This window comes from Capsicum annuum, chromosome 6 (assembly GCF_002878395.1).
Source record: "Capsicum annuum cultivar UCD-10X-F1 chromosome 6, UCD10Xv1.1, whole genome shotgun sequence".
In the NCBI taxonomy this organism is placed as follows: domain Eukaryota; kingdom Viridiplantae; phylum Streptophyta; class Magnoliopsida; order Solanales; family Solanaceae; genus Capsicum; species Capsicum annuum.
In genome coordinates, this window is record NC_061116.1 from 195,254,428 (window position 1) to 195,309,636 (window position 55,209).

Consider the following 55,209-nt stretch of genomic DNA (forward strand, 5'->3'; position numbering starts at 1 on the left):
TAATGAAAGACAATGTACGGTGCTTTCAAGATTAGCTAGAGATATATTGAATGTTCCAATGTCAATCGTTGCATCGGAGAGCGTTTTTAGTTAGAAACGACAACAACTTGGAGACAACCGACACTCATTGGAAAGCAATGTTATAAATGTTCTAGTTTGCCTTAGAGATTGAATTAGAACGGAGCGAAGAAATCACGGAATGGAGGTGAAGCCGAAAGACAAACAGAATATTGAAGAAATTCTGACTTCAAGAGAGAACTCAGCACAATCAAATCTAATGCATGGTTTTGCCTCCATTGATTTGACTATCCTATGGCAGTTCTCGTTAATATTAACATGAATGAGTTGAAAAAAATGATGCAAAATTTGTAGATTTTTCATTCATGTAAATTATAAGTTTTGGATCATTTTTCAATCAACAAAATACAATATTCATTCACTCCTTACTTTGTATTTTTTTTTCATTTAAATTGAATTTCTTGTTTGAATTAAATACTTTTAATTTATTACTATCAAACTTTACACTAAGTAATAAACAATTAAACATAACAAACATATATACGCATAATGAAAAAACAAATTTCTTTTAAGTTCAAATATAATGAAAACATATAATAAATATATGTTCAAACTTCAAGTGTTATTATATTAAGTAACATATTTTCTATAGACTCTAAATTATATATATTTAGCGTATACATATAGTGTATATATATTGTATGTATATTGTTTCAACTTTCAAGTGATATTTTAAGTAGTGTATATTCTACATATATGTCTATATATTTTTTATATATTGAAATAGTATATATTTAATATGTATATGTTTTAAAGTAGTATAATATGTAGTGTATATATTTTATATGTGTATATATTTTCTATAGACTCCAAAGTAGTATATATATTAAACGTATACATGTGTATATGTTTTCTAAAGTAGTATATAACTATATATATAGTGTATATATGTAATATGTATATTATTTAAAGTAGTATATATATATATATATATATATATATATATATATATATATATATTATATTGTACATATATATATATGTGTATATATTTTCTATAGACTCTAAAGTAGTATGTATTTAACGTATACATGTGTATATGTATTCAAAAGTAGTATGTATGTATATATATAGTATATATATGTTGTATGTATTTTATTTAAAGTAGTACATATATCATATTGTATGTATATATGTGTGTATATTTTCTATAGACTCCAATGCAGTATATATTTAACATATACATGCGTATATGTTTGTGTATATTATTTAAAGTAATACACATATTATATTGTTATGTATATATGTGTGTATATTTTCTATAGACTGCAGTGTAGTATATATTAATATATACATGTGTATATGTTTGTGTATATTATTTAATGTATATTATTTAAAGCAGTACACATATTATATTGTGCATATATATGTGTATATGTTTTCTATAGACTCTAAAGTAGTATATATTTAATGTATAAATATGCATATATTTTCTAAAGTAGTATATAGCTATATATATAGTGGATATATGTTGTATGTATATTATTGAAAGTAGTCCATATATTATATTGTACGTATATATGTGTATATATTTTCTATAGACTCTAAAGTAGTATATATTTAACGTATACATGTGTATATGTTTATGTATATTATTTAAAGTAGTACATATATTATATTGTACGTATATATGTGTATATATTTTTTATAACTCTAAAGTAATATATATTTAACGTATACATGTGTATATATTTTCTAAATTGGTATATGTTTAGCATATATATGTTATATTTACATTTTTTAACGTATTTAAAATGTATATAGATGGGTATATATAGTGTATATTGAAAAAAATATTTAATTTCAATTTTTTTTAAGCTTTGACCGATTTTGACCGGTGTGGATCGGTTTATGTTTAACTGGGCTGGTCCAGGTTGTTTGAGTAAAAATTATTGTTAGGCCCGATACCAGATCGACCCGTTAAAATGGCCCGAAACCAGATCAGCCCAGAACCCGGTTAAACTTGATGGGACGATTTCGGGTTGACCCGTCCCGGCCCATTTGATAGGCCTACCTGCTTCAGTAAAAAAAAAATTTCTGCTGAATAAGAACCATAATTGTAATTTGGTCAGGAATTAAGAGAGATTGGAGAGGTTTAAATGAAAGCGTATCTAGCCTCTTTCGCTCTCTCTTATCTGAAGAATGAAGGGGCACGATCCAGTTCAGCTTGAAGAAGTATTTCTTTCAACTAAACCATACTTTTTCTTTCCTTGAATATTAGATAGACGCGTGACATATATAGCGGACAAATACTTATTCGTAAAAGCCTTTTTGATGGAGTTCTCAGTTAAGTGATGCATCAGGAAACTCAACCTTGACACATTACTAGGATCGCGAGGAAATTATCATCAAAAAAAAGATTAAAGCTTGTGACCTGAAGACATAAAAGATTTATATTTCGATGACATAGCAAAAGGATAAAAAGAGAGATTAATTTGTCAGCTATATCCGTACAATTATATTGTAAATAATAAAAAAATATTAGCTGGCACGGTTAACGATAATATAAACGAGTAACTTTAAAGTACTTTAAGGCTTGACTAGAATTTTTCTATTGGTTAGAGACTTAGAGTATTATCTTTGTTTATAAATATTCGTCTTTAATACGACCACAAAAGCACTTGATTTTAAACAACACATCATCAATATATTGATATACTTAAGCTTTGATTTTTCTATATTTCATCAAGTCTTTACGCTCTTGCATTTACATACCAAAACGTTTTCGGATCCGAGTCCAGCAACATCTAAAGATTAACGGATAACTTTCTTTACGGCTTCCAATTTAACTATTTGACTAACATATTAATCTGGTAACCATACTTAACAAGTTAAATCAAGACATGTGTTTTTGACTTCGTTACAAATTCGATTAGATTGTTTGCCTCATCAGTAAACAAAAATAACTATAGTTACTAGTAATGAGAAATTAGGATGCAAGTGATTAATTATTCATTGATTTTTCACACTGAATAAGTTAAAGGTGAATATCTATTTTTAATATATATAGAGAGTATGCCTTTTAATACTTTCTCCGTTCATTTATACTTTTTCAGTATATTAAAAATTAATATCTAATAATACTATTCAATATAGAAAATCAATCAATAGTTTATTAATTGTATTTATTTTACTCATGCTATTAAATATTATTTATTATTAAATGTATTTCTCAAAGCGTTAAATTTAAAATAATAGTAATATACTAAAACGTACCCCTATATGGTTACCTTAGTAAGGCGTGTGCAAGTGAATACTCTCTCCGTTTGATTTTACTTGTCATATTTTAAGTTAGCATATCTATTAAAAAAATAATTATTAACATAATTATTTTATCATAGTATCCTTATTAAATGATGTTTACATGGTGATATGTTGAAATTAATTTGAAAAAAATAAAATAATGTTGAAGGTAAAATAAAAAAAAAAGAATTTTTCTTCCCTTTATATGTAAAAAATGACAAATAAAAATAGAAATTTAATTAAGAAAAGGAAATTAGTGACAAAGAGAGTATTAGACAAATAAAGTAATAAATGGTGTTTTCAATCCGGTTCATAATAAATAGTGTTTCACTTACTATTAATTAACAAGAAATTACTTTTTTTTCTTCCATTTTTTCTCTTATTTTTTAAAAAATGAAGTCCTAGGACTCATCCGACCAGGAAAATAAAAGATATACGCTATTCACTATTTGGTATTTTAAAAGTTGAAAATAGAGTTGAAGTTGTGTTTGATTATAGTATTTTGAAAATGGGGCTATTTTTAAAGTTAAAAAATAAAAAAAGTGAAAATAAATTTAAAATTATTTAAAATTTTATGAACATAAAAAGACAATTTTTTCTTGACCAAAAAAAAAAAAAAATTAAAAAGTGAGTTAAAAATAGTAACAAAAAAATTCAAATATTATGCAAATATATTTTCAAATATTTATGATGAAACAAATATTTTGAAATAAAATAAAGCACATCCGAAATATTGAAAAACAGACCTTAATATCCCAAAAAGAAAGAAAAAGTTGATGAAGGAATCACGTTACACATGGGAGCAGTGTATTTACGACAAACAGATCCCATTTCATTGCCACGCTCGCAGTTTCCTTGTTTGTCCCTAACTGCCTCTTTTCCCACTCTTAATTTCTATAGATTTCTATTGGAGGTTTGTTCTTCGATCCCAATTATATTCTGATCGTGAGTTCGAGATTTATTAATTTGAGTTTTGCTACAATGCCGTCACTCTATGGAGGTCCTCTTACTACATTTGAAGACTCTGAAAAGGAAAGCGAATTTGGTTACGTTAGAAAGGTAGTACCATTCTCATTTAATGTTTGTCTTTAACGTATAATTTTTATTTGGAGTATTACATTTGATGCTTGCTTCATTCAGTTTGATATCTTTTACTACCTCTGTCTCAATCTATGTGGCACTTCAATGTGACTGATACTTGAAGTTAAATTGGATTAGATCAATGCGTATATATTAAAATTAAGATTTTTATACTCAGAAGTTATACGATACGTATTATAAGTTCTCTCGTGTCAATATGATGAAAAAATAATTTTTAATTCATATCAATTCAATCTTACGTTAGAAATGTAGAATTTTGATTTGATCCAATTCAATCTTCCAGCTACTCATTTGATTGTTTCTCTATAAATTCTTCTCCGATCCATTAAATCTTTCTGTTCAACAGATAGTACTTGTTTTGAGTATTATTACCTTTGGTATCCTGCACTTTTGGTTCTCGAAAGTCAAATATGACTAATCTTCAGTTCATTAAAGTATTATAAGTTCTCTCATATCCATACGATGAAAAAAAAATGCATTTTAAAGTACAGGTAAAATTTCAGTGTTTGATTCTCGAGAAGTGAAAAGTCCCACATAACTTGGGACACATGGAGTACATTTTATTCCTTATGGGATAGTGTTGTATATTAGATTGATCAGTCTCACTTCACTACCATGGAATTTTGGAAGGACATGCTTTTACAATTTGCAACATTGCAATTTTTATTCGGTCTTACATTTTCTCTAAATGAATGGTAATGCAACTGTTTGGACATTACTTTAACGGACTCTTTTTAATTAAGAAGCTTTAGAGTTGATTATTGGACAAACAGTCTGCTGCTTTATTGTTCACGGGTTAATAAGCTTTAAATCAATTGAACTTTGCTTTCTTTCTATCATGATTGCTGTAGTTGCTGTTAATCATTAGGGGAGTACATATTAATTTTCTTTTGCCTGTTGCACTTTCATATGTTCACTTCTTGTTTGATTTGGTGATTGTTAGTTTCATTATGATAAAATTGGAGCCTTTCATTGTTATGTTTTTATTTAGCTTTTCTATTTGCAAAGAATGTAGATGAATGATCATGTTGAGATGGGATCGTCGGTTACCAAATTTCTTTCTTGGTTTTATGCTCATTGAATGAAAATTATGTGCTGCATCAACGGTTCTACAACTCCAAAGTAAAAGTTGTCATGGCTAGCACTAACAACTTATGTTATTGCCTGCCAATTGTTCCTTTACCTTTAGGTATCTGGACCAGTGGTTGTTGCAGATGGAATGGCTGGGGCTGCCATGTATGAACTTGTTCGTGTCGGACACGACAATCTTATTGGTGAAATTATTAGGTTGGAAGGAGATTCTGCTACAATCCAGGGTATATTATTTAATTTCTTTGTTCCTGCTAATGACAACTCTCTGCCTATCAGCATACCTGGATTGCTGTATCTTTTCCACTTCTATTTGTTTCTTCACGATTATTTGTAAAGGGAGTTATGTACTCGCTTTGATTTCCATAATCAGAATTGTATTGAAATTACAAACAAGGCTTCTTTGTTAAGATCTACTTTCTTGCAGTCTATGAAGAAACAGCTGGGCTGATGGTGAATGATCCTGTCCTGCGTACACACAAGGTAAAAATAAAATACTTCTTCTCAGTTTCATTGTCTTCTTTCAACTGTTGGACTATCGAATTTTAAATAGGTCAATTCACGTTTATTCAAATTACAGCCCCTGTCAGTAGAGCTTGGTCCTGGAATCTTGGGAAACATCTTCGATGGTATTCAGGTTATTATCTGATGATGTCCTCGAATTTTTCTCTGAAATTCTTCACTGAAGCTTTTCTGAATTAGATTGTTTTGTGATGAAGCCATAGCAGCTTCTATTGAATGCTTACTTTTTTTCGTATGTTTATTTTGTCGATAATGCAGAGGCCGCTGAAGACAATTGCAAAAAGATCTGGTGATGTGTACATTCCTCGAGGTGTATCTGTTCCAGCCCTTGACAAGGATATACTCTGGGAATTTCAGCCTAAGAAAATAGGTATTTTCATGCCTTTGACTCCGTGACATGGTGGAGTTTGAGTTATCTTTGTCAAGAACTGTACTTTCATCATTGATTACTCTGCTCACTATAATATATCTGGAGGCAGGCGAGGGAGATATCTTAACAGGTGGAGATCTATATGCTGTAAGTTTGATAGAACTGAATTTCTTCTAAAGAAGTTTGTTGAGTCTGTCTCCAAAACTGTATTCAAGTATCTTACTTTATATTCTGAATCTCTTCTGATTATTTCTTTTCACAGAACGTCTTTGAGAACAGCTTAATGGAACATCATGTTGCACTTCCTCCAGATGCCATGGGAAAAATTACTTACATTGCTCCCGCTGGTCATTACTCTTTGAAGGTTCGTAAATACTCATCAAACTGCAAGCATATGTACACTCGATACAAGTGTGCTTGTTCGAACAATAAACAAAATTATAGATCCACGGGTCACTATCTCTTCTTTTGCATTGCATACATTATGAAGTAATTTTCTCATAAAACAGCATTCATGCTTTAATTTAAGAAATTGTTGCAGTGTCAACGAAGCATGCCTAGAGAATGGAGAACATTTCCATCAGTTGTTGCGTGTGTTAGAACTGGTTCCTGTACCAAGGATGTAGGTTCAGGAAAAGGGTCTATTTTTCCTGTTTTTCTCTGAATTTGTAAAAAAGGGAAGATAGATATCTATTTCCTTTCCAGAACTTTGGTCCTAAATGCTTGCTATTTTTTCTGATAGTTATGTCTTCTTTATTTGTATGTTATATATATATATATATATATATATATATATATATAACCATTACTTAAGTTTGGTTTGAGGATATTTATTTGCTCAATATAAGTTTTAATTGTGATGTTCTTAATCTGGTAATATATGTATGCCCCTCTTAAATTTGAAAAGGGTGAATGGGAGTAGGCCATGAATTGTCAACTAAGCATAAAATAAGATATTGCAAGAAATGCATAAAATTTAATAATAAGGGGATGTGATGGATTCCTCTTCTCACTGATCATGCAGGATACCGTTCTTGAGCTCGAGTTTCAAGGTGTCAAAAAGCAGTTCACTATGCTTCAGGTCATTGACACTCTAGTCTTATAGGATTCTCCAATTTCCTTTTACTTTGTTATTCTATCAGTTTCAGCAGTGGATTCTGACATTAATTTGCCCATATCTCTAGAGTTGGCCTGTGCGTACACCTAGACCGGTTGCCTCAAAGTTAGCTGCCGATACTCCTCTTCTTACTGGACAGGTAATTGTTGAATAGAACATTAAGCTCTTTTTGAATTTCGTAATTTAGGTGTAGAATCTCGGACATCTTAACTATGATTTCTCTATTTCGTGTCAGCGTGTTCTTGATGCTCTTTTCCCTTCGGTGCTTGGGGGTACTTGTGCTATACCAGGTGCATTTGGCTGCGGTAAAACAGTGATTAGTCAAGCTCTTTCCAAGGTAAGTCTCATTTTGCTTTATTCTTTACTTATTACTTTAATTTCAGATCTACAGTTAGATGTTTATACTTGTTACAGTTCTTCCACTTCATCTGATTCATGTTAATTAATGAATGCAGTACTCTAACTCAGACACTGTGGTCTATGTTGGTTGTGGGGAAAGAGGGAATGAAATGGCTGAGGTATGCTCTTTTGATTCTGTTCTGTGAGCTCTTTAGTATTATCCAGTGATGGATAACACAAAGTAGTTAATTTCAGGTACTAATGGATTTTCCTCAATTGACAATGACATTGCCTGATGGGCGTGAAGAGTCTGTCATGAAACGTACCACACTTGTTGCTAATACTTCAAACATGCCTGTCGCTGCTCGTGAGGCCTCAATCTATACAGGTTGCTACTCCTTTCAATTCTCTAACTTTCTTGATACTTGACAATTCATTAGAGAAGCACATTAATTAACTGAAAGAAGCAAAGTACAATAAGTCCAGTTGTAGCTTGAGAATTTTAATGTTGATATGATTTTATTCCTTTCTGTATCCCTATTGAAACCATATACGCTAAAAGATGAGTACATTTAATGTTCCACTCTGTGCTCTTAGTACCTTCATATTTGATATGCTCAGCAGTTGCTTGCTTTGCATTTCTGGTTTAAATATCAACTCGTTTAAAATAAAACAGATGTGTCTTACAACATTTTAGTTCTTATTTTTACTCTTTTGATAAGTAATACAACATATTAGCTCTTGACCTGTTTTCATTATCATTTCAGGCATTACTATAGCAGAATATTTCAGAGACATGGGCTACAATGTAAGCATGATGGCAGATTCAACATCTCGTTGGGCTGAAGCTTTACGTGAAATTTCAGGTCGACTGGTGAGTTGTTTTTTCTTTTCACTGCCACAAAGTCAAATAGCTTCTTCTACAGCAGCAGCTCAAATATGCTCTCTCTCTTTTTGGAAAGCTTTCTGTTACTGTTTGGTTGCTCGTATTGTGTTTGGCATTGTCAAAACTTATTTGTATCCAATGAGATGTTGCAAAGCAACAGTGCTACTTTCTTTAACTTATTCATTATGGTAGCCAACCAATTTCACAATTATGTGTGATGCCTATCTCAACAGAATCATGTGCAAGTGGCGATATTATGGGGTTCTAAGTTCTACCTAACTCTTGACTTTTCTTAAAACATTTTTCATTTTGCATGATATTCAGGTGAGTTTGCTTCTAGAATAAGATGAGGACCCTTTTTCCTTCTTGTAATGAGCCCTTTTGAACTGGTTATTAAAGAGAGAATACGTTGAAATTATGTGTCCTCTTTGCAATTGTCTGATGGAGCTTTATGATGTCTCCTTTTAGCTTTTCTCCTTTCAAATTTCTTTGTGTTTGACTGTGGCTGGATCTTTTGTCTTTGAGTCATGCAGTTCTCAATTCGGTGGTTTCACTGTTTTCTTTTCAGGAATCAATGGAAGATTAATTTCCTTACCCTTTCCCCTTTTCAGAGAGTTTCTTTATTTTGTATAATTTCTAGATTTTCTCGGTAATTGTATTTTGAACTTTTGGGCAACATAGTCACACTGATGATGAAAGGGGAACTTTTTATGTTTCTTTCTTTGGTCGCTCTGTTCTCTTATTTCATTTCTTAATCGGCATTCCTTTCTGCATGTGGCTTGCTTACTTCGTAAACATCAAATTTTCACGAAAGGGGCAACACCTAAAGCATACTTTTTTGGATTAGATAAAACCTATCATACAACAACAACATACCTAATGAAATCCCAATCATACAGTATTGCGAAAATGATTGCCTTCCCAATTTGGAGCCAAGTGTTATTTACATCATCTTCTGTTATTTGTATAGTCTTCTTTTAACATACACGATGCACCTTTCAGGCAGAGATGCCTGCAGACAGTGGATATCCTGCATATCTTGCTGCACGTTTGGCATCTTTCTATGAGCGTGCTGGTAAAGTGAAATGTCTTGGTGGACCAGAGAGAACTGGGAGTGTGACAATTGTTGGTGCTGTTTCTCCTCCTGGAGGAGATTTCTCAGATCCTGTTACATCTGCAACCCTGGGTATTGTTCAGGTTGTTGAAGCCATAGCTCTACCCTATTGGAAGTGTCTCTTCCTTCAGTTCTCTCTAATATTATTCTTTTCCAGGTCTTCTGGGGACTCGACAAAAAATTGGCACAGAGGAAACACTTCCCTTCTGTAAATTGGCTTATTTCCTATTCAAAATACTCAGGGGTATGTTGCTTAGATGTTCATGTTCATACAACAAAACATGCTCATCAACCACCTTTTGCTGCTTGTATTCATTGGTTATATACTGCTTGTTACCTATATCCAGGCCTTGGAGTCCTTCTATGAAAAGTTTGATCCTGATTTTATCAACATAAGGACAAAAGCCCGTGAGGTTCTGCAAAGGGAGGATGACCTAAATGAAATTGTGCAAGTATGTGCTAATGTTACCTCTTCTTTTTCCTTTCAATATTCCTCTCGAGTAGTATGTCATAAAGAGAGTCTTCCTGGTTCATGACCTCAGCAGCTTTTTGGACAATCATGATCTCATTTCGTTAAGAGATCTATGTTTGTTACTCTCTTTTGAGGGAAATTGGCTGCACTAAGAGAAAAAGGGAAACTAATTCTGAATTCTGCTTGGAGACAAGGACTGTTCCCAGTCTCTTGGATACGTGATGGCTCAGTAGTTGGTGTATCACGTTAACAGCGTCCTGGTTTCACTGTCACTTTAGGGAGTTGTCGTTCCTTTAAATCTAGGCTTTCCATTGGACTGCATAAAAAGTTGACACTCATTGCTGCTGTGTGCTAAAACAGCTTTTAGCCTCTCAGAGCAAACAAAACATTTCTTCTCAATTACCCTGCTCCAGTCCAGCCATTTTCTTTTTCCCTTCAAACCTCAGGGATCTGCCGTAAATAGATACAGCTGTCGTTGATATATCGATGTGTCTTCTGCAGCTTGTTGGGAAGGATGCTCTAGCAGAAACAGATAAAATCACTTTGGAAACTGCTAAGCTCTTGAGGGAGGACTACCTTGCACAAAATGCATTTACTCCGTAAGTATTAAAAAGAAGTCTTCCATGGTATGGTTGTTAATTGGGATTGTTTTTATCTCACATTCATTTGTCTTTGATAACAGGTACGACAAATTCTGTCCTTTCTACAAGTCTGTTTGGATGTTGCGCAATATTATCCATTTCTATAACTTAGCCAACCAGGTATAGTAATCTATGGATCCATGTCTTTTTAGTGTTGGGGTCCCTTTTATCACCATTTATAGGGATAAGCACTTTATATTTTACGTACCTGTGTTGTTTTCATGCTCATATTTTCTTTTGCCGCTCTTTACTTGAGATACACCTCCGGGGATGAATAAGATTCAAACTTCTGAGAATGGTCACTTGATTAATAAATTGGAGAAACTTGTATTGTGGTATTCGCTTGTGACATTTGGGATGTATCATCTTTTCCACAGGCTGTTGAACGAGGAGCAGGTATGGATGGCCAAAAGATTACCTACACTATCATTAAGCATCGCCTAGGGGATTTGTTCTACCGTTTGGTGTAAGTAACTCCCCAGAATATGGAGTTTGTTATGTGGTATTATGATAAAGATCACAGATTTTTTCCGTGCTGCTAGTCTGGTGCTTTGCCTTCCCCTCCCCCTCTCTTCTTTTCCTTTGCCTTTTACACTCCATTCTGTGCAGGTCCCAAAAATTTGAGGATCCGGCCGAAGGAGAGGATGCTTTGGTAGCCAAGTTTAAGAAGCTTTATGATGATTTGATTTCTGGTTTCCGCAACCTTGAGGATGAAACTCGATGAATCCTTCAGTAGATGTATTCCAGTTCTTGGATGGATCCAACCAGCTCCGAAGTAGCATTTTCGCCGAATCAGTTGTGGTGTTGTCCACACTAAAATGGCAGTTTGGATCCTAGAGTTGGATAAGCAAAAATTTGAAGGTGCTTGGCTCGGCATTTTATATCTGTTGTTTAGTTGGTGTAACTCAGTTTATTTAGCAGCAGGGTAAGTTAAGGGGTCGTTTAGGTGATTCATATAATTTCAGTTCTATCTTTATCATCAGACTTGAAAAATAAAGGTGATGGAAGAATGCACCTAAGAGTTATTGTCACTTGGGTATATAATGCACCGGTCTTTGTTTTGTTGTTACCAGATGTGCGATACGTTACAATAAATGTCTACGGGATACTGATCATTTTATATTCAAATATTCTTGACTCTTGAGATCGTGCACGTTTTGGTAATTTGCTGGCCTCTAGTTGATGTACAAATTTAAGAATGGAGATGATTGTGAACGGTTGGACCTTTGTGCACCTTCTCAATCGCCATGATCTCTTGTAACCAGTTACAATCGATTTGGACCCAAAGAGCAGATACCTACGCCTGATGTTTTTAGTCTATACCAAGCTACTACATGTCTCTTTCACATACATGTACTTTCAACACTCAAATCATGGTCTAGTAATATGTACTTTCCCTTTCAATTTTTAACAGTTCAGGTAACTTCATTGGCTTGGTGTAAACCTGAGATACAAGCAAGTCTATAAATGAAAAGAAGACCCAGGCAACTTTTCTTATCAATTGAACTTCGCCTGTGAAGAGAACCCAGGCAAATCTTTCTTATCAATCGTTCAACCTTATTCATTGTCCTGTGTTGTGCTAAGAGTGGTATCAAGGGGCTCCTTCGCCCACATGCGTTTACATTTATTCACTTCCATCAATCTTATAAGGAGAAAGACAAGTATAAACATCTGTTCAATAAACATTTTCTTACTTTGTTATCAAAAGAGAACTACCAGATTTGCAATTATTACAAAAATACTTGGCTACATCCGTCCAATTAGAACGTTTCATTAACTTGTCAGATTAACATATAGGAAGTAGAAGAGAGATTTGCTAGGAGCCCCAATTCAATCCAACTATAGGCAATTACTAGGAGGCTCCCATTGAATCGAACAATCAGCAAAATTGGCAGACATAGGAGAAGTGTCACATGGATGCAATTGCTTCCTTTCCCACTGCCGCCAACCAAGATATTCACAAACACCAAACTAGGCATTCAAAATTAATACCAAGAAAGCTTATATGAACTAAAACTTGTGTTTCCTCTTACAAAGAAGAAAATCTAAGCTCTTGGCTATCGCCCAAGTATGGAAAGGTCAGTACAAGAAACAAATAACAGACAGGCAAAATTTATTTCTGACTAATTTATTTCTAGTATTTACATAAGCTGATATGATATGGTAACATTACATTAATTAGGGCATATCCAACTCCGCTTTCTAACAAGGTCAAGGCGTGACCTAAAAAAAGGAAGCATAGCAAAGAGCTTAGCCTGTATTCAGAAATACCCATGACCTTAAACCAAGAAATTTGGATTAGAGCAAAACAAAAACAAACCACACTGTACATTCGACGAGATACTACTCTCCTGGTATAAAAGGAATATGACCGAAAACTTGTATGTACATATATTCCAGCTTGGAAATGCTTCCTCGATACTTGGTTCAGCTACCCTATTGTACAGAAATTTGCAAACCTGCATGTATGAGAAGAAACATTAAGTATATTGCATCTGTCACCCCAATGGCAGCTCCACTGTGGGACTCTATACAAAGACATAAGACAGGTCTGAGGCATTTGTAGAATACAAGTGCACATACGTCTACTAAACACTAATTGAATCAAGATCAAGTTCAGCAAAAGATAATAAGATGTGTTACAAAGTGCAACCTAACCCTCCAACTATTGAGGTCTAGAATTTGCATATGGCCATTTGCACAATAACTTTCCAACTTCTAACCCACCTTAACAACAGCGGTGGAGAAGCAGTTGCTTTTCCCATTCATGCTCATGCTTGTAGTTAAGCTTCCTCGTCCTCTGACTGCTTTTCTTTTTTGGGCATACTACCCTTCTCTGTAACAGCCAAAACAAGAGAGACAGTGAGAGTGTGTACACGAGCAAATTTTCCCCAACTGTAACAAAATAATAGTTAAATGTACAACAGTCTATGTTCATGAAAAAACACTTCCTCAACTTTTAGACCTTCAAGAGAGACAACAATGCCACTGTGTGTATTGTCATGAACAGATCAACCAGACTTGTGAATAAACAAAATGAATCAAAACAAATTTTCACAAAAGTACAAGAGAAATAAAATGTTACTCTCTCTACTTCATTCTATGCGACACTATATGACTGAAAAGGGAGTTAATGAAAAAGGACACCTTTGGAACTTGTGGTCTTAAACATGCTATAACATTTGTATGACCATGGGTCTAGAACTCTGTCCAATGATGATTCAAAGGTCACGTAAGGCAATAAATATACGCAAATAGCATTGGGAGAATTCATGGAAATCTCCTCAAACTACAAGTGACGTGAGACTGTCCTGACAACTTGTTTGAAGCTTTAACGGGATTTGGACGACTGATTATCGTTTCCCCCTCCATAGCATAAACATCAGGAAAGAGCGTGGCAAAATGGAATTATCAAGACAACATAATAAAACAACATACCCAGTCTATTCCCATAAAGTGGGGTTCGGGGAGGGTAAAATGTAAGCAGACCATACCAGACCAGACCATTACCACAGGTGAAGTAGAGAGACATAATAGTAAACATAAAAAATGCGGCAGTTCTCTCTTTTCATTGAATCAGAAAGAAAGCTCTATGGCCCGGGTTAGACTTTCTACAAATACCGCACTGCATAAAGTAACAGTATAACACATGTTTATCATCGCCCAACAGAACATCTAACTACCTTATCCGGAAAAAAACAACTGCCTAGCTCTCAAGAAACATGACGCAGAGAAAACCAGAACGCAAATGGCAAGCAGAATAACATACAGGAACAACAAAGGGAAGCAACTTTCTCCTCAAGGGAACCAAAAGATAGCAGCTTTTCGGACCAGGCACAATAACTGGACAAGGACTAAGGCTATGCGAAGTTCCTAAATAAAATAAATAACATAATCAGTTCTGGTAGAGCATCCTAATCCCATCCAGCAAATATAGACGCACTAGCTTAGTAAACATTCGAATGCCCGATCTATTGCATCCATCTAGATCTCAAATGAATCGAATTCGATATCCATCAAGATCGAAATATCTCCAATTATTGCAATTAACGCACAGATTTAGCTACAAAAATTCATCATTTAACACGGCAGAAATCCAGAGAGTCAAATTACCTTTATCAAGATAAAAATTCGAGGAAGGCCAGCCCCGGAAAGTAGCAAGCGACATAATCTCCTCTTCACTAAGCGTATTAGCTAACTTCTGAACAAGATCCGCAACACCATAGGAGCTCCTTCGAGGTGGGACCCAATAAGAAGCACCGGGATAAAAAGGAAGCCAATCAGGCGCCGATCTCTTCACTATAATCCGATGAATCGCATCCTCAATCCTCTGCACCGCCAGCGCCTCCGCTTCCTCTTCAGATCCGGCGTTCCTCTCCGCCTGAGTCGACTCGCTTCTAGAAGCTACTAGAAGACGAGCATTTTTGCCGGTGGATGAGGCGGCGACCGTGGTAGCGGGTCGGGTCAGTTTTAGGGCTTGTGCGATGGAGCGGGCCATGAGAAATGATAACTGAAAATACAGTTTATATTAATAAATAATTTTGAGTATATTACGGATAAGGAAAGTGGGATATCGCGTGTTTGGGGGAGAGCTGATAACCGAACGGAGGAAAAGGGCTACTGTCAATTTATTAGAGCAAAGTTTGGCGGTGTGAGTGGAAGTATACTGTTTGGGCTGGGCTCAACTCTATTTCTTAGTCCATAATCCATGTCCTTTTTGGAAGACTTTGATGTCATTGTGCATCAGTGGGTTCGCTTTGATTTTACATGTTATTGGTTTGATTTCTCAATTTTTGGTTTTAAATATGTAAAACTAATAATCAATCAATGAGATATTTTTTTATTAGTTTCGGTTTATCGATTTTTGGTCCTTAACAGTTCGATTTTCGGTTTAACCAATAAGAAAATACTTATAAAATAGAAATAGTAACAACTAACATAAAAAAAATGAAATCTTAATTACTGCCAAAACCTACGCAATGCATTTTAGTTTACAAGAATCTTCAAACTTGAACTGAATGTTAGTTAGGAAAAAAATTGAATCCTAATTATTAGAAGCTATAAATGCTTCAAGCTTTTTATTACGATAATAGCCGAACTTTATATTGTACCTTTGTTTTCTTGAATAGGTTAATACTTTGTAAATCACTGAATTATGAATTAGTAGTGCATATAATTTATATGCATACACATATCAATTACTATATCTATATCTATATATAGAGATAGACAGACAGACAGACAGATAGATAGATAGATAAATAGAGAGATTTAAATATATAACATAAATAGAGATAAATATATAACATAAAACCGATACCGAATCGTTTACCCAATAAATTTTTTTATAAGACCAATAAAAAATCGTTAACCCAATAACATTTTTATCGGTTCGGTTTATCGGTCGATTCGGTTTTTGCATAGCCCTAGTCATTACTGTCATTTGATCTATGGACATGGTAATAATTGAATTATAATGTAAAAATTAAATTATTATATTTTTATTAGTATATATATTTTTTGTATATTGAATCAAAAATAAGATATGTTATAGCGATGATAAATAAATTGAGATGAAGATTCTTTAACTATACACATGACAAGTGTAGAAGAAACTTATACTCAACTATGAATCAGTTGGTGACAATCTTGCTAAAGATTAAAGAGCTTTTCAATACCCAAATATTTTGTTTTGTGTTTGATTTTTTATCGAGCAATAGAATACTAGAAGGGATACATTCGAGAAATCCAAGGTACCCGGATTATTAACTTCTCATCAAAGGAGACATGTTCAAAATTTCACCCTTCCATATTTAATAGTCATGATTTCAGAGTCAAAAAGACCTTTTTTTTTATCGAAAATTCTAAAGAAAACACATGATTTTGAAAAAAAAGGGACAAAATATTGTGGACCCAGCAACTTGCAAGTCACCCGACACCCTGCGACTTGCTTCACTGTTCCCATGTGAACTTTCTTGCAACGTCTGCTATATATTCTATCATAGTATTCCATTCTATCAAAGTGTGGCATTCCAATACGCAGTGCTTACATTAAGTTAAGTGCAGAAACATATTCTTGTTCAATTTACAAGTTAAAGGCATCAGTAGTAACTAGTAAGGTATGATAATATGTATTTTTTAACTATATGCGTGATTGAACCAAAAATAAGATATATTATAGCAATGATTAATGAATTGAGGCGAACATTCTTTAACTATATGCGTGACAAGTGCTGAAGGAATTTATAATCAACTATGAATCAGTTGGTGACAATCTTGCCAAAGATAAAAGTGTCTTTCAACACCCAAGTATTTAATTTTGTGTCTAATTTTTTTTTATCGAGCAATAGAATATTAGAGAGATATATTCGAGAAACTCAAGATACCTGAATTACTAACTTTCCATCAAAGGCATACTCCAAAATATTCAAATTTCACCCTTCCACATTTAATAGTCATGATCTTATCCATGTAATGTATGAGATTCACGAAATTAACTATGGTTAGATTATCCTATAAATACCTTTGTTTTCCATCACTGTAGATCATATGATGATACATACTCATGCATATAGTGTAGCAAAATTATTTTTTAGTTTTCGTTGTTCATCATTGTACACAACCAAACGATTTGAAATGCTCAATAAGAATGTTTATTTATCTTCCTCTTTATTAGATTGATCAATTATTTTCTTTACTACCACATTTATAGTACTCTTATTATATTTGTATTATCAAGAGGATCAATTAAATTTAGAGCAGTCACTCTCCTTTTGATCTCAATATGGTAAATTTATTAGTTGATCTAATATACAAATTTTAAGTTAAACAACTATGCATTCATCATGAAAACCCACCAATTATGATTATTCCAAAACGCTACTGCTCTTTTAACGAATTTGTGTTTGTTACGATAATTTAAACTTATATTTATTCAAGGTATTATTCGTAGCGACTAAACTTTATATTTGTGAAACACCAATAAAGTTTTGGAAGGATTCAAAAGTGGTTATTGATCACTTTTAAGCCAAAAAAAACATCCACACAGTGCAAAAATAAAAAAAATAATTACAAATCTGAATCACTCAATTACTTTAATATAATATACATACAAAATAGTATACAAATAATATACATAACTTAGTACAAAATATACACACCTATATACAGCACCTATAGATAACTATCCCAAAAGGAAATGTCCATATTGAGCCCAACCCATTAATCGCTTCACAAATAAGGAGTGATAAACAGTATCGCATTTTCCCATCTACCGAAAAGAGAGAGAGAGAGAGTAATACTCCTTTGAAAACTAACAAAGCAAACCACACAGCTGCAAAGGGGGTTGGGGTTTCAGATCTGACCAAAAACCTTTTCCAATGGCGTTGAGAAACTTATACAAGGAGATAAAGGGCTTGAAGGTGAAGGAGGTTCCGGCGCACCTTAAGCCGATGTTGTCAATCGGTTATGCGAAGAACGCTATTAGAAAGGGATTGGATAATTACCATGCTAAGTACATTGAAACTAGCTCCGTTGATCCTCTTCTTCATGTATGCTTTGGTGGCATGATATTCTCTTACCTTGTTGCTCTTCCTGAAGAGCGACGTCACCTCGAGCACAAACAACATGGCGGACATTGATTGTTCGTCTATTTTCTAAGGTATGTTGTGTGTTTTGATATTGGTTGTGTGATCTATTGATGTAATTACGACTTTTTTTGATTTGTTTCTGTAACGGATCTGATAGATGGAGCTTTTTAGATGTGCGTTTACCGTTTATATCTAAAATTAACTGAAGTTGCAACAAAAATTAGGCATGGATATATATATGTGTGTGTGTAAAATATAATAGTTTCAATGCTAAGAGTCACCCAATTGAGTTCATCGATATGCTAAAGGAATTTCATTAGATGTTCAACGGAATTGCCTCATTTGGATGATAGTATGATTTCTTCCCATTTGTCTTAGCCTGGGTGGATAGTTCTCGTTGGTGGTGGGAGGTAGCAGGTGCGGAAAAGCGGGATCCGACCCCACAGGTGCACAAAACTGGATCGGACACCACGGTTACCATAAAAATTGGATGTTACTTATGCTTTTTTTTGTAATAATGCAGTTGAGATGGGTTTGTGGGGTTAAATTTTTAAAAGAGGATTTGGGGATCACTAAAACCAAGGTATATGTAGAATGTTACCAAGAAACTGTGGAAGTAGTCCTTGGATGCTATCATTGTTCTATGTGTTCGTGCTAAATTTATTTCTCTAGTATGAGAATATCACTCTTCGCTTATTATTTACTAGTGAAGCCTCTTTTGCCCGTGAAATTAGTTGAGGTGTGCGAAAACTGGCCGGACGCCACAGTTACTAGGAAAAAAAAAAGATTGCTTGTAAGACGGGATTATGGTGCTTTTAAATGAAGACAATCTGATATATAGGGTAATTTCTGGTAGAATTTTGTAAAGATGTAGCATAGAGAATTGAAAATGGGTGGTTGAGATGGAGATACTAAAGGGGGTTTTATGTGATAAGAGGATATGCCTACCAAATTGAAAGCAAGTCCTATGTGGTGGTTGTAAAGCAATGTTATATAGAAAGGAATGTTGGCTTCTAACGTCCAACAAGACAAGGGTCACAAAAATGTGAATGTTCAGATAGATGTCTTATGCAAATCTTCAGACGCATCATATAATAGGTGTGAAATTATGGTGGTTGAAGATACTGAACATGCCAAGTCAGACCTAAACCAGGTAAAAAGGAGTTACTGCAAGAAATTAACAATCCAAACTGAGCAGAAGTTATAGCACAATGAAAAAGAAATTCATATAACCGACATCAACTAGTTAGAGAGCTTGTAGGCTTACATTAGTCCAATACTTTTTATTCTTGTGGAGCAATTTGTATGTAGGTAAAAAATGTCGATAGGAGAGTATTAGAATGAGACATTTCTAAATGGGTAGTGAAATTTTATAGAGCCAGGCCCAATTTGCTTTAAACTGAAACATTAGAGTTGTAGATGTTCGTATTTTGTAAGGTATATGATTTTCTAAGATGAAGGTGGTCTGCTGAGGTTAGTCTTTCGAGTATAGGTAATTGGTGCGAGTCTATTGAAGATGGTATCAGCCAGACAACTTCAAACTGGGCCGAGTGGTATTTCATGCTCGGTTATGCTTTTCTATAAATTAGGATCAAGGTCATAATGGTGCAGTTATGTGTGAATCAACTATGTCTACACTTCTTTAAATATGTCCACTCATAAACTACTGGTTATTTCCATGTTACTTTATCAAAAAAACTACTGGTTATTTCCTCAGGGTAACTATATTTTGGGTAATCAAAGTACCTTTGTCAGGTTTTATTGCAAAAAGAAAGTATGTCTTTATGGGTGTTACTTGATTTTTAAATCAATCCTATTTTCATGACTCAACCAAGAAAACAAATCAAATCTGTCACATCTGATTCCACTCCGATCTACAAGTTGGACATATGGCTGAGTGTCTCAAGGCATTGGTTTGCTAAATCAACATACAAGAAAATTATATTATGGGTCTGAATCTTCTGGTACGGAAATGAAATGGGCGGGGTTTACTTGTCCATATATTTTTCTATTCGATCTTTTAGGTCCATCTTCACCTCGACACACCCTTAAAGTCTATAAAGTCTATATTCAACAAGAACCATGGTTTTTTAGTCCAAGGGCATTTCATCTTTACTACGAGTATGAAAAGACATTTCTGAGCTCTAGCTTGCATTGGAGCACGTGTATTCTGAGCTCGAGAGCTAGATCAGCTCATATGATACTCAAAACATCCAATGGTACTTCCTAAATTATTGGGACGAACTCAGAGATCCAGGTAGACTAATTGAGTTTGAAATGCGCCTGCTTAGTTGTCCGGATATAATAATTAGAGTTTGAAATGCGCCTTCCCTCGTACAAAGGAAGACATTTGAAATTTTTGTTTATCTATGCAGTAGGCAAATGTCCGGAACTCTTTTAATTGTTGTATTGATATGTATACACATGTACACTCCTTATATTTTAACTCTATCCGTTTTCCTTTTGTTGACAGACTTCTTGGGACTATGAGTCGATGGTCTAGCGAAGGACAAGCATTTGTCTCTGTTTGGTTGTTTTAACCCTCTTTCCAGTAATTGGTGTACCCAATGAGATTCTCATATATACATTGTCTGGCTTATTTGAATTTAATAAAATGTTGTCAAATACTCCTTGCTTGGCTTGTGGGCGGTATAACATGTGCGGTACCGAAACAGAGGCAGAATTTTTTTTTATTTTTTTTATGTGAATCGATGTTTTCTCCTCCTCCCATTCAAATATTTGTTCCGTGCTCTTAACGATTAAATCCTGTTGTTCGATAAACAACCATTTTGGTTTTGATTTGTATTGTAATTTTCTCATGATGGATCGTCTTATGGATCGCAAAGCGTATACAAATTTCAGGTGACTGCTTTTCGAGTCTCTGCATGGTATGCCAATGAAAGTATCTGTGTTAGTGGGATAACATCGTTCTGTAAAATTACTGTAGACCTAGCTTGAACGCCTCCAACTCCGCAATTATTTAGAAAAACCGCAAAGGAGGCGCTCCCTCGTAATTCCTCTTGGTGGGTTAGGGTAAAAAACCTACCACAATGTGACATATTTAGTTTGAATGTAACTACTAATCAGACTTGCAACGTCCATTAGAAGTACTAATCTAACCCAAGACCTGGCTAGGTTTCGCCATGGCGATTTCTATGATTGATAAATTATTGAAGAGAGTATGCTATGAACAAACCAATGAAAAGTGCATCGACACACTACTCAAAAGTGAAGATAGCAGTACATAGAATATGACACTAATCTTAAACCTAATTATTCACATTTATTTTACAAAGTTGTTATTCATCAGAGCTCATCTGCTTGGTGTTCAGGGTCTCTATCTCCAAAAGAGAATGTTCTTTTCATCTTATCCGTAGTCTTCTGCACTGCGTCCCCCGCTAATCTAGCAGCTGATTTGGCGGATTCTTCTAAGGCCGCTTTACTCTTGTCAAGGCTCTTCAGGACTGCTTCTTTCACCCTTTCACCTGTTGCTACCCTTTCCTCCCTTGCCCGTGCTTCTTGATTATCTCTGAAACTGCCCATTTTGCTCACAATCAGTCACAGGCAAAATCTTAAATGCTTGAAAAGAGTCCGAAGATTTTTGGAAACTATAACCTGTATTAAATTCTAAACATGTGTCGTAAGACTCAAAATATGTGTAGGCAGATACACGTGTTACTCCTTGGTAAGTTGATTTGACGTATTTCAATGAGAGCATCGAGAATGGATGATTACATGAGTGGATCCAGGGCAACCAATGGAGTGACTTGAGAATTATGACATCTTAGTCAAATGTAAAAGAATTACCAATAGATATACTGATGGAAGGATTTTATCGGAGCCAGTAATTTGACAGAGGGCGTACAGAACTAAATATACATTCATAATAGATGATCATTTAACTCATGTACGCCGCAACATCGAAGAGTGTGCATTGGGCCGAAACGTCGAAGAGTGTGCATTGGACCGCTCTTCGCCCAAGGTGGCTCCGCCCATGGGGAAGGTAGCAGAAACCTGTGGAATGAAATTAATCGTGGTGCATGGCTGAGCCTGTACTTCCAAAATTGATCATGAAGATTCAACAAGTACTACAACTGACCCGAATACTACACTTTTTTTTTTTAAAAAAGAAAAGAGAGAGGAGATCAGGTTGTGTGGACTTACTCTAGTGTTGGAGGGTAGAAGTAGGCCTTGCCTTGTCTGACTAGTGATTCAAATTTGTTCCAATAATTAGTTGAAGTTTGAGGGGAAGAAAACAATCTCTTGACGGTCTCTATAATGGGAGTCCTACTCTTCATATGGAGTTGTTGTTCTTGAAGCTGCTCTTCTTCTGCTTGTCCATCTCCAACACTGCCAACAGTGTAGTGGAAGGATATGATAATAAACAACAACAATAAGACAAGGAACAAAGAATAGTAGTAACGCCTAAGTTGAAGATGATTCTTCATGTTGTTGCCAAATGAGTTGAGATACATTGGATATATCACAAATTAATAACATGATTAGTAAATAGTGCTAATTATACAGCTGTTTTGGGGCCTCTCTCAAATTGATAATGTTTTATTGTTGGTTGACACGTTTTCACAATCTCAATGGCAACACCATACGTGGTTGCTCTTGAACTAACACTTGGCGTAGAAGTGGGATGTCGTGTGGCACTTTAGGATTTTTCCTTCTTTTTTTTCCGCGTAGGTCAGAAATACCCGTGAGGGGTTGTTTGAATTGTTAACCAGTCATACTTCTCCCCTTTCAGTTTAGGTGATAGCCTATTTTGTCAAATTTCAAAAATTAATTTATTTTAAAAAGATATTTTTTTAAGGAAATACTTTTAAAAGAAAATGGATAAAACTTCTGTTTTCAAAATTTAAACTTTACTTTTTAAAGAACATTGGATGAAGAGCTCTGAAGGACATCTTTATCATTTTATCGAGAAAATGGCCAAAAAAATTCCTCAAAATTTACTTCAAATTCAACTACACACTTATACTTTGCGGGAATTTTATGACCCCTGAACTATTTAAGAATAATATTATTACCTCCTTAAATACTTACATAGCACAGTGAATGTATCTCTCTCTCCTTGAGAGAGTGAACACCGAAAATAAAAATAAAAATTTTATTTTCACATTTCTTTTATATATATGTCCTTTTTTTTATTTGCTTTATTCCTTATCCTCTCCTTCTCTCCATTTTCATATTCTTTCACCATCTTCATCTTCCTCTTTCTCTTTCACATCTCCATCTTCATTTTTTTATCTCCATTTTCATTTATACCGCAAATTCAATATTTTTCTCACCATTAATTTTTTAACCATCATTTTTAGACTTACTAATTTTTTCTTTTTATGAAGAAGGATAAATAATCTCAAGTGTTTCCGTCGGAATGACTTTACAGCCGCAGGTGGAGATTTTTCGGCCACCAAATCAGTTCCAAAATGAACATACCAGTGATATTCACCAACCTCATAAACAATTACACACATATTCATCTCACAATTTTCTAAATTTGAAAAGATTAAAGTGGTTCTTGAAGTAATTTATAATGAAAAGTGAAAATTAGTTCAAAAATTTATGTCTCATGAGAATTTCGGATCGAGTGAAACGATTTCAAACCATGAAATCAATATTATATCTCAAAATTAATATTCATATTTAAGTTTTTTTTGCACTGTTTCAACATTAAGATTGATTTTTCAGTTGTAGGTTTCTTGATTTTGTCTATTTTAGCATCAAGATTGAATTTTGAATTGTGGGGTTTGTTGAAATTGTTTGTTACAGCATCAAGAATAAATTTTGAGTTGCGACATCCTTTGAATTTATCAACAGTGATGAGACAAATGTTGGAGAATTATCGAAAGAAATGGGAGAGGGTGATTTTGTGAGGGATAGTGAATTGTTTGGGTGAAATTTTATTAAGGGTTAATTGAAGGTAGATGAAGTCATCATCTTCTTCTGAATCTTCATGTAAGAGTGAATTGAATCTTTATGCTTAATGTGGGAATGTGATAGTGGCAAGCAATTTTTTGATGAGTTGGATGATGATAGTGTAGTGTCTTCGACATTTTTAATTGTAGGTTTGGCTGACAATGGTTTTGATTCCATGGATTGAAGTAGGATAAAAATAAAAAATGATTTTGATTTCATGGATTGAAGTAGGATAAAAATTAAAAAATGATAAAAATGATTAAATAATAAGAAAAAAGTAGAATAAAAATAATTTTTTATATAAAAAAATCACAATATTATGTGGCATAAGATAATAGGCGCGTGCAGCTCACTCACTTGTACAGATCTAGACATGAGTTTTTAGACGGGCATATATTCTATTTTTAAATAGTTCAGGAAGATCATAGGACCCCCACAAAGTATAAATATGTAGTTGGAATTTGAGATAAAGGTTGGGGAGACTTTTGACTATTTTATTATTTTATCTTGAGATTGTTACTTTACGTTGAATGTGGTATAAAACTAAAACAGTAACTATGATATGCATTTTCGAGATTGTTTATATTAAAATAAAAATTCAACAAAACACAAGACACAAAAAATCTTATTATAATTTTCTTATTTTTTAATTATAATATTTTGATCAATTTATATGCATCTTAACTAATTATGAGGGACATCTACTACTACCACTTTTAGCACATGCAGGATTCATTTGGTAGGCAGCATTAAATAAAATAGTCCATGAATTAAAATTTAATCCAATTAATATAATATTTGGTTGTCTAATTTAAATTTATCTCATCTAATATATGAATAATTAATCTACCATAGAGTGTATTATCTTGTACCTAAGAAATCATGAGATTATTTATTCATGGCTTAATAATACATAAATAAGAGAATTAAATAACTTAACTACCCCTCAATTCTTTTTATTAAATTTGATTGTTATGTTACATTTAATTTACCAACCTCTTTTTACTTTGTCTGTGTGGATTAAGTTCTTAAATATCATTTTCATCCCTTATGTTTGTTGATAGCTTTGAATGTGAACTATATTTATGTTATTCTGTAATTGTTCAATTTACAGACGGGTTAAATTAAATAGAAAAAATTATTGTAAAATAAATATATAATTTGAAAATCTAAAATTATATTATCAATAGTCTGTATTGCTCTTATATAGTGTGCTTTACATTTTAAAAAAAATAATTTTGTATAATATCACAGTTATTTGTTGTTTTAAAATTTTTTCTTGATCAAATAGGCTCATTTTTTTTTTTAGAATAAATGATCAACTAAGCAGAGTGAGAATTATTATTTATATTTTAGTTTTTCTATAAGATCAGACAAAGAATGAGAAATTTGACTAGTTAATGAAGTAGAAAATCCTATAAAATTTTAAGGATATAATTGTCAAGAAGATTTTGTAGAGTTTTAAATCCAAATACAATACATGATATATCAAGTTTTTAATATAATGAACCAAACACTTGATAAAAAGTAATTCCAACACTATAATCCCTGTATTATTAATCATTGCATTGCTAATCGCAGCATTGTTATTCTATGGATAACTTCTTTTTGTACCAAACGACCTTGTACTGGATAATCTTGTTAATAGATGTTTGGATGGATGAAAAGAAATCTTTTAAATGTTTATCTTCACTAAAAATTAAACTTGAGACTTCATGATTCTTAATTCACTTCATTGACTATTAAACAAGGGGTTTTGAGCTGTAGGTGACAAAAGAGTTTGAAAATGAGGTGTAGGTGACTCAAGTCTTAATAATTGAGTGGAGGTGACAATTACTTTATTATGGATTAAGAAAGTTGAGAAAATTTAAAAATAACCCATAAGTTTTTAAATTTATACTTTGATCCAAATATTAGTCAATATAACAGGAAATGAAGGAAAAAAAACGTGTTTCTCTCTCTTCTCGTCCGTTGTTGCTTTCTCTCTCTTTGCGATTTTTATTGTTCATTGTTGCTGCTGCTTTATTCATCATCTTCTACTTCATTATCATCATCTTCTACTTCATTATCACCATCATCTTCTTCTTGTCGGCTATTGTTGTTGTTTTTACCGCTACTGCTGCTACTTTACTTGACCAATTTTTTAGGTGAAATTTTAATTCATACATCACTTTGCACTTTGGCATTACTTCATAAGTGACTTTGGTAAGTAAAATTATGACTTTTAGTTGAATTTATCATCTGGGTACCCTGCTACTGCTGTTTTTTCAACAATGGATAGAACCCGTCCATAAATACAACATAAGAGCCCATAATTTAAACATATCACTCAGTCTGTTGCAATAGATACATATTCTGTTGCAACGAAAGACTCATATATTGGATTCATGTTTATGGTTCTTTAGCGCCCTTAACATGAATCAAACAAATGGTTAATCTGTTGCAACAGACATGTTATCTGTTGCAACAGATAATTATTCTGTTGCAACAGACGAAAAATCTGCTGCAATAGAATATTTATCTGCTGCAAGAGAGTATTTATTTGGTGCAACAGATCTTTATTTTGTTGCAACAGATAAGTAATGTGTTTGGAACAACACAACACAGTTTCTGCCACAAACCTAATAGATAAACCATATGTTTCAACTCTCGTTATTGATACTGGATTCAAATTATTTCTTAATCGTCGACATATTTGTTGAGAAGAAGAAATAGCCAGAATTAAAATTAAATAAGAATTAAAACGTCAAAGACGATTAAACATAAATTTTTTAATAAACAAAAACAAATAAAAATACATATTCGCCTTTACGAGGTAGAGGGTTAAGGTCTGGGGATACACCACCCTCCCCAGATCCCACTTGTGGGATTATACTAGGTATGGTGTAGTTTTTATTTTCGTGTTTTTATTTGATCAACTTTAATAATTTACTAAGTGATTAATTAGTATGATCTAATAGAGGTCTATACTTAAGTATTAATGTATGCATTGGACCAAGTTTTAAGTTTCAACTTTTGCTATTGCTACTGAATTCAAATTATTTCTTAATCATCGACATATTTGTTGAGAAGAAAAAATAGATAGAATGAAAAATAAATAAGAATTAAAATGTCAAAGTAGATCAAACATAAATTTTTTACTAAACAAAAACAAATAAAAATACATAGGCTAAAAGAAAAAAAAATCTAATTATTATTATCATCATTATTGCTAGCCGACCAATCTTCAACCAGCATCAGCAGTGCCCTCCTCAGCCTCTGAATCTCCCGGAGCATCCTGATTCTCATTGCAGACAACTCCCATTGCAGGTCATGAACCTACGTTTGAAGTTTCTACAGATGTCTTGTAAAATAGCAACGTCCTACACTGGATCAGCCATATCTAGAACACGAATGAATTCACAAAAAATAGTAAGACAAAAGTAAAGAAAAGAATTCGAATGTAATACAACGTACACTACCAATTGGGTATATTTACACAAAAAGCAAGAAAAAAACTTACCTGAGTCAGGAAAGAGAATGTGGTTGAAGGTGTAATATAAAAGACAAGATGCAAGAAACAAATTCTGTAAAATGAACGAGTAAGGTGACACCTATCTATAGATGATTGAATTTGAATGAGTTAAGCAAAAAGACGCGACTGTTCACCTCCATTTATTAATTACATACAAACTGACGACTTTTTGATTACTTTGAAAAGCTATGACTTAATTAAATGAAGCTATTGACTGGCTTTTTGATTATTGTGATAAGTCAATGAATTTTCAGTTTATTATTAGTAATTAGTTCTTTTCAGTAATAATTTTTATTGAGTTGTGGCAACAGATTCTATATCTTTTGGATCAGATAACACATCTGCAACAACAAATATACCACCTGTTGCATCAGATAACACATCTGTGATAACAGATATACCATCTGCTGCAATAAATCGACTCCCTGTTGTATAAGATGATCTATCTGTTGCAACATATAATTTATCTTTTTTAATAATCATCATATCATTAATCCAAATTTTTTGTTATATAAATTTTAAAAACAGATTTAAAAACAAAAATGGCTAAAAGTCCACTTGTCGCCTATTTTATATTAACATCAATTATTCAAATTAAATAACCACTTTTTTACAGTTATAAATTGTGTTTATCATTTATTTTCGTCTTTTTTTCTGTGAAAATAAATGACTTAATTAAATCAAACTGATGAGTTTTTTATTATTGTGACAAGTCATAACTTTTCAACTTATTATTATTAACTCGTTATTAAATTTAAATAAACTTTTTCTCAATTAAAAAATCGAAGACACCTTTTCAATAATCATTTCTTTAATAAAATAATAACCATTTTTATTGAGTCGTGGCAACAGATTGTATATCTGTTGCATCAGATAACCCATCCGTAGCAACAAATATACCATATTTTGCAATAAATCGATCATTTGTTTTAGGAGATCTTTTGATTTCTTCTAACAACTAAATCATCCTTCGCAACAGATGGGGAATTTGATGCATCAACAACATTGAATATGTTAGAGACAAAAAGTCATGAGTGTTCACCTTTTATTTAACAATCACCATATACCTTCATTAATCCAATGTTGTGACCTTTTTATTATATAATAAATAAATAATTTAAAAAACAGATTTAAAAACAAAAATGATGAAAAGTCACGATCAGTTATTAAAATTAAATAACCGTTCTTTTATGGTTATAGATTGTGTTTATCATTTATATCCTTATTATTTATTTACGAACCATTTTTCATATTAAATAATCAAAAAGTCATGACTTTTCACCCTCTCAATAACAATAACTCTTTTTTTATTAATAACCGTCCGTTGCAATATATGATCCATCTGTCCCATTAGATTAACTATCTGTTGCAACATATGGTTTATCAGTTGCCACAAACGCTCAATCCCTACCTCTAACCGTCGACATATTGAGAATAAGGAATAGACATTATGATAATTAAATATTAAATAAGAATTAAAAATCCAAAGTCGACCAAACATAGATATTTGAATTCATTATATACAAATATATACAATAAAAAGAACATACCCTTGAGTAGATCCGATATAAAAAAAGAAAATATATACGCTAAAAGAAAAAAATATTAACCTAACTGTTATTACTATTTCCATTATTATTAGTATTAGTATTATTGTCAACCGGTCAATCATCATCCGGCAGCAACAAAATCCTCCTCAGCCTTACTCTGAAGTCGCCCAACTCCCTTCAGAGTTCATGAATCTGCCTTTCAAGTTCCCGCAAGGACTCGAGATGAATCACCTTGTACAAATCTGGATCTACCATATCTAGAAATAGAGTAGAATGAACGAGTAAGGAGGAACCTATTTATAAAAGATTGAATTCGAATGGGTTAGTTAAAAAGCCAGGACTGTTCATCCCTTTTTAAATAAAACTAGTGACTTTTAAAGCTTATGTAAATTAAAAAATAGATCTAAATACAACATTTTATCTTTATTATATTTAGGAAGGAAGAGAAAATTTATTTAAAATAAATCTAACAGATGGGTAATCTGTTGTAAAATATATTCTATCTGTTTGATAATTTACAACATATCAACAATCTGTTGCAACAGATGGATATATCTATTTGATTTTTCTAATAGATAAGTCATATGTTGCAACAGATTGATCATATGTCATAAACTGATGTCTATAATTATTTGATAATTTAAACAAATGTGGCATCTGTTGCAACAGGTTAGTCATCTATTTATTCAATTTAAATCATAGATGGGCTAGGAAGAATAAGGTGCATCCAGATGGATGGATCCACTTTCATGTGTGGGAGTTAAGTATTACTGATAAGGTCATCGGGACAGCACACACAAAGTACAATGCTTTTGTGAATGCAGTTTTTAACCGATTAGGCACTGATCATTTAAACAATACCCTACATTGTACAGTTAAGTTTGATAGGTTCCAATTGATAAGGCTGAGGGGCCTATGAAGATGGTGCTGATGCCCTATTACGAATTATTAGCGATTGTTGCTCATGGTTATGCATCTCAAGTTTTGAAAAGAGATCAATATTTAGTGTTATTGCAGAGATCCCATAGATATTGGACTTAACTTTAAGTGTGCATTGGACTCTGATAAGACTTTCGAAGCCTCGCACTACATCAAACAAGAATGAAAAACCAATAGAAATCCCCTGGCCCAAATTTATATGGAAGGGTTGTTTGAGAAGATGATTATACACCATAAGGAGACGAAGGAGAATGCCTGCAAGGGAAAGGGGAGTTGATGAAAGACTATATCATCTAAGATATAATTGAAGAGAAAACACAGGGTAGGAAGAAACTTCTAGCGAATCTTTCTTAAAACATGAGAAATCTGAATTAAGTGCAAGTATAAAAATGTATCCAGTATTGAAAATTCGTATATTGTTTCTTTGAAAGAAAAATAATGCAGATGAAAACTTTGCTAGGGAGATGTGACTAGGTAGCTTGATCGAAATGATCACCTATTTAGAAAATAATTGAATACCACGAAAGCAGCTTTATGGGCACCAAGGGTTGAAATGATGTACAAGTAAGTCGAGAAAACTTGCGCAAATAACAATTGCAATTAAAATAAGGAATCTTAGGGAAGGCAGCAATTTCTGAATTTTAAATTACATCCCATGCCTTCTTGTTTGTGGTTCCAATTAGGTCTACTGCGATTGACCTGATCGAAATCACAAACCAGATTGAAAGGCAGATTGAGTATCATTACTTCCTTAGAAATATGGATTAATTGATTGTGGTTTCTTACCTTAGCATGCTTTCAAAATATCTTGGAGAAGATTAGAGGCTTGCTATAGTAAGTGAATCTCGATAATTTTCAAGCTTGCCTCCAACTTGCTGATTCAGTATTCAAGCCGATCGTTGCAATCTTTGAGGTTATTATAGAGTTTCTAGTATTTTGTAAGCTCTTCAATGAGTAACACTTTATTCGAAGTTATGACATTGTAAAAGGCCTTCAGAAAGCTTTCAGAACACTTTCTTTAGTAGGATTAAATAATACATGGAGGGTTCACTGTGTTTGTTTTAGGTCAAAATGTGTTGATACATACTCAAGCAGTGGTCCCAACAGTTGAGCATCTCACTTTTATCGAGCGTTGTTCAATGCATCTTGTTCGACAAACCTTCAAAGGATTTGATTAATTAATTAGCCTGGAATTACGTAACGTATGATCTTGATTCCACTAATTCTATCAAATGTTACGTAACTCCAGGCTCATTAATCTATCAAAACTTTTGCCCGAGTTAGTGCACAAATCAAACGAGCTCAATCTCTTAGACTTTTTTCTGATCATTCTTCTCTCATAGAGGAAAAGAGTGATCAACGGAAAAGCTAAGAGATTGAGCTCGTATGTTTGTGCACTAACTCAGACAAAGGTTTTGATAGGTTAATGAGCCTAAAGTTACGTAACGTTTGATAGGATTAGTGGAATCAGGATCAAACATTACGTAATTCCAGGCTAATTAATTTATCGAATCCTTTGAAGGTTTTTTGAGCAAGATGCATTGAAAAACATTCGATAAAAGTGAGCTGTTCAACTGTTGGGACCACTGCTTGAGTGTGCATCAATATATTTTGTCCTAAAACAAACATAGCGAACCCACCATGTATCATTTAAGCCTTTTAAAAAAAGTGTTCTGGAAGCCTTCTGAAGACCTTTTACAATGCCACAACTTTGAAGAAATTGTTCCTCATTGACTAGCTCACAAAAGACCAGGAACTCTATACAAACCTCAAAGACTTTAATGACAAGCTTGAATATCGAATCAACAAGCTGGAGGCAAACTTGAAAATTATCGGGATTCACATACTACAACAAGTCTATGATCTTCTCCAAGTTATGTTGAAAGCATGCTAAGGCTAGAAAATACAATCAATTATATACATATTGCTAAGGAAGTAATGATACTCAATCTGTCTTTCAATCTTGTTTGTGGTTTCGATCAGGTCAATAGCAATGGACCTAATCAGAACCACAAACAAGAAGGTATGGGATGCAATTTAAAATTCAGAAATTATCGTCTTCGCTTAGATTTATTATTTTAACTGCACCTATTATTGGCGCAAATTTACTCGACTTACTATACATCATTTCAATCCTTGGTACCCATAAAGCTGCTTTCTTGGTGTTCTGCTATTTTCTATATAGGTGATCATCCTGACCACGCTACCTAGTTGCAGTTCTTTAGCAAAGTGTCCATCTACATTATTTTTCTTTCAGAGAAACAACAGATGAATTTTCAATACTAAATACACTTTCATATTTGCACTTGATTCAGATTTCTCATATTTTAATTCAGTTTCATCGGCCAGATTCTCTAGAAGTTTCTTTCTACCCTATGTTTCTTCTTTAATTAGCTCTCAGATGATATAGTCATTCATCAACCCCTATTTTCCCTCATAGGCATTCTCTTACCACATCTTCTGACTTGTAATCATCACCTCGAGCAACCCAATCATATTAATTTGGGCTAGGGAAGTAACTATATTGATTTTCATTCTTGGTTTAAGTAGTGAGAGGCTTCGAAGGCCCTTTTAGAGTCCAATGCACCCTAAAAGTTAGTCCAATCGCTATTGAATCTCTTTATAATGCCACCAAAACTTGATCCCTTCATAATGTTTGACACATAAACATGAGCAACAACCAACATTAAATCTTAACAGGGTATCAGAACCATATTCATGGTCCCTTAGCTTTATCAGTTTGGACCTATCAAACTTAACTGTAAAACTGTAGATATCTTATTTGAATGATCAATGACTAATCGGTAAATACATCATTCACAAAATTAGTATACTCTATGTGTGTTTTCACAATAACGTTATCAGTAACACATACCTGCCACATATGAAGTGGTTCCATTTGCAAGTAGCTTATTCCTCCGAACCCATATTTACTGTAGCCTCTTGTGTTGGCCGTGCAAAATTTGATCAACTTTTAGTTCCTTATATCTACAAAGAAAAGGAAAATAATTAATATCAAATAAGAGAAGAATAGAAAGAACATTATCCATCTGTTTCAATAGATTGGTGTCTGTTGCAACAGATGTGGAGTCTGTTGAAACAAATGTGGAGTCTGTTGCAACAGATGAAGAGTCCGTTGCAATAGATGTGGAGTCTATTGGAATACATCAAACTAGCCTTGCTAGTGGTTTGATTTGTTCCAACAGTAGCTCCATCTATTACAACATCAACAACAGCATAAAATGCAAAGAAACAATAAAGAAACAACATTATTTGTTCCAACACCATCAACAACAACATTAACAAAAAAATAAGCAACATCCTTTGTTCCAACACCAGCAACAACACCACACCACAAGTTCCAACAACACCAACCCCACAAACAATATCAATAACAACACCAACAACAAAGAAACAAACAAATACATATAAAAAAATGATACTGTCAACAAGGCTTTTAAACTTCTCCCAACAGATGACTTTTTTCGCATATTGTTATATAAACAACAATTCATTCATTCAAGAATTAAAAGTTCCTTCAAATTTTTTAAATAAATATGATATGGGTAAATGATAATTAAATTAAAAAAAGATGTAAATAACTTGGAAAGAAGAAAACGAGAATAAAAGAGCAATAGTGAACCATACCTGCAATATCAAAAGCAAGGAGATCAAAACAACAGTTTTAGTCAAGGAAAGATATAGATCAGTTTAGATTCAAAAGGATCTTTATGAGAAAAAAGAGAGAAAAAAGGAGACGACTGTGATAACCCTAAAGAGGAGAGAGAAAAAATGAGAGATGAATAAATTTAGGGCTCAAAGAGAGATAATTCTAGACATGAATTTAAATATTCATTAATAACTTGAGGGGCACGAGAAAGATGAGTGACATTAAAAACACAAGATAAGCCTACTCAATGAGATTTTTGAGTTATCTAAGAAATATTTTTTACCGCCTTTAGTAGTACATTTTATCTATCTTTCTTCTTTCGAACAGAAGATTGCTTTAAAATTAAAAGAAAAAAAATTCAAATAGATATGTCATCTGTTGTAATAGATATCAATATCTGTTTGAAAAATTCCAACAGCTCAGTCATCTATCACAATAGATGCAAATGTCTATTTGATAATTAAATTAGATATGTCATCTGTTAAAATAGATATCAATATCTGTTTGAAAATTTTCAATAACTCAGTCACCTATCACAACAGATGCAAATGTCTACTTGATAATTAAAGAAGATATGTCATCTGTTGCAACAGATATAAATATTTGTTTAAAAATTTTCAACAACTCAGTCGTCTGTTGCAACAAATTTCTTTGAAATTGATTTAGATAGAACTAGGGATGATTTCATAGGGTGAATTACAATTTTAATTGAGTCTTTGCGATTGCATGATATTAGTATTGTGTTCCTTCCGACCCGAGTCGTCGATCTATCACTCTGAGTTAAAATATTTCGTATTAACTTATTATTGATCTAATACCTAAATTAATTTAGATAGAACTAGGTATGAGTACACAGGGTGAAGTATAACCTCAATTGAGTCTTTGCGATTGCATGATGTTGGTATTGCATTCCTCCTGATGCGAGTCATCGATCGATCACTCTTAGTGGATTGTTTCGTATTACCTTATTATTGAGATAATACCTAAATTGATTTAGATATATCAATGTATGAGTACATAGGGTGAAGTACAACTTCAATTGAGTCTTCTTTACAATTACATAATGTTGGTATTGTGTTTCTCCCGACCCGAGTTGTTGATCGACCACTCTGAGGTGAAATATTTTGTATTAAATTATTATTGAGCTAATACCTAAATTAATTTAGATAAAACTAGGGATTAGTACATAGGGTAGAGTACAACTTCAATTAAGTCTTTGTGATTGCATGATATTGGTATTGCGTTCCTCCCGACCCGAGTTATCGATCGATCACTCTGAGTCTAAATGTTTTGTATTAACTTATTATTGAGCTAATATCTAAATTTATTTATATAGAACTAGGTATGATTACATAGGGTAAAGTACAACTTCAATTGAGTCTTTGCAATTGCATGATGTTGGTATTGCGTTTCTCCCGACCCGAGTCGTTGATCAATCACTCTGAGTTGAAACATTTTGTATTAACTTATTATTGAAATAATACCTAAATTGATTTATATAAAACTAGGGATGAGTGCATAGGGTAAAGTACAACTTCAATTGAGTCTTACCGATTGCATGATGTTGGTATTGCGTTTCTCCTGACCCGAGTCGTTGATCGATCACTCTGAGTCGAAACGTTTTGTATTAACTTATTATTGAGATAATACCTAAATTGATTTATATAGAACTAGGGATGAGTAGTCAATTGAGTCTTTGTGATTGCATGACGTTGGTATTGCGTTCCTCCCGACTCGAGTCATCGATCGACCACTCTGAGTTGAAACATTTTATATTAACTTATTATTGAGATAATACCTAAATTAATTTAGATAGAACTAGGGATAAGTAAATAGGGTGAAGTACAACTTCAATTGAGTCTTTGTGATACAAGACAAACCACGGGAACACAAAATATACCCCAAAATAGTTCACTAATTTTAAGGATCTGAGGACCGATTGGAGACCACACTCGGATTCACTACAATGACAATAAAAACAAGATACAAGGGTGTGTTTCAACCCCAAAACAGCCACCACAAACTAATATTATCAACACAAGATGATGAACATCAAGAGCAATAACAATATTATAACAACTCACGGGTTTCACAAACAAGACACACAACAGTTACAAGATTACAATGAGCAAAAAGATAGATAGATAGACTACATGAAGGAATAAACTTAAGAACCCAAGAACATATTCCACTCTTGGACCTTTAACACTAATCACAACAATTCACCTATCCCTTATGTTGGCACAAGAGGGACCTCGATCTCCCAATCCTCCAACGTTTCCAAGTTTGAATCCAACACTAGTGAATCCACACTCAATGTTGCCTAGTTACAAGGTTTTGGCCATAGGGGACTTTCTCACAAGAGAGAGTATTTCAAGTGTTACAACATTCAATATTCAACAAAAACTAATGAATAAAACCCTACATTATTCTATTTATAGTAGGTTACAAAATATAGTGTGAAATGTCCAAAATAACCCCTTAGTCAAATTCTTCAATGGACGCCCTTGGAGTGCTATGTATGGATGGTTTTGGTGTCCATTTAGGTGCTCCTTTGCACTTCATTCACATACACCCAGTCTCAGGTCTAGCATACTCCCTCATAAGTCCATCTACGTGATCGTACTCGTATCATCCTCGCCTTCTTGAAAATGATTTGACCTCGAATCCATACCTTGCAAAATCAAGAGAAGACAAACAAACATACATTCTCATGACACGAGGGTCAGGGTTAGCAAAAATAAACACATCAATATGCTATGCCGAGGGGGAACAAATTTGAAGTATATCCACGGGTCCTTTGTATTAAACATGAAAAGATTAGTACAAATGTGACAAAGGAAGTGACTCGGATAAACACCAAGACAAAATGAGCCTAAGTCAAAAATAACCCTTTTCCATCCCAAGTTGGCACCAGGATCAAATGGTAGTCGTAACCAAGAGCTTAGGTCTCGGCCAAGCTCACTTTCCGCAAAGGCTCCGTCCTCAAAATTAGGCATACCCTCTATATCACTAGGGGAAATATCATGAGCACAAATAGGTTAAAGAAAGGTGTCACATAAGTCAACTCCAACTATTGTGTCCCCATGCAAGTACTTACTAGTTTCAAGTTCACGCCATTAGTATGCTCAACATAGGAAACACACAAAGAAGGAGTAGATAGCATTTCTAGGCATACAACACTTTTTCTTTCAAGAGTGTAGTCTCTACATCGACATAAACTATCATGGGCAAAAAAGGGATCACAATCAAGAGTTAAAGAACAAGGGCAGAGACTACTACTACCATACTCTAATATAGCACCGGGGTCAAATGAGAGAAGTAGTCATGGGCATAGGTTTCGATCATACTCCATTTCAAAAGGGTAACCCGCACTTAGCTTCACACCATCACGGGCAGCCACCAAAACCACTTTCACAAGCACAATCATAATTCGGGTTTTCTATACTTTCAAACAAATCAAGTTCATCTTCACCCAATTGATCATTTTGCATGCCTTCACTAGTTGTTGGCAACTCGTATACCAATGTGGACTCACCTTGGTTTTCACAAGTGTCCACTAGTGTGCGAGTACGCTTGTCCATTGGTAATGGAACCTTGTTCAAGTTATAAGGGCTAGCACTAGATGAACATAAATCATTCTTACAAGAAGAATCAATTTTGTCATCTAAAGGATCAACTAGTGCTTGCGTACTTACAACAAGAGCTTGGTCCTCACGTGACCTAACTTCACCAAGAGTATTACAATGGGGAGACTCAAACACCTCTACTCTAGGTAAATTCACAACTACATCTAATTGGCCACTACTAGCCACATCACAATATTCTAAGCTTAGAGGAGTGTAGGGGATAGCATTTTTACCTCGTAGCTTACATGAGCTACGGTCGTTACCTTGGTGCGGGTCTTGGAAGCCTACTTATTCCTTTGGGATACTCTCATCACAAAGTGTTTGGACATGAGGAATTGGATTTGGTGGGAGAAGTTTAGGTAGCAATTGGCGTAGCCTTTCAACGTGCTATTTCATGTCTTCAATTTGTCATTGATGCGATCAAATGTGGCATCGAGATTATGGGCAGACATGGTACCTAAAAGAAAAAAAAACAACAAACAAAAGAAAACAAACAAACTTGTTAGATCAAAAAGGCCTCACTACACTCTCACTCTCGATTTTTACCTCACACTTGGATTCACAAGTGTTGAAAGCAGGCTTGTACTTCGTGAGTGATTGAGGGTCAAGTCTACTCTTGTCCAGAATAGATTTTTGTTTGAAACTCTAATTAAATCTTGTATGACTTGAGTCAATAACTAACAACAAATTCACAAAATATAAAAGTACACAAAGAACGTTAAAACGAACAAACGGACACAAAACTAATTTACAATCTAGTAGGAGTTTACTAGCTTGTCAATTAGTATTCGAACCAACAAACGAAACTAAAAACAATAAAATGAAACTAAGAATTCTAAATTTTGAGCTTAATTATGTTGCATGAACAGTAAAAATGTGATGACATGGTAGCCACGTAATTGGTCACGGTCCCACACAATTTTGTTGTCCAATTTCAAGTCTTGGAGAATTTTTCAATTTGGACTTTGGTGGAAGTTGTTTAAGGAGGAAAATTCAAACAAGTCTTGAAGCCCTTTTCAATTGCAAGTTTCAAGACCTTGACTTTACTTGTACTTCTCCTTAAAACATGGGTCCTTGAATCATGGAAAGTTGTTGGAAAGTGATTAAGATGTGATTAACTAGTTGATAAGTGATGGTAAGTGTTTCAAGACTAACAAAGCTTCTCCTTTTCCCTTCACCTTTATAGATCTAATGTTCACTTTATTTTAACAAGATATGAAGGTTGTGAAGAACTTCAAGAACAACATCAACAATTACCAAGAACAACCAACAACAATCTCCAAGAACACCAATAATTTTCACACGAACAACTTCCAATTTTCACCACACAATATCTTCAACACTTGGCCAAGACAACTACAACTTCAACAAAATGGTTCTTAGGCCACCAATGAACAACAATATCACGTGTCCAATCTTAGAACAACAACAAGACAAAGACCAAAAGGCCAAAACAGTCCACCACAATAATGTTTCAACAACAATTCTGTCAAGCCTTATGTTCACAACAACTACACCAAAAATGTAAGCTCAAACTTAGATTTAGACTCAAGAGTGTTAGAGATGAAGAAAACTAACGCTAGAAACAACAAAACAAGTAAAAATCTCAGCCAAGACACAATAATAACACAATTTTGTCCAAGAACACAAGCATGGACAGATTTGCTTCTTTTTGATTTTTCAGTTTTCTAACACTTTTTTTGATTTTTCTAACAAGCAAGCCCAAGCTTGATCTTGTAGGAACAAGATCATGCCATGCTTTGATACCAATTGATACAAGACAAACCATGGGAACACAAAACATACCCCAAAATAGTCTACTAATCTTAAGGATCCGAGGACCGATTGGAGACCACACTCGAATTCACTACAACGACAACAAGAACAAGATATAAGGGTGTGTTTCAACCCCAAAACAGCCACCACAAACTAATATTATCAACACAAGATGATGAACATGAAGAACAATAACAATATTATAACAACTCACGGGTTCCACAAATAAGATACATAACGATTACAAGATTACAATGAACAAAAGGACAGATAGATAGACTACATGTAGGAATAATCTTAAGAACCCAAAAACATATTCCACTCTTGGACCTTTAACACTACTCATAACAATTCACCTGTCTCTTACATTGGCACAAGAGGGACCTCGATCTCCCAAGCCTCCAACATTTCCAAGCTTGAATCCAACACGAGCCACACTCAATGTTGCCTAGTTACAAGGTTTCGGCCATAGGGGGCTTTCTCACAAGAGAGAGCGTTTCAAGTGTTACAACAATCAATATTCAACAAAAACTAATGACTAAAATCCTACATTATTCTATTTATAGTAGGTTACAAAATAAAGTGTGAAATATCCAAAATGACCCCTTAGTCAAATGCTTCAATAGATGCCCTTGGAGTGCTATGTATGGACGGTTTTGGTGTCCATTTAGGTGGTCCTTTGCACTTAATTCACACAGACCAAGTCTCAGGTCTAGCATACTCCCTCATAAGTCCATCTACGTTATTGTACTCGTATCACTTTGCGATTGCATAATGTTGGTATTGCATTTCTCCCAACCCAAGTCGCCGATCGATCACTCTGAGTCGAAACATTTTGTATTAACTTATTATTGAGCTAATACCTAAATTAATTTAGATAGAACTAGGGATGAGTACATAGGGTGACGTACAACTTTAATTGAGTCTTTACGATTGCATAATGTTAGTATTGCATTCCTCCAGACCCGAGCCGTCGATCGATCACTCTGATTTGAAACATTTCATATTAACTTATTATTGAGATAATATCTAAATTTACTTAGATATAACTAGGGATGGGTACATAGGGTGAATTTTAGCTTCAATTGAGTCTTTGCAATTGCATGATGTTGGTATTGCGTTCCTCCTGACCTGAGTCATCGATCGATCACTCTGAGTTAAAATATTTCATATTAACTTATTATTGAGCTAATACCTAAATTGATTTAGATAAAACTAGGGATGAGTACATAGGGTTAAGTACAACTTTAATTGAGTCTTTGCGATTGCATAATATTGGTATTGCGTTCCTCCTGACTCGAGTCGTCGATCGATCACTCTGAGTCGAAACATTTCATATCTTATAAAATTTTAAAAAATAATTAAGATCAATTTGGACCAAATTAATATTTTCAAAACTTGTCATTTTTTTTTCAAAATACAAATCAGCCTATACAAATAAACCATTTGAGGGGAAAATGTTTCATAATTTTAAATCTCAATTTTCTTATTCTTTTCTCTCTCTCTCTCTCTCAACAATGCAAACAACAACTACTCAACAAATTGCTCAACCCTTCACAATAGATTGATTTTATTTCTATTTTCAACCACATGGGTATTATTTTCGACTCTATTCTTGCTTATATCTGTCATTTTCTCTGTCTTCGTAGGTAACAAAGTTCTAGAAGAGTTCTATATTTGTTATTTTTTCTAAAAATTAGGAATTTTTAGTTAATGATGAAAAAAACTTTTTGTTTTATTGTCTTCGAGAATGGGTTAACAATTTTGAGTTTTGATGCTAAAAACGTAAGAAGAACCCAAGAAAACCCTAGTTTTTGTCACAGTGTTTCATTGATTGTTGTGATATTGTTGGATGGTGTTTGTGGTGTTGTTGGTGGTTGTTGGTGGTGGTGTCGGTATTGGTGGTCTTGGTGGTGGTGTTGGCGATTTTAGTGGCCTTGGTGCGTGTATTGGTGGCATTGGTAGTGGTGTTGATGGTGGTCTTGGTGGTCCATCTGTTGCAATAGGTGAAACATCTGTTGGGAGATATTAAATAGGTGTTCAAACAGATTCTCCATCTGTTCCAACTGATAGGTTACCCGTTGGAGTATTTATTTGGCGCATAATAATTTATTAAAATTTGTCTTAGTATTTTTTTTAAATTATGATGATATCAAATATAATGTATTTTTTATTTTTCTGTTGTTTGTAGTTAAAAGATGTATCCCAAAAGAAAAGAAACTAAAAGTGGATTAACTTTTGACCACCTAACAAAAAAGGCTAGAGTACAGATGGATTCAGAGGAACTTCCTGAACAATCTCAGTCAGAGAAAAATGAGGCTGAGAAAAGTTATGAAAAGGGAGGTGGAGAAGGGTATATAGAGGTTGGTAAGGAAAATAAAAGTGAGGAGGAAGAAAAAGATAAACAAGATGATGATGCCTCACTAATGAGGCGTGAAATAAGACCGAAATCCCAGGATGAGACTGTCAAAACTATTAGTATTGATAGGTTTCATGTTGCGATGCCGATAAATGACCCTGCAAAATTAACTGGTGATCCTTACTTAAATGTCAGTTGGGGAAACCTTTTGATGAATTTAGGAATATTATGAGGAATGAAAACATAGGCGGACCTTTTAAGAAGAGCTGTGACGAGGCCAATATGTATAGAATTTTCTTGCTTGTACTCTATCAAATTCTAGTATAGTTTAAGATATCGTCCCACAGAGATTGAAACCACCTAGGCTACAAATTTGTATCATCTTTATTACTATTTGAGAGAATCAAAGTTATGAAAGGTATAATTGGAATTATATAGATTACTTAAATCTTAAATAAATTAATTTCTAAAAAATTATAATTAAAAAGAGTTGGGAATCGCTGAATTAACTTGATAATATTTTTATAATAGAATCTCAATTTTCACATATATTTTATCTAAAGAATAACTGCTTATTGCTAATACAATTATATTTAGCTCATTAAGAAATAAATAATTAATTAACCCTCTATGACGTTATGCCAATTAAATAATTTAAGACTAGTGACAATTGAATTAAAATATTTTCTTGCCTAAATTGTGCTAAAAGGAGTAAAGACCTCGTACGATTAGTCTTTAAATCAATAAACTTATTTGAGTCAATACCTCCGTGAGAATTAGAACTGAAAGAAATAAGATAAGGACCCCTTAGATCAATAAAATTATTTGAGTTAATCCCTCTGTGAGAATTATGACTAAAAGAAATAAGATAGAGACCGTTAAATCAATAAACTTGCTTAAGTTAATCCCTCCGCGAGAATTAGGATTAAAAGAAGCAAAATTAAAGATTTGAAATAATAAATAACTAAAGATTACTCTCCATCTACTATTTTACTCATTAGTTGTTATATATTAATTTTGTTGTGAGAATTATAAAATCAATATAAAATTAACCTAGAGATAAAATAGATACATGTGAAAATAATAATTAGATAAAGTTATTATTTCGTCACAATATGAAGATGTAAGTGAAACTTATAGGCGAATCATGCATTAAACTGAGATAGTATTATAAATATATATTTCGAAATTCATCAACTATCCCAACCAAAAGAAATTACTCCATTATGGAGGAAAGACAAGACTACTAAGAAAAGATTATCCTACTAAAGAAAAAGAAAAGAAAGAAAACAAGACTAATGAATCTTTCTCATGGTGTGTGGTCTTTTCTTTTTTTTTTTTTTTAACAATGAAAGAACCTTTCCTATTTATATAAATATTTCTAAGGAGGCCTTGGTGAGAATTTCCAATACTATATCAATATATCATGAGATTTTGAGGAGAAATTTGCATGCAAATTTATCATCCAATCATGGTGAGATTTTGACATGAATATTATCATGATATCTTGATGAGAAATTCAAAGACCTTGATGATAATTTCATTATTTTATATTTCTTGTCCTTCCGTAGTCTTTGATGAATTTGTAGTAGATGTATCTTTCTTTTTTCTTTCTTTTTCATAATTTATTCCTCCTGCGAGATTTGTTAGAAAATATGCGAGAATAGGATATATTTATTCACATTTATTTAAAATACTTGATATTTGATATATAAAAATATACTAATAAATATATCTCATCAGGCTGCTTTGGACACTTTCTCGCCTGCCTGCGGACTTGATACAAGCCAAATGACCATCATAGCTTTTGATGACATCATGCGAGGCCAACTTAAGAAGAACCCGATTGTGGTCACATTGAGGGCATGGGAACACTCATGGGGGACCCATTTTGAGCCCACAATAGAACAATTCCATGTATGGAAGGTTGCTTAGAAGTTTGCCTTGATCAGATACTCGAGAGCTCCAAGTGTTGAAGAATAATTATGAAGACCAAAAAGACATAAGGAAAATCATATGTTGGAGTGTAAATAAGACCACAGCAAAAACTCCAAGATCGCCCCTTTATTAAGGGTGTAATGATCTTTTTGTGCCTTTTCTTTACAATCCATAGGAGCCCCTTTTCATAAAGGGTATTTTGGTATTTTATGTAATAAGCTATAAATAGACTCCTTAAGCTTATTTTTCATTAGCTTTTGATGAATATTGAAGATTTCTTCTCTCTTTAAGAATGTATCTCCCTTTGTATAGGGCTTGAAAAAGCCACAATTGAAATTAGGGTTAGCTTAAGTGTGGATTCACTTGAGTTGACAATTTGGCTTAGAAAGGTTGGTGTTTGAGGTGGCTTAAGTCCCTTTTGTGTCAACCTAAGAGTGTGGTGTTTCAATTTCAAGCTTAATTGGGTTTTGGTGTTTAATATACACCTTAGTTCCTTAGGTATTGTAATTGCTATGTCTCACTATCTATCTTTACATTTAATGCAAGTTTTGTGTTTTTATTCTTGAATCCGTTTTTTCCTTTGCTTCTTGTGTGATTGTTTCATCTCCTATTCTTTAGTATAGTTTTGATTTTTATAGCGTTTTCCCTTATAATTTGGTATCAGAGCCATGTTTTAGAGTTGTTCCCACAACTATAAGTCTTGGATTATTGATTACTTTGAACAAAATCAACAAAAAAGAGTGCAGAAAATAAAAAATCTCACAAAAATTGTTAACCCATTTTTGTGTTTTGGCAGAATTTTAGACCTTAGATCTACTTTGTTTTGTGTGTTTTGTGTGTTTCTAGTGCAAGATCCTTGTTCCCTAAAATTAATAGAGTCTAGATTTAAGATTTGAGCTAAATCGGAGATGATTTAGACCATCCACCATTGTTGAGCTTGTGTTTAAAGCTATTTGAGGGTGGGTCATGTTTTGGGCTATTATGGTTGTGAAATTTTGGACTGATTTTGTGGTATTTGTGTTTGGGTTGCAAAGTGACCTTAGATCTTCAAGAAAATTTAAATTTGGAGGTCATTTGCCTTGTGATCAACGTTGGTCAACACTTTAATGTTCTTGGTGTTCTTCCTTATCTTCATATTTTATTGAGGAAGAATATTCAAAAATAGGTGTTTGATCTTGAAAAAGAAGGAAAGAAAGGGTAGTATTGGTTCAAGGAAATTTCCAAGCACCTTTTGAGTCATCCAAAAGAAAGAAAATAACAAAAGGAAAGGAATAATCAAGTATAAGTGCAAGTACAAGGGGATACCAAATCAATTCAAATTCATTTGAAGCTTGAAAAGGCTCCAAAATGTAACACCTCGAATATGGTATCCGAAATGCTACACGGTGTTCATGACCCTAATGGATCACAAGCTAACCCATGACTAATATTTGTACCTGTATACTACATAATATACCATAAAATGCGGAAACATGAACTAAAAGGCCGTAAGGTTCAAACTGTGACATAATATCTAATTAAAATAAAACATTCAAGTGGGGTATGAAATACCCCAAACAAATCTAACATAAGCTATCTGAACATACTGTAGTCTGGAAAGCCTCTAAAACATGACTGTCTGAACAAAGAGTTGATGGGACATGTCCCCAACTAACTCCAACTAATAAATAAATTAATGACATAACAACGTAATAATCATGTCCTCGGATGATGAGGACTCACTTCTAACTCCGACTGCTGAGAATGGAATACTACTAATGCTCTGGAACTCGTGTCTCTGAACCTATGGTATAAAACACCATAGCGCAAATGCGTTAGTATGATTGAATGTACTGGTATGCATGTAAGGTAGGCTAACTACATGGGGTTCATATGCATGAATAATAATAATAACAGACTGACTATTATGAGCGTGAAAATACATGCATAAGACATAATAACTGACACTGATACCGTGATAACATGATTACTGAATCTGAATACTGATAACATGAGTGACTGTATTTGATAGTCCTGATTCTGATAAAACTATCTAAGTTTCGTGCTAAGCTGAGTTGACTATATCTGACAGTCCTGAAATCTGAAGAACTATTTGAGTTTTTTTACTGATACTGATACTGAAACTGTGAGAAGTAGTCATCTAACTGATATGCCCTAAATGTGCTATAATAGCTGAGCTGGGGTCCAATCTGTGCCCTAATTGGAAGCGTATCAATACCGCACCACTGGAAAGGACAACATGTGAGTGACCCTCAACTAGCAGGTATGATGTCTCAACCTACGCTAGCTACGTAGTTTTGGAATGCAAGGATTGCTCCTAAGAATCACACTATCAACTAGCAGGTGAGTTTCCATCCCTGGGTTCGCTCGGTGCTAATTTCTACTCCCATCTGAATGAACACTGAACATGAATTACTGAACTGAACTATACTGAGTTAACTGAGTTTCTGTTGACTGACAAAATAGTATTGAGATTTCTTTATTACTGAGCTTTCTGAGTTTTACTGAGTTTTCCTGAGTCACATGACTAACTAAATTCTGCTGAACATGGCTTGACTGAGGATATCGTGAAAACATGATGCTGGCTCTAGGCACACAGCTAAATTTTTGGGTACAAGTACCCCCAGGACTCTATAGAAGGAAACTGACAAAGCATGACTTACTTGAACACATGACTAACATCATAATCCATAATTTATTTACTGAAGCATTTCATCAAACATGTGATATGCATAAACTTGTACATAAATGGGAATTTCATAGTATCATACTAGTTGGCCACTTTTCATTTACATAGGCATTTAATCAAACACATGGTAGGCATAGTATATGTAGATAACATTATACAACAAGCAAAAATCATGATTCATCTCTAATTTCATTATCCAAGGGTTTTAATCATAGGTTCACATAAATCTACATCTATACTAATCAATTCCACATAAAATTTATCACACAACATGGAATAGAATTCAATTACTCATTATCAACATGAACAAGAGCAAACCCAACGTGAAATTCATAAAGAAAATCCATAAACTTGAACTTAGAAAAGAGATTCTTGGGCTTCATGGACGAAATGAGTCCATGAATGAACACTATGCATACCTGGTAATGATTTTCTTAAAGTTCTTGAACTTAAAGAATTTGAATCTTTTAGTTCTTGAAGAAGATTTGAATTTTGTTCTTGAGATAAATCTTAGGGACTAAACTCTAATTTTTTATGTTGTAGATGGATAATGAATTTTTGAGCTTTGATTAGATGTTATTAGGTATATAAATGGGTGGTAAAAGACCAAAAAGCCTGTATTAAAAATGACTTAAAATAACTGAATGGGATATGCGATGGTGGGGTGCGACGATCCGTCGCTGGGTCGACGGTCCATCGGACTGACCGTCGCACTGGGACCAGAACTGGAGCTTACTGCCTTGGTGCGACGGTGGGGTGCAACAGTCCATCGCTAGCTCGATGGTCTATTGAAACTCTATATCAAACTCATCGCTAGGTGAACGATCCATCAGCCCGCTCCGTCGCACCTAGGCGATTCAGACTACTCTTTGTAAAACGACCATAATTCCTCATCCGATACCAAATTTTGATAAAATTAGTACCGATGGAAAGCTAATTCAATTTTCCACTTGACAAAAGTGAAAATCTAGAAAATTCCACGTGTACAAAATGGATTCATATTTCAAAGAAAGTTTCTAACGTTCTTGAGATGATTTCAAGCTAGGAAAAAGTATGGGGTATTACAATATCTCCCTCTTGAGAATATTCATCCCCGAATGAGACTGAGAGTGAGGGGGAGAAAATAAACTGACGTACATACTGAACATGAATAACTGAAACATGATCTCATGGCTGACATAACTAATAACTGAACATATCATACTGAACATGTATATCTGATGCATGTGTAACTGATTCATGAGTGCATGACTGAGTGTTCTGAGGAACTAAGTTTCTCACAATGAGAATGCATGTCTGATACATAATTATATATATAACCGAACTGGTACATGAATGCATGATTGAAATGCAATGGTATCTAATACCAAGTTTATAATGGGATAATGAACATGAACTAAATACTAAGCTTATAACTGAAGTCTAAACATGAAATTGAAAAGCTTAAGGAGAATTGTTACCTTGAGCTTGTTCTGAGTTGGCGGAGAAGAGGTGAGGATACTTGGTACTCATGTCTGCTTCTACTTCCTAAGTAGCTCCCTCAACGAACTGATTTCGCCAAAGAACTTTGACTAGAGGGACTCTTTTGTTCCTCAGTCTACGAGTTAAATAGTCTAGGATTTCGACAGAGATATCTTCATAAGAGAGGCTATTCTGAACATCTATGCTCAGAATAGGGACTACAACTTCTGGGTCACCTATACACTTCTTGAGCAAAGAGACATGGAAGGCTGGATGAACTGAGGCTACATTTGAAGGCAATTCAAGCTCATAGGCTACCTTGCCGAAGAGACTGGGAATCTTGAAGGGACCGACATATCGGGGACTGAGTTTTCCTTTCTTGCAAAACTGCTTTACTCCCTTCATGGGAGAGATCTTTAGATAGACATAGTCTCCACTATCAAACATGAGATCCTTTCTATGAACATCTACATAAAATTTCTATTGGCTCTGAGCAGCCCGGAGTCTCTCTCTGATCAACTGGACTTTCTCTAAGGCATCGAATACTAAGTCAGGCCTAAGTCAGGCCCTATGACCGAGGCCTCACTAACTTCGAACCAACCAACTAAAGATCTGTATCTCCTACTATAGAGAGCTTAGAATGGAGCCATCTTAATACTGGAATGATAGTTGTTGTTGTATCCAAACTCAATCAAAGGCAAGTGGTCATCCCAACTACTCTTAAAATCAAATACACATGCTCGTAGTATATCTTCTAAAATCTTAATGGTCCTCTTTTCTTGGCCATTTGTCTGAGGATGGAAGGCTGTACTAAGATAAACTTGGGTACCAAGACCCTTTTGGAACGCTTTCCAGAAATAAGAGGTGAACTGGGTACTTTTGTCTAAGATAATAGATAATGAAACATCGTGCAATCTGACCAACTCTCTGATGTAGAGTTTGGCGTAATCCTCAGCTGATTAAGAGGTATGGACTGGAAGAAAATGAGCTGATTTGGTCATCCTGTCTATAATGACCCAAACTGAATCATGCTGATAGCGAGTTCAAGGCAAACCGATCATGAAGTCCATGTTCACTTCTTCCCACTTCCAAGTAGGAATAATGAACTCCTACATAGGACCACTAGGCTTCTGATGCTCTATCTTAACTTGCTGACATGTAGAGCACTTAGCCACAAACTCTGCAATATCTCTTTTCATCCCACTCCACCAATAAATTTCCCAAAAGTTGTGGTATATCTTTGTAGCCCCTGTATGAATAGAGTAGCGTGCACCATGCACTTCTGCAAGAATTCACTGCCTTAAGTCACCTACACCTAAAACACAGAGACAACCCTGACAATGCAAAACACCATCTCCCCCTTGGGAGAAAATCTTTACTTTCTAATCCTGGACTGAATCCTTACACGTGACAAGTCTGGGATATCTATCTTTGTTTTATTTCACCTCGATAACTATATATGATTTTGAACTACTCTGAACCCATATGTCGCCCTTCTCTATATCGACTAAGCGAACGCTTAGTCTGGAAAACTGATGGACGTCCTGAGCTAACTTCTTCTTACTGTCCTCCACATGAGCAACACTTCCCATAAACAGTCTGCTAAGAGCATCGGCCACTACATTGGCCTTTCCCGGATGATAGAGGACACTCATGTCATAATCTTTCAAGAGCTCTAACCACCTTCTCTGACGAATATTGAGATCTTTCTGAGAAAAGACATACTGAAGGCTCTTATGATCTATCAACATATCTACATAAACACTGTATAGATAATGCCTCCAAATCTTCAAGGCAAAGACTACGACTGTTAACTCAAGATCATGAGTAGGATAATTCTTCTCATAGGGCTTAAGCTATCTGGAGGCATAGGTTATGACCTTACCATGCTACATGAGGACACAACCTAAACCCACTCTGGATGCATCACAATACACTATGAACCCATCTGGACCATCTGGAAGAGCTAAGACTGGAGCTGAGGTGAGTCGAATCTTCAACTCCTGAAAACTCTTCTCACAAGGATCTGACTACTGAAACTTGACTTTCTTCTGAGTCAATCTGGACATATGGGATACAATAGAAGAAAATTTTTCAAAAAACCATCTATAATAGCCAGCCAAAGCCAAGAAACTTCTAATATCTGATGAAGATACAAGTCTAGGCCAGTTTCTTACTGCTTCGATCTTTTGAGGATCTACTCTAATGCCATCATCGAAAATGATTTGGCTAAGAAATGCTACTAACCTTAGCCAAAACTCGCACTTACTGAATTTGGTGAATAGCTGGTGGCCTTTGAGAGTCTGAACTACTATTCTGAGATGGTCTACATGATCTCACTCACTGTGGGAATAGACCAGAATATCATCTATGAAGACTATGATGAACATGTCCAAGTACTTCTTGAACACACGGTTTATCAAGTGCATGAAAGTTAATGGGGCATTGGTAAGACCAAAGAACATAACTAAGAATTCAAAGTGACCATATCTAGTATGAAAAGCTATTTTTGGAATGTCACATTCTTTAACTCTGAGTTGATGATAGCCGGATCTGAGGTCTATCTTGGAGAAATAGCTAGCACCCTAAAGTTGGTCCAATAATTTATCGATTCTGGGAAGAGGATACTTGTTCTTGACCGTGACTTTATTGAGCTAACGATAATCAATGCACATTCTGAGAGAACCATCTTTTTTGCGCACGAATAAGACTGGTGCGCCCCATGGGAAAACACTGGGCCTAATGAATCCCTTATCTAAGAGATCTTTCAACTGTTCTTTCAATTTTCTGTGTTCTGCTAGTGCCATTCTGTATGGCAGAATAGATATAGGCTGAGTATCTGGAAGAAGATCAATGCCGAAGCTGATTTTTCTTTTGGGAGGAATTCTTGGAAGATCTTCGGGAAAGATATCTGAATATTCATTTACAACAAGAATGGATTCAAGACTGGGAGTCACAGAACTAGAATCCTTAACATGAACAAGATGATAGACACACCCCTTAGATATTATTTTCCGTGCCCAAAGGTAGGAAACAAGCTAACCTCTGAAAGTGGATACACTACCCTTCCATTCTAAGATGGGTTCATTCAAAAATTAGAATTGGACTATTCTATTTTTGCAGTCGATTGTGGCATAGCAGGAATGAAGCCAATCTATGCCAAGAATGACATCAAAATTAATCATCTCTAATTCAACTAGATCTGCTAAAGTAACTTTCTAAAATATCATAATCGGGCAATTCCTGTATACCCGTTGGGCTATGATGGTTTTACCCATTGAGGTAGAGACTGAAAAGGGCTCTGCTAGAATTTTAGGACTAAATCCAAAATTGCCTGCTATATAGGGAGTAACAAAAGACAACGAAGCTCCTGGATCTAGCAAAGCGTAAACATGTACACGAAAGATCTGTAACGTACCAGCAACCACATCAGGAGAATTTTCCTAATCTTTCCTGGATTGGACAGCATAAATTTTATTTAGGAGTTGCCCACTAGTAGCACTGGAGGTGGCTCCCTACTGATTCGGCCGATCGGACCGAGCTGAGAAACGATTCTGTTGACCTTGCGGACCTGACTATGGACAATCTATGACTCTATGGCCTAGCTTTCCATACCTAAAAAAGGTATCGCTGCCAGCTCTGCAAGTACCCTGGTGGTTCTTGCTATAAGTCTGGCAAAGAGGATAGGTGCGGGCACTGCTAACACTGCCCTGAGACTTAGAGCCTGGTGCTCTATCTTTGTTACCATCCCTGACTTAGGAGCTGGAGCACTAGCTAAAGAAGAAGCTAGAACAGATGACTTAGGATAAAATTGAGAAAGGTTTTCTCCTTCTGATTTGGGCTGAGCAAAGTTGAAACTACCTGTCCTTGCTCTATTATTCTGCTTCTCTCTCATTTTAATCTTTTTCTCCTCTATCTACTGAGCATGAGCCATAAGCCTGGATAAAGTTATGTCACTATTCAGCATAGCGGGAGTGCACTCATTAACCATACTGTCATTCACCCCTGAAATAAACTTACTCATCTTGGCCCTACATCTGCAACCATATGAGGGGCATATCTGTCTAATTGAGTAAACCTAAGAGAATACTCTTTCACTGTCATGTTGCCCTACCTGAGGTTGATGAATTCTAACACCTTACCTTCTCTAAGCTCTAGGGGAAAAAATCTATCAAGAAAAGCAGAAGTAAACTCCTCCCACTTAACTGATCCTGCATCATCTGTCCTCTTTGACTTCCATTTCTTGAACCAAGTATGAGCAACATCCTACAAATGATATACAGCTAGCTCAGCATTCTCACTAGAAGTAACCCTCATTATATCTGTAACCTTCTGCACCTGATCTAGGAATTCCTGAGGGTCCTCATCTTCCTTAGACCCAAGAAAGGATGGAGGATTCATTTGGGTGAAGTCTTGAATCCTGGATGCAGCTGAATTGGCCACTGGTTGGCCGGAATAATAGTTGGTCATTCATACTGAGTAGCAACTGACTGAGCAAGAGTAGTGAATGTAGATCTGAACTCTTCATGAGATACATGTTCACCCAAAGGTTCTTCGGGCTGAGGGGTTGACTGATTCCCATTTCTTCTTTTAGGAGGTATGTTTTGTAGAAGAAAGGGAGAAACGAATTAGACTGAGATATTGACTTGAGATTGTGCTCACTAGAATGACATGAATACTGAAAGAAGAGAAATTGTTTCTAAAATATCTTATAGTCTCCTACACATAAATGTGGCGCACAACACACCCATGTATAAGACTCTACTAAATGCGGCTTTCAGACTTCTTAGGACTCTATTAACCTTAGGCTCTGATACCAAGTTTGTAATGCCCCAAATTTGGTATCCAAAATGCTACATGGTACTCATGACTCCGAAGGACCACAAGCTAATCCATGACTGATATCTGTACCTGTATACTGCATAATATACCATAAAATGCAGAAACATGAACTAAAAGGCCATAAGGTTCAAACTGTGACATAATATCTAATTAAAATAAAACATCTGAGTGGGGTATGAAATACCCAAAACAAATCTGACATAAGCTATCTGAACATACTGTAGTCTAAAAAGCCTCTAAAATATGACTGTCTGAATAAGGAGTTGATAGGGCATGTCCCCAACTAACTCCAACTAATAAATAAATTAATGACATAACAGTGTAATAATAATGTTCTCGGATGATGAGGACTCACTTCTAACTCTGACTGCTGAGACTGGAATGCTACTAATGATCTGGAACTTGTGTCTCTGAACTTATGGTATAAAACACCATAGCGCAAATGCGTCAGTATGATTAAATGTACTGGTATGCATATAAGGTGGGCAAAATATATGGGGTTCATATACATGAACAATAATAATAACAAACAAACTATCATGAGCGTGAGAATACATGCATGAGATATAATAACTGACACTGATACCATGATAACATGATTACTAAATCTGAGTACTGATAACATGAGTGACTGTATCTGACAGTCCTGATTCTGATGGAACTATCTGAGTTTCGTGCTAAGCTGAGTTGACTGTATCTGACAGTCCTGAAATCTGAAGAACTATCTGAGTTCTTTTACTGATACTGATATTAAAACTGTGGGAAGTAATCATCTAACTGACATGCCCCAAATGTGCTATAATAGTTGAGCTGGGGTCCAATCTGTGCCCTGATTGGAAGGGTGTTAATACCGCACCACTGGTAAGGACAACACGTGAGTGACCCTTAACTAGCAGGTTACTCTAATGAGAATGGTGGGAACCCTCAACTAGTAGGTTAAGCCACCTCATCTACCCTCAACTAGCCGATATGATGTTTCAACCTATGCTGGCTACGTAGTTCTGGAACGCAAGAATTGCTCCTAAGAATCACACTATTAACTAGCAAGTGAGTTCCCATCCTTGGGTTTGCTCGGTGCTAATTTCTACTCCCATCTGAATGAACACTGAACATGAATTACTGAACTAAACTAGAATGAGTTAACTGAGTTTTCATTGACTGACGAAATGGAATTGAGATTTCTGTATTACTGAGCTTTATGAGATTACTGGGATTTTTGAGTTTTACTGAGTTTTCCTGAGTCACATGACTAACTGAATTCTACTGAACATGGCTTGACTGAGGATATCATGAAAACATGACGTTGGCTCTAGGCACACGGCTAAATTTTTGGGTACAAGTACCCCCAGGACTCGATAGAAGGAAACTGACAAAGCATGACTTACTTGAACACATGACTAACATCATAATCCATAATTTATTTATTAAAGCATTTCATCAAAGATGTGATATGCATAAACTTGTACATAAATGGAAATTTCATAGTATCATACTAGTTGGCCACTTTTTCTTTACATAGGCATTTAATCAAACACATGGTAGGCATAGTATATGTAGATAACATTATACAACAAGCAAAAATAATGATTCATCTCTAATGTCATTGTCTAAGGGTTTTAATCATAGATTCACATGAATCTACATCTATACTAATCAATTCCACATAAAATTTATCACCCAACATGGAATAGAATTCAATTACTCATTATCAACATGATCAAGAGCAAACCCAATATGAAATTCATAAAGGAAATCCATAAACTTGAACTTACTAAAGAGATTATTGGGCTTCATGGACGAAAGGAGTCCATGAATGAACACTATGCATACCTGGTAATGAGTTTCTTGAAGTTCTTGAACTTGAATAATTTGAAACTTTTAGTTCTTGAAGAAGATTTGGATTTTGTTCTTGAGATAAATCTTAGGGAGTAAACCCTAATTTTTGATGCTGTAGATGGATAATGAATTTCTGAGCTTTGGTCAGATGTTATTAGGTATATAAACGGGTGGTAAAAGACCAAAAATCCCCCATTAAAAATGGCTTAAAATAACTGAACGGGATGTGCGACAGTGGGCTGCGATGGTCCGTCGCTGGGTTGACGATTCGTCGGAATGACCACCGCACTGGGACCAGAACTGGAGCTTACTTCCTTGGTGCGACAGTGGGGTGCGACGGTCCATCGAACCTCTATGTCGCACTGATTCAGAGAGTGGACTCACTGCCTCAATGTGACGGTCCTTCGCTGTGTTGACGGTCCGTCGGCCCGCTCCGTCGCACCTGGGCGATTTGGAATGCTATCTATTAAATTACATAATTCCTTGTACGATACCAGATTTTGATGAAATTGGCAACGAT

General features: G+C 34.5%; 4 protein-coding genes across 4 annotated transcripts; 2 read left to right on the top strand and 2 right to left on the bottom strand.

Moving 5' to 3' along the window:
* Positions 1-4,072: 4,072 nt before the first annotated feature.
* LOC107855885 (V-type proton ATPase catalytic subunit A) lies at positions 4,073-12,100 on the top strand. The gene is made up of 20 exons (XM_016700892.2): positions 4,073-4,380; positions 5,612-5,738; positions 5,939-5,994; positions 6,092-6,148; positions 6,292-6,403; positions 6,513-6,550; positions 6,666-6,767; positions 7,428-7,484; positions 7,588-7,659; positions 7,756-7,857; positions 7,976-8,038; positions 8,115-8,247; positions 8,627-8,733; positions 9,748-9,942; positions 10,017-10,103; positions 10,207-10,311; positions 10,833-10,930; positions 11,014-11,092; positions 11,350-11,438; positions 11,582-12,100. Exons 1-20 carry the CDS (start codon positions 4,303-4,305, stop codon positions 11,694-11,696), a joined length of 1,872 nt encoding a protein of 623 aa, XP_016556378.1. The 5' UTR covers positions 4,073-4,302; the 3' UTR covers positions 11,697-12,100.
* Positions 12,101-13,068: 968 nt separating this feature from the next.
* Positions 13,069-15,673, bottom strand: LOC107855863. The gene is made up of 3 exons (XM_016700871.2): positions 15,086-15,673; positions 13,700-13,808; positions 13,069-13,431 (listed from the first exon to the last, which is right to left on the bottom strand). The coding sequence occupies exons 1-2, from the start codon at positions 15,468-15,470 to the stop codon at positions 13,756-13,758; spliced, it is 438 nt and encodes a 145-aa protein (XP_016556357.2). The 5' UTR covers positions 15,471-15,673; the 3' UTR covers positions 13,069-13,431; positions 13,700-13,755.
* Positions 15,674-18,182: 2,509 nt separating this feature from the next.
* On the top strand, positions 18,183-18,627 carry LOC107855850. The gene has a single exon (XM_016700858.2). It carries the CDS (start codon positions 18,352-18,354, stop codon positions 18,610-18,612), a length of 261 nt encoding a protein of 86 aa, XP_016556344.1. The 5' UTR covers positions 18,183-18,351; the 3' UTR covers positions 18,613-18,627.
* A 3,041-nt stretch (positions 18,628-21,668) lies between these two features.
* On the bottom strand, positions 21,669-23,269 carry LOC107855849. The gene is made up of 2 exons (XM_016700857.2): positions 22,726-23,269; positions 21,669-22,096 (listed from the first exon to the last, which is right to left on the bottom strand). The coding sequence occupies exons 1-2, from the start codon at positions 23,034-23,036 to the stop codon at positions 21,868-21,870; spliced, it is 540 nt and encodes a 179-aa protein (XP_016556343.2). The 5' UTR covers positions 23,037-23,269; the 3' UTR covers positions 21,669-21,867.
* Positions 23,270-55,209: the final 31,940 nt, after the last annotated feature.

Bases quoted from the DNA above. Each gene is read 5' to 3' on its own strand.
- LOC107855863 (XM_016700871.2), bottom strand. From the start codon at position 15,470: ATGGCCCGCTCCATCGCACAAGCCCTAAAACTGACCCGACCCGCTACC. The intron at 13,809-15,085 runs GTAATTTGACTC...TGGCTGTTACAG, and splicing joins GAATTTTTATCTTGATAAAG to AGAAGGGTAGTATGCCCAAA.
- LOC107855850 (XM_016700858.2), top strand. From the start codon at position 18,352: ATGGCGTTGAGAAACTTATACAAGGAGATAAAGGGCTTGAAGGTGAAG.
- LOC107855885 (XM_016700892.2), top strand. From the start codon at position 4,303: ATGCCGTCACTCTATGGAGGTCCTCTTACTACATTTGAAGACTCTGAA. The intron at 6,404-6,512 runs GTATTTTCATGC...ATCTGGAGGCAG, and splicing joins ATTTCAGCCTAAGAAAATAG to GCGAGGGAGATATCTTAACA. The intron at 7,660-7,755 runs GTAATTGTTGAA...ATTTCGTGTCAG, and splicing joins CTCCTCTTCTTACTGGACAG to CGTGTTCTTGATGCTCTTTT.
- LOC107855849 (XM_016700857.2), bottom strand. From the start codon at position 23,036: ATGTATCTCAACTCATTTGGCAACAACATGAAGAATCATCTTCAACTT. The intron at 22,097-22,725 runs GTAAGTCCACAC...CAAAATGGGCAG, and splicing joins TTCTACCCTCCAACACTAGA to TTTCAGAGATAATCAAGAAG.